The sequence below is a fragment of the Adiantum capillus-veneris genome, chromosome 9, assembly GCF_014529385.1.
Source record: "Adiantum capillus-veneris isolate H3 chromosome 9, ASM1452938v2, whole genome shotgun sequence".
Taxonomy (NCBI): Eukaryota; Viridiplantae; Streptophyta; class Polypodiopsida; order Polypodiales; family Pteridaceae; genus Adiantum; species Adiantum capillus-veneris.
Window position 1 is genome coordinate 69,511,370 of NC_140939.1, and position 72,089 is coordinate 69,583,458.

General features: G+C 42.0%; 1 protein-coding gene across 2 annotated transcripts; it reads left to right on the forward strand.

Annotated features, from left to right (window-relative positions):
• The first annotated feature begins 12,344 nt into the window (after positions 1 to 12,344).
• Positions 12,345 to 49,837, forward strand: LOC147450640 (proteasome assembly chaperone-like protein). 2 transcript variants are annotated; one of them, XM_086520763.1, is made up of 8 exons: positions 12,345 to 12,600; positions 12,689 to 12,745; positions 12,844 to 12,907; positions 12,995 to 13,041; positions 13,622 to 13,688; positions 13,777 to 13,820; positions 49,126 to 49,183; positions 49,264 to 49,837. In XM_086520763.1, exons 1-8 carry the CDS (start codon positions 12,587 to 12,589, stop codon positions 49,312 to 49,314), a joined length of 402 nt encoding a protein of 133 aa, XP_086376889.1. In that variant the 5' UTR covers positions 12,345 to 12,586; the 3' UTR covers positions 49,315 to 49,837. The 2 variants fall into 2 exon arrangements, with proteins under 2 accessions (XP_086376889.1, XP_086376890.1); XM_086520764.1 differs by having other exon boundaries at positions 12,351 to 12,600; positions 12,860 to 12,907.
• Positions 49,838 to 72,089: the final 22,252 nt, after the last annotated feature.

Below are 72,089 nucleotides of genomic sequence, written 5' to 3' on the forward strand. Positions count from 1 at the left end.
TTTGGCCATCCACTGTACCCACTGCCCGCTTTGCAATATCCGATTGGTAACTAATTATATTGCTAGTGAATATTTTATTTTTAGAGAGCCTTTAGCCGATGCTTTCAAATTCCAATTTAACCTACTGCCAAGCCAAGGGTCTTAATCACTAAGGATTTCACCGACCTTGTGTTCAAGCGTGTTGAAATTGATTGCCACTACCATTTGACCAAGGGAGTTTGGATGCCATATAAAAATTCCATTTCTGACAAGTCAATTGCTCAATTGATTGCCAAACCTCAATCGTGCTTGGGTACTGCACTTTCGGATTGGACCCCATCATCAACCATCCAATTAAGTACAAATCTCTTCATTTATCTTCCTTATTTTCTCATTATTTTGCATACCAATTGTCTACATTTGTATGTCTAGCCTTTCAATATATATATATATATATATATATATATATATATAACGAGAAAAAAAGAAAATAAATCACGCCATCATGGCCCATCTTCCACATGCACCCACTATTGTTGAACAGCTCGCAAACTTGCATCAATTACTTGCATATGAATGCATGCAAAGGCAAGAATTAGAAGATAAGTTGTTGCACACTGCCCACATCGAATCTGCACGTGCTCCAAAGGAAAATTAAATTAGCAAAAAAGATTTCACATTTAAAGATTTTGATGGCACTAACGATGTCAGCACGGTACTAGCATGGGTTAGTCAACTAAACGACTATTTTCATGATGAAGACTTCCTTGAGCATGGTATGGTTAAGTGTGCATCAAATCACCTTACCGATAGAATTGTTTTTACCCCATTTCTTACCCACACAATACAAAGCTAAAGCACATTACCAATGGGATTTAATTCGACGAGGTAGAAATGAAGATGTACATGCTTACACTGACCATTTTTGGAATTGTCTCATTCTGTAATGAAATTTATATTTTATTATCTAGTGCAGGTGACATGTGGAAAAGGCTAAGGGTTATGAAAAAGGATATCATCTTTATGGACATTTCATTATTTAAATGCTCTTTATGAGCTAAGGCCATTTAAGTCTGTCCGACCTATGTGTATTCATTTTTGAGCATTGAAGAATCTATAAATAAATACGTGCAAGAGGAAATGCTCACTCTTGTACGGGGGGAGATTGCACCCAGTGTTTGTGTCTTTGTTCTCTCCTCTCTTCTCTCTCGTCGTGCCAATGTAGCACTCCGCTCTAGGAGGTGCGGTTGCACATGCTCTCTCACTCTAACTCGCTCTCCGTCTCTCTCTATTCGCATTAAGCTCAATGATGGATTTGTGCGAGTCATCAGGTATGCAGATTTGTTCATTTATGGCTTGCAGTGTGCTACTTTGGGTATTTTGCAGGGCCACCGCGCCTCCGTTTGTAGCAGTGCTATCAGAGCTTTGTCTGCGTTCCTACAGATGAAAATAAATCTATGGAAATCTCTAAGAGTTAGAGCTAAGTACTTTTCCTATTCTTTCCTTGGATTTTATTATTTCTTATCTAGCATGGTAGAGCATACCAATTGAAAGTGATTAAAAAGATCGTAATTAGTGTTGATTTCAAGCGGCATTCTTATAACTATTGTAATAAATTTAAAGATAGCCATAGATCAAGGCCAAAGATTGTCCTTCTTTTTTTACTGTAGTTTAGAGATGAATTAAGACCCAGTTAAGGCTTTAAGAAGAGATAAAGATGGCTAAAAACATAGCAAGTATAGTGTTAATTGATATTTTTGGAGCGGCATTAGGGAAGTTTTGACATCCGGAGATATGAGACCTATCTTGAAGAGCGCTTTTGTGTACAGATTAAGATGGACTTGATAGCCATTCATAGCTTTCAAAGAGAGATAACGATTGAGAGAAATAATAATAATAATAATGCTAGAGATTAATTCGAGAGCAGGTCTATGATTATGATGAGAGAGTGTTTAGCGCTAAACTCATCTTATTAGGCTGAGATTAAAGAAGATAGAATCAGTGTTGATGATATTCCATGGTGGCAAGTATCGACCATAGCAACATAGTGCCACGAAGTTCGAACTCATCATGCATAGGACACCCCTTTAATATTAAATACTTTGGCATTGACAGATTTATCCCTGCAATTGGATTAAATCCAAGTGCCTTGCCTCACGGTCGCGAGCAACAACCCCAAGAGGTTTCAAAATAAATAAATAAATAAATAAATAAATAAATAAAATTCACAATTTTTGAGGCATCTGTGAAGAGAGCGAATACAAGCAAGCCGTAGATGAGCAAGGAGCAACTAAAGGCGCAGCAGCAGGACCACCTGAGGACAATGAGAAGCGGCGGGAAGAGAATGATGCTAAGGGATGGCAAGTGCTGACCGTCATCTGCAACGCCAAGCACTGGCATCATGTAGTGACACCAACTAACTACGACTAAAGACGGTAGCCATGCATGGAGAGAATTCGGTGAACACGCCTCAAAGGACTTCCTACTACTGATAGTCTACACCTAGTTGGAGCCGCCATGCATCCAACTAGGCATACACCAGGTTTTGCACTAGTTGTCGCGCTCTTTGTGGCATACACCACAGCCACCTAGCCGTCCTCTCACTTGTTCACATATAATCAGGCATGCAAACCACATACCACTCAAAAATTTCTCTTCCTCTCATGCGTTCTCATGCAGCCATCCATCTCTCTCCTCCTCCTCGGTAACTGCACCCGCACATCCACAACTGCCACCTTTTCCACTCCTTGAATGACCATGTAACAAAAAAGTGATGGATCCGTTTCTTTTCTCTCTCTATGCATGCTAGAGGAGAGCCACCAATTAATTGCAGCCATTGCCTGCCATCGTGCAACTTTGCACCCACCCACACTAGCCTTAACAAAACTAAAGTCGTTTCCAGTGGGCAGCACATGACGCGTGCTTATGCCACGGATCCCAGCCATTTTGGCCCCATATTCTCACCCAACACTGTGTCTCGTTATCTCTGAACCGGCGTCGTCTGCAAGTATTGACACCTGCACAACTAGACTGTGCTTCAACTCTCAACTACTCTCTAGGTTTGCATGGCACGCTCTCAACCCCTCTCTAACGTAGCTCTCAAGGGATTAACATTGTGCATGCACCAGCTTATATCCGCTACCAACCACCCCCTGTGCATCACACACATACAACACCGTTATTTTTGGCTGCCCACTTCCTTTTTTGATTGGAGTTCTCGCCTTGACAGCGTGCAAGAGGTCATACAAGCTGCGGCAAAGCGTGGAGCTGAGGTAGAAGCCCTATAGAGCTTAAGGACGTGTGATGTGTGCCACACGGAACAGTTGAGCGAACCACATACATGACAAAACGTAGCCTGCAAATAGCCTATAGATGTGTGTGTGTTTTCCTTGACAAGTGGATCTCTCTCTCATTCTCTCTCGCCATAGTCGTGTGCCCATTGACACCATCGTCCTCATAGACGACGCACACAGGGACAGAGAAAGGACTACTCTACTCTGATGCAGTACGCGTCTTCAACCACCCCCGCCACCTCTCACCTGGTGGCCATACCCACACCTCATCTCTCAACCTCTCCCAATTACACTCTGTCTCTCTCCCTCTCTGCCCATAGTCCAAGTATCTCTCTCCCCCTCTCAAACACACACACACACACATACACCCCCTCTCTCCCACGACTACCTACAGAAGCAGCCATTGATGAAGCTCTTCAGCGACAACTGCAATCCTTTCTCAGAAGACGTCCGCTGCAGCGCATCCTCCGGCATCGACGATATTGCTGGCTTTAGTTTTAGTTTTTTTTTATTATTCGTCTTTTACTTTACTTCATTTTATTTTGTACCTAGACATTGTTTTAGATCCATAAGGATTGTATGGGTTTAGTCCCATAAGCATTGGGAGACAATTAATATAACATTTCATTTCTCCTCTCTCTCTCTCTCTCTCTCTCTCTCTCTCTCTCTCTCTCTCTCTCTCTCTCTCTCTCTCTCTCTCTCTCTCTCTCTCTTTCCCCTCCCATTATGACTCCAATACAATACTTTCTTTGACAATGCACGATGTTGGGCATCCTCGAGCATTCACGACGATGAGGTTGCATTTCAACTGATGATTTCAGAATTTTAGTTTTAGTATTTCATTGTAATTCATTTTATTTTTGTACCCAGGTATTGGATTAGATCCACAAGGATTGTATCAATTTGCCCTTTTTGAAGACGTTTAATATAACATTTCATTTCATTTATCTCTCTCTTTTTCCCCCCATGCATGCTTCCCATTGGTTCATGCTCCACCTGGCACCCCTGGCTACAAGCAACCACATAAACATTTCTCGTTAACTCAGGCAATGCAACATTACATTTCTTTCATCCTACTGCATGTACACATTTTTTTTGCCAAGCACCTAGAAGAGAAAGCCAAATTCACGGATAATCAAACGAAAGAATCCTCTCGTTCGTTCTCATAACTTTGCAAGTGTACTTTGGTTGCCTGAAGAAGTTCACCATATACGTATATTTATCGATCGATACGATGACCAGCTATCATGATAAACCCAATCAATAGCAAAGACACAAAAGACAAAGGGATCATGATCGCAATATTGATGATTATGGAAGAAATCAATGCCAGAAGGTTCGCGATCGAAGATGCAGAACACATGATAATTGCCATAATAAACACCATGGATAACTATTGTATTTAGAGTAGCCCTTATCATCACGAGTATAGTGATTTTTATTTTAAGTTTTAATTTCTCTGTATTCGAGATCAAATCACCCGTCTGATACACACCACAACAGTTTATAATTGCAACTAACATAAGTATCACTAATACCAACTCATAGATAGCTCTCACACTCACTCTCAGATACTAATTAATAATCAATCTTCCTAATGATGAGCACCCTCTCATTCAAGCAAAGATCATCACAAAAGGCACAATCAAGGATAGCTTTTTGAAAATTTTCTTCCTACGCGACTTGGAAAATTGTTGTTTTCGTAAGTAGGGATTTTTTTTTTTGTGCTTAGACATAATTTAGTTATCAAGATTGCACGGTAAATGATAACATCTTGTGATTGATTGTTTCTACTGAGTAGTTGAGTGCAAAGTTGTTGTAGTACTGTGGTGTATGATGAATATATATATATATATATATATATATATATATATATATAAAAGTGGGATAATACTATCTATATCGAACTTCTCTTCCAATACTTTAATTTTTGTACCACTTTCTCTTGGAATTGAAAACAGTTGATCATAAAGCATTTGAAGTTCACTCTTCTCATGCACTTTGTGTGCTTAACAAGATTCATACATCGGCATTACTGCTTTTCATTTTAGTAATTTTATTAATCATTTCCACATTCAAATGCTATATTTGCCACTATTTATAACTTTTTGATTTTCTAATTCTGGTATATACAATCATCACAATCCTACACGTGCAATCTAATGCAATATTTAGTCTTTTATACTTCGATATCTCTATAGAGACCAAGTGGCACTGCTATTCTTGTAACATAAATTGAATTATCTTGTTTTGTTTCATAGTCATTTATTAGCACAAAATTGACACATGTTGGATCTGTTAACTATATTTTGGTGAAAGTTTGCTAGTTGCAACACTTGTACCTTTCCCCATACGCCAACAATGGTATATATACTTTCAAATACAATATACCCTCATGGTATGTACATTAAATACGTTATTCCTCTTTTCATATTTTATTTCTCTGCATTGTGTTCTAAGCTGAATACTCAAACACTAATGGCTTCTTATTGTATTGAAAGGAAATTTTTATTAGATGATTTGTCAATAAGCTACGCAGCTACTCATGCGAGCTAAGGTGCTCTGGGATAGTGAACAACAATTTGTAAGTACTTTGATATACTCCAAAGTGGTATCAAACACATAGTACATATTTTTCTCCTTTGTGTTTTGTCTAGTCCATTGGTCACAAGCACACATATTCATCGGTTTAGGCAGTGTGTAAATGCTCATCCTGGTGAAGATTCACCAATTTAAGTAGCACCAATTGTACGTGCATTTAGGTAGCACACTAATAATTAAGACATTTATCGTTTTCAACAATATTAAGTGCAGATCTGCCGGTTTAGATAGCACAAGTACCGATTTGCCGATTTAGGCAGCATGTCGGGTGTCGATTCTTCGATTTCGGCAACATCGATCACAAAATCATACTGTAATGGCTGGCCACCACTGTAAGTGGTATGATTTTGTTACCCGAGTACATAATGAAAGTGATTTGGATTTGGACTTATATTGTGGAATTGGAATTGGATTGGGACTTGGTATATGATAATTTTTTGTCACGCAACAGTGTTTATGTGATTGGACTTGACATTTATGAGATCGATGATGAGTGTGACCAATGATATCCGGATTCATCAGGGTATGACATATACTGCTTATTCTAGTGGTATGGGAAGCTAGAATAGGTAGTATGTGGATGACGGCAGGCATAAGCAATCTTGTTTACTTTCATATTTTCTTTTACTATGTGATATTTTTGACACAGAATACTAATCACTATTTTTGACAAGTATGGGTTGCAGATTCTTGTCTTTGCAACTGAGGATAGTTGCTTTCTAACAGAGAGGTAGGTAATGGAATTGATACAGGTGACATAAGGAAAAGGCTAAGGGTTATGCAAAAGGATATCATCTTTATGGACATTTCATTATTTCAATGCTCTTTATGAGCTAAGGCCATATAAGTCCGGCCAGCCTATGTGTATTCATTTTTGAGCATTGAAGAATCTATAAATAAATACGTGCAAGAGGGAAATGCTCACTCTTGCACGGGGGGAGATTACACCTAGTGTTTGTGTCTTTGTTCTCTCCTTCCTCTCTTCTCTCTCGCCGTGCCGACGTAGCACTCTGCTCTAGGAGGTGCGCCTGCACGTGCTCTCTCACTCTAACTCGCTCTCCGTCTCTCTCTGTTCGCGTTTAGCTCGATCATGGATTTGTGCTAATCATCAGGTATGCAGATTTGTTCGTTTATGGCTTGCAGTGTGCTATTTTGGGTATTTTGCAGGGCCACCGCACCTCCGTTTGTAGTACATTCAGCTTCAATCTATCAAACATGTCAGCCGCATGAAACTAAAGCGTAAGTATACATCTAGGTTAGCACTACAAATTGGTGCTGAAGTGGACATGTTTGAGCCAGAGTCATTGTCAAAGGTCATCAATTTGGCACTCAATGCGGAGAAAAAGAAAGGCGGAAATCAATCTCACGTTTATCAATTCACTAACACTAATCGTAACAAAAAAATTCCTTCCCCTCCTAACTTTGACAGGAACAAAAACCATAGTCGTACCTTTTTCAAGAGATGCAGATTTGACAACTCCGCCACCTCTTCTCAACCTCATGGCAACAACAATAATTCCATGCAGCATAGGGCCAACCAAAATTCTTCCAACAATCAATGCCCTATCAATCTCCCGTTGATAATAAAAAGGTGAAATGTTACAAATGCTTTCAGTTTGGTCACTATGCAGATAAGTGTTTGAACAACCTTGCTAAGAGCAACAATCATTCCAAGGGCCAATCTAATGGAGTTGCACGCAACCACAACCACAACCAAAGACCATTCAACAACAATCGCCCAAACGGTGTACAAATTAACCTCATCAAAGATGCTAATCCCGACGACAATGAATTTGAGGTCAATTATGGTGAGGACTATGATCCTGAGTATGATGCCAATGACAATCCTTCTCCAGGTATAGGTATTCCTATATCTCCACACCTCTTCCCAAAGTGAAAGGCACAATTAAAGGTGAAGATATCACAATTTTTTTAGATGATGGTAGTAGCCATGACGTCATCTCTACACGCTTTTCACAACAACTATCTCTTTCACAACTCTTCACCTTACAAAGTAAAAACTATTTTTAATAATCAACGTTTCAATTGTAAAACTCGTCACTATTGAATTTTGCATTGGTTAATTTTTCATACACGTATTGCACCATTGCATGGTATTAATATGATTTTGGGAATGCCTTAGTGTCATGAATTTAATCTGCCAATCAATTACAAAACACATCCTTTAACTCTCACTCATGACAAAACCTACTCCATCCAAGAAATCCTAGAACATCAAAAATTTATGCTACTTTATCACACTCAAGCCAAATGAGCAATTTGAAAGCAAGGGGAAGCATATCTAGTGCTTGCAAACCAATTATATGCTCAAACTGAAACTTCTCAAGACTCTTCACACGATGAATTTCTCTCACAATTTAGGGTTTATTGTTTCATGCATGATCTACCTCCTGCAATACCACCATCACATCTTGAAAACCATAAAATTGATATATATTTTGGGTGGTGAACCACCTTGCAGAGCACCATACCATGTAAACCCAACCGCACACAGAAAAATACAAAATCAAATCACAGACTTACTTGACTGGGGCCTTATTAGACCTAGTAGTTCATGCATGATCTACCTCCTGAAATACCACCATCACATCCCGAAAACCATAAAATTGATATTATTTTGGGTGGTGAACCACCTTGCAGAGCACATACCATGTAAACCGAACCGCACACACAGAAATACAAAATCAAATCACAGACTTACTTGACTGGGGCCTTATTAGACCTAGTAGTTCACCATATAGAGCTTCAATACTTCTTGTTAAGAAAAAAAAAGGAACCTTTTGTATGTGTATTGACTACATGGCTCTAAACAAGATCACCATTAAGAATAGATTTTCTATTCCCAGAGGGGATGATCTACTGGACAAACTTAAAGGGACAAACATCTTTAGCAAAATAGACTCATGCCATTTGGTCAGACAAATACAATATCTATCTTCATTGTATGATGAATCAAATTTTCATTGACCATCAAGACTTTGTCATTGTAATTTTTGATGATATTCTTGTATTTAGAAAATATGGACAAGAAATATTTAACACATGTCTTTGACCTTCTATCACAAAATCACCTATATTTGAATCCCAAAAAGAGTTCATTTTTCAACGTGAAATAGAGTATTTGAGACACATTGTATCGGGCAAGGGAATACATGTAGATCTCAAGAAAATTGAAGCTATACAATCATGGCCTAAGCCCAAAACGTGCATGAGCTTTGTTCTATAATTGGTCTATGCAATTATTACAGGAAGTTTGTTCGTAATTTTGCTTACAAATCGCATTAATTGACTCTTGTGTTAAAGACAAGCACCCCATATATATGGACTCACTTACAAGAAAGCTCATTGTCTGCACTCAAGAATGCTTTGTCTAATGCACTTGTGTTACAACTGCTTAATTTTGATCGACCATTCTTTGTTGTAGTCATTGATGCTAGTGGAAAAAATATCGGTGTAATTCTTATGCAAGATAATCATCCACTTATATTTGAAAGTCATAAATTCAAATCATCTGAATCTAAATTCAGTACATTTGATAAAGAATTGGTTGTTGTAGTGCATGCTCTCAAAATGAAAGCACTATCTAATGGGTGCTGACTTGATAATTAAAACTGATCAGCAAAGTATTAAGTACTTGCTATCTCAACCCCTAATAGATGATATATATATTAAATGGGCTGATTTTATTCAAAGTTTACAGTCCAACGTTCAGTACCAACCCGGTAAAGAAAACATTGTGGGTGATGCTTTGAGTCAAAGACCTTGTTTTGATAATCTATCAATTATTACGGGTACTACTTTTGATTCTATTCCTGATGGTTATGCTCAAGATAATGATTTTAAAACCACATGGTTGTATATGCTTGAAAATTCAATGTACACAATTCTCGAATACACCATGTAAGAAAATTTTCTTTACTTCAAATAAAATTGTCTGTCACAAAACCATTTTATGTTTTGCTCATTGAAGAATTACATAAACCACCATATGTGGATATATAAGTTTTGCTGCTACTTTTCAGAACTTATGTCGTGATTTTTATTGGCCCGCGATGAAAAGTCATGTTAAACAGTATGTTTCATCGTGTTTGATTTGCCAAAAGATTAAAGTAGCAATATGTAAGAAATTAGGTTTGTTACACCCTCTTCCTATTCTTGAAAGATCTTGGGAATACATTTCTGTGGACTTTGTTACTTGTTTTTCACTCACTGCTTACAAACATGATATGATTTGGACTATTATTGATTGTTTCTCTAAGAAAGCATATTTTATTCTATGCAAGAAAACTCTCATTGCACATCAAGCTGCACTTCTTTTTTTAAAAGTTGTTTTTCCTCATCATGGTTTGTCAAAAGTAATCATATATGATAGAAATTCCAAAATTGAATGATTTTTGGACTACAGTTCTTCAAAATATTGGCACTACACTCGATTTCACTTATGTATTTTATCATGAGTCTAATAGTCAAACAGAAGCCACTATTTGCACTATTATTGATTTATTGAAAGCTTATGTGTCTTCTCAACCCAAGAAGTGGGATGATTACGTGCATATTTTATAGTTTGCTTATAACAACACCATTCACTCTGCTACAGGTAAGTCTTCATTTGAGATTGTGTAGGGTCACTCTCTTCCAACTTCTGCTTCAAGAGTTTCTAACATTGTGCTTGCTGCTGATACTTCACTACTAATTTTCATGATATTTATGAAAGTGTATACTCTACTATTAAACTTTATGAGAATTGTACACTAAGCATGTTAATAAGCACCACAAAGCACATGAAATTAAAGAAGGAGATTATGTTATGTTTTGAAATGAAAAGAGAAGAATTAAAGTGTTGATACATATGTTTTTTGTTAAGGTTGCTCTCCGTTTTTATGGTCCATTCAAAAAATTTGATGTGATAAATGATGTTTCATTTTGCTTAGAATTATCTTCACACTGACACATCACAATGCATTTCACATTAGTTTATTACGACATTTTCGAGGACCCCTACCTACGTATCATATATATGAGCAACCACCTACACTTGTAGATCAAGAAGAACAACTCATCTTTAACTAATTAGTTGATCATGAGACCACCACTATGCGCATTGACATGGTTTATAATCATTATCTTTTCTTTTAAAGGCCACCCTAGAGAAGATGTTAAATGGATGTCTGATTTTTTTTCTCGAAATTCTCATATCTTCTCCACGCGTTTCATAACTCATAGTCCAGTTGATTCTCTATTGAGCAACCAAAGACAATTGCTATTCCTGGAGGGAGAGATATTACTTGATTAGACACCCTCATGTTGTATGTGGTTAACTATAATTGGGATAGATGGAATGTAATGATTAATTGATGTGGTGCTTTTCTATTTTTACTAACGATGAGTTGATGATGTGGAAATTGGAACTTTGAAAGCTAAATAATAGGTATCAACATAAATTATGCTTTGATCAATTTTTATTTGCATAGTGTTATAGTTTATTTTTTCAATAAAACACTACGACTCGCTCGTAAATAATTAGTGAGAGCTCACCTTTAAGAGGGTCATGCAATAAGTGGTAGTCACCACACAAAAACTAAGTGGAACTAAGTGTAAAGAGAGGCCATTAACTTTTGGCACCAACAATCAATATCAAATATTAAATGTCAAACTCCACAAAATGTGCTGTGGAGTTTGAAGCTACAATCTTTAAACCATTGATTTGCAAGATTTCTTTCTCTCTCTCTCTCTCTCTCATTCTATGTTATGCTGTGTACTCTCTAATCTTGTTTACATCATTTTCTCCTTAGTTTTCACTATCAAGTCTATGTTTGTGTGTGTGTGTGTGCGCGCGCATGTGTAAAGTGTCATGGTTAGGTGTGTACTTGGGTTTTGAGAGAGATGGTGAGAAGTTGACAAGTATATGTGTGAGCAAAATGGAATTGTGGAAACAATCATTCTCCCCTTCTACTCTCAACAACCCCGCTTTTAACCTGCACACAATTTGTCACCAAGGCATTAGCAACAACGACTACCAGGTGATCCGTTAGCTGTTGCCTAATGCCATTGAACACCCTCATCACTATATCACATGGGCATGCTCAAATGGGATCAATGGTGGAGGAGGAAATCGCGGGGTGCGCCAATCGTGGACCGTTAGATTCGACAGCTGCCCCGAATTTACAAATTTTCCCCGAATTTACTAATCGACCCACATTTACAATATGACATACTCAAATCTCCCATATTTCAACGAATGCATGCAGTTGGGGAGGACGTGGGTTCAAGACATGGGGTGTCGACTGCCCCGAATTTACTTTTCTCCCAGAATTTACCAAACGTGCATATGACGATCCGAATCAACTCAACCGTAGATCCCATTTGAAGCCGCCCCTGCGAAATAGTGTGGAGGATTGAACGCGCCTTCAACCGCCTCATGTGCGCACTACATCTAGTTTAACGCTCGGCAGCTTCGGTCGTTCCAGAAAGGCCGTAACTAGCTTCCAACGAACGAGACCGAACCCTCTCGTTCACGTCCGCGTTCAGGTTCACGAGGCTTTCAGAAGGGAAGACTGAGGGTGCATCAGCTATCCTCGTCTGCGCGAGCTCTGCTGGTCGTCAATAACTGTTGTCAACAGCAGGTGATCGAAACGGCTGGCTGTCGACCGGGCAAAGAAGTCGTTCAACACCAGTTGACGCGAACAAGATGAATGAACCTTCTCATGTGCTCACTCCCCCTCTCTCTCTCTCTCTCATGGCAGAGTACAATCAACTGAAGCATTCTCGATGATTGTTTTTGTGGCCTTTTGCAGGCCCACAAGGTACCCAGCTTTCCGGTATCGAGCAAAGAGTTCTCTACAGTCGTTCAGGTTCTTTTTGTGCATCTGTGTGTTAAAGTGGAGAATGCGCATCACTGTATGTGGATTAGATTCATCCACATTACGGCAGGCTTCTGATTGTTTGCCAGATTTTATACCTTACAGGGTATCAAGACTGATTTTATTCTATCGAGTTATGATGATTACATTTTTGTGAGTTCTTTGTTCTCATGCTTAGTATCATTTTGTCTGCAAACTTGAATTGCTAGACATAGGAGAGATTTATTTTCATATTTTCAGGTTCTGGTAACACAACTTGGAAAGATGGGGACTCTATTGCAGGCAAGGTATGTTGGGTCGTCTTCTGTTACCATAAATCATTTGTATCAGACTGGTAAAGATTGATAAATGATCATTGATGAAAGTCTCACAAAGCCAAGCAATGCATGACACACTTATATAGCTGACATGGTGTCTACGTGCACAGCTTAGTAGATTGGATTTAACTCCAATTGTGTGTATTTTAATCTCAATGAAAATTCAAAATCTTTGCCTTGTGTGGGCTTTGAGACCAGCAATGCAGTTTTATTCTGCGGTTTCAAACTGGTTGCATTGTATGGTTGAAGTGATTCATAATTAATTGAGTGACAGCTCAAATGGTCTCTCCTTTTCAAGGGTTTGAACATTCTTGGGTGTCTCTCTTTTTTCCTTAAAAACAGCTGTTTTACGCGATAGGTGTGTTATTGGAGTAAAATCTTATTATTTTTTCTTCTCTGAGCTGGGAGACCAGCAATTCAGTTCTGTTTGGTGGCATTGGGTGTGTAGGAATTTGTCAGTTGACTAATGACAGCTCAACGTGTTATTTTTGCTTTCTCCTTCTAAACCATCGGTGCCTTGATCAGAGAATCTTGTTGATAATTTTCGCAGGAAAGAGGAGGGTTATGGCGCAGAGATCACTTTTACTGTGAGTGTTCTTTTGGGCAAGCATGATGAGGTATAAAGATACGAGTTGCCTTTTTTATGATCTTTGTTGATTGGTATATTAGCTCGTCATGATATTGTTGGTGCGTTGCTTATCTCAGCCTATGCTACGAGCGTGTGCAAGGCAATTGATTGAACGCACAAGGTATGCATATAACGTGCTCTAAAAGAGACATTTCTTTATCACAAATATTTGTCTGTGAAAGCACTGATCTTTGAATAGGAATGATGATTATTAATAAAGCAAGGCCTATATGTTAACCTCTTAAAAAACATTTTAGCTTTATAAGCATACAGAGCTAAAATTATCGTCTTAAAAAACATTTGAGTTCAAACTTTGGATCCGAATCAATGGAATTAGCATATGCTCTTAATTATGGAATCTCCATCCTCTGGAGGAGCATTGCGAGCGTTTCGTTCAACCTCTACAGTAGCGTTTTTTGATGACCTGCCTTATAGCGGGTATTTGGGCGGCTTCTTTGCTAGGATGACCTCCTTCCCTCCGAGTCCCTTTTGTGCAGCGCCTTCCCTACCTAGCGATTTTCCAGGCTATGCCAGCGTTTTTCTTTCATTGCACTCTAGCAGTACTAACTACAATGTTTTAATTTTATTCCAAGGCTCAATGTTTTCTTGAAACGTTGTGGTCAGTGTTTTGCATTTTGCAGATTTCAGCCTTGTGTTTTCGATTGCTTGCACAAGTGTTTCCCCTTTGAGATGTCCTTGCCTTGCCTATTATCCACACCTTGGCTTCGGTGACTGCCTTCTATTAGAGATTGTCACCACTTGGCCAATCCTAGCGGAGTTGCTAGTGCCCTAGTATCTTTGATCATGGGGAGTAAGGGCTGTTCTGTGGCTATGCCTGGCCTATGTGAGGTAATTTTATCATTTCATTTTCGGCCTATCCCACTATTGTTTGCCTGCCTTGTGTTGCTGGCAATGGCAATGTCGTAGAGTGTTCCTGTTGGTGGTCCTGGGTCTCGGGTATTTTTTATTCCATTGGTTTCCACCGACAGGTAGGTTTTTAGGTTTTTTCTAGTTTTGAGCAGTTCCACCTATTTTGGATCCTGGGGGTTTTCAGGGGTGGTAGGGCAATCTGCCATGCTCCCTATATAGGGAGGGGGAGTGCCCACCCCACAATTATCAGTTGTGTACCAGTTGTATCATCAGTATAGCTTGCCAACGTCTCTCTCTCTCTCTCTCTCTCTCTCTCTCTCTCTCGTGTTTCTCTTCTTTGCAAGGTTTCTCTCTCTAACAGTTTTCTCTCTCTAGCTTTTTTTGTCACAAAGTGATGACGTGGCTATGGACAGCAGAAACCCTAATTTTTGCCAGGAACCCTAAAAATCCTGCAAACCCTAATTTCTGCCAGAAACCCTAATTTTGCAGAAACCCTAATTTCTGGAAACCTTAACCCTAGCTGCTGGCTGAAACCCTAAATGTGGTGGAAACCCTCATTTCTGGTGCCAGTGCCACGTGGCTGCAGCAGTGCGGATTTCTGGGATTTGCAGCGCAATTTGCGGAGAAAAAAAGCAGCCAGCCAAGCGACGCTAGTTGATACTTTTTCTGGCTATGCTTTGGGAGAAAGAGAGAGAAAAAGAGCTTTTTACTGGCTCTCATTGAGAGAGAGAGAGAGAGAGAGAATCTGCTTTTGCTTTCAAGCTTTTGGGGCTCTGCTTTTGGGCATCCCTTGTAACCTTTAAATTAGTGGTGAGGGCCTCACTTCTCAGAGCATCTGGACGCAGAGTCTGAGAGTGAAACCCGACCCACTCTCTTGTACTTTGAACTGATTAATACAAAAAGAAATACCGAAAGGGGCGCCAGTCTTTGGGGCCAATATCTCTAGGCACGGAACTCCGCCGGGCTAGTGCAAATCTGTTGTGATCTATGAATTGTTTTGAAGTGGTTATTTGGTGCTTTCGCAGTTGATTCTTGACTTGGAGTGTCCAAGTCTGTTATAGTGGTATCAGAGCACGGCCGATTTCTCTTCTACGGGAAATCCGATCCCCAATTTTTTTTCCGCGGCACCTATGGCTTGACGCAAGGATCAGTCGACTCCCTCTGCATCTGGAGATGCGGGCAGGGATCACAACGAAGATTCTGACAGAGAGTATGGCCCGCCTCGGCCTACTCAGGCGGAGCAAAGAGAGATGAAGCGTCGTCAATTGATTGGCGATGCAACAAAGATGATGCTCAGTTTTGGAAGGATCTGAAATTGGCAAGATATATGAGCGAGACTTCATTTCAGGAAGTGCATGCACAATGGCAGAAAACCACTACACCACCACTGAAACCCGCTCTCAAGAAACCTTCTGATCACAAATAGTATTCAGAGAAGGAATTACAAGAGGTGGTTGATGCACGGATTGCCCATCTTTTTGACGCGCTAAAGAAAGCCAAAAAGCACGGCAAAAAGCAGAAGAAAAGCATTGACTTCCCGAGATATTTGGGTCATCAGTCAACTTTTGACAAGGCAAAGAAACAGAAGAAGCGTGTTCGTTTTGAAGGAGTACCCAGTTCTTCTTCTTCTTCTTCTTCTTCTGACAGTTCTTCTAGCTCTTCAGATTCGAGCGAAGAAGACCAGAAAGGTAAAAAGCAAAGAAAGAAACAAAGCTTCGGAAAGGGCAAGAAAAAGGCAAAGAAGGCTAAATCTCGCCCAGAGCCTGACAGTTCTACTGAGGACTCGTCTACAGATAGCTCAGATTCTGATGATGGAAACTTCTATGCGAACAAGAAGAACTTTTACAAAGCCAACCAGTATGACTTTCTCGAAGATAAAAGCATGAAAGTCCGAGAGTTTAATGAAGGTGGCCACTGAGCACTCGATCAAGTTTGATACTTTTTCAGGATACTCAGATGCTTCGAAGGCTTTATCTTTTATACAGCAGTTTGACATTGCTTTTGCGGGAGGACGCTATTCAAAGCACTCCAAGATTCGGAGAGCTACCTCTTACTTAAAGGGGAATGCTCATACTTGGTGGTCCACGCTTCCTTTAAACAAGACTGCGCCAGTTAAATGGCTGAAATTCAAAAAGCTTTTTATTTCTTCTTGGTTGACGCAAGAATATGAACGAGATATACGAGCTGCTTGGAACTATCTTCGGATGACCAAGAAAGATACAATCAATGCTTATTGTGAAAGATTCTGGAGCTCTTTTCTACCCGCCTCTTCATTCAAGAAGATCACGTTCAGAGAACAGATTGAGCGGCTCACCTTGGGTCTACCTACAGAGATCCGAGATCACTGCTTGGAGCATAAGTCAGCTTTTATTCAAGAGCTGATGAGTCATGCAAAGCGGGGCTTTGCCATTCACTCTGGCAGTCTGACTTACCCCACAGATGAGAACATGACACAGCGAGCCGAACAGACTTCTGGGAATGAAAGTAGAAAGAGAAAGAGCAACCGAAAGAAAAAGGATGCACGACCCAAGCTTACTTCTCAGGAGCGAGCTCGATGCGGGGAACATGGACACATCTCCGCGAAGTGCCCTAAAAAGGCACAGAAAGAACAGAATGATAAGGACGACGACAGGCCTGAGAGTTCGAGAGCAGCTGAGGAACATGGACGAAAAGGCAAGATGAAAATAGGACTGGTTCCAGTTTGTGTGGGTACCGATCCCGACACCATGGATGAGAGTACAGAACTTTGCCGAGCTTGGGGCAAAGTGAAAGATCAAGAGGCCCTGATTTTCGTTGATGGAGGAGCCAAGGCCAACTTCATTTCACTGGAATTGGCGGCGCGGCTTGAGATTACTTCCGATCAGATGGGACCACTTGTAGAGGCACTTCTAGCGGCACCCGGCAGGGACGTGGCCATTACTCCTGTCATTGGCAAACTTCGATTGCATTGTCAGGGGTATTTGGGGCATGAGGACTTCTTCATAATGCCTTTGGAGGGTTGTGATGTTCTCTTAGGGATTCCCTGGTACCACAAGAACAACGCTGTGGTCGATTATCGGGCGAAAAAGCGACTTTGACTACAGAAAAGGGCAGAACAATTGTACTTGATATAAAACTGAAGGGCGAGTCTGTCCCTATTGTATCGGCTTCGGTCATTTCAAAGTTAATGAAATCCAGTCTGTTTGTTTACTTGATCTTTATGAAAGAATTGAGCGATAAGGATAGGACAAATATGTCTAAACTTGTTAAAGAACGCCATTCTCCACTCTCACGCCGATTGCTTCTCAGAGGGACTACCAGAAGAGTTATCCCCTGCTCGTCTTGAAGATCATACCATTGATCTGATACCTGGAAGCACACCACCGAACCGGCCACCTTACCGTGTGAGCCGAGCATAGAATGAAGAGATTATGAACCCAAGTGAAAGACCTCTTGGAAAAGGGTCTTATCCAGCCTAATACTTCACCGTATTGCTCTCCAGTGTTGTTGGTTTTGAAGAAAGACGGATCTTGGAGGATGTGCATCGATTATAGAGCTCTCAATAAAATCACCATCAAGAACAGATTTCTGATTCCTAGGATCGATGATATACTCGACAGTTATAGGGATCCTCGAGCTAAATTGACTTGAAGAGTGGATATCATTAGATCCGAATCGCACCGGGAGACGTCTACAAGACAGCCTTTCGGACTACTTTTGGGTTATTTGAGTTTTTGGTGATGCCTTTTGGCTTAACCAATGTTCCTGCGATATCCGTGATTGGCCCGATTTGAAGAATGTCCATGAAGTTAGAAGCTTCTTGGGACTGTGTTCGTACTATAGGCGGTTCATACAAAAGTTTGCAGAGGTTGCTGTCCCTTTGCATATCTTGACACAGAAAGGAGTCCCTTTCTCGTGGGGATCCACAGAGGTGACTTCCTTTCGGACCTTGAAAGAGAAATTGACTACGGGACCAGTTTTGACTTTGCCGGACTTGTAGAAGTCATTTGAAGTATATTGTGATGCTTGTGGTGGTAGTTTGGGTGCGGTCTTAATGCAAGAAGGCCATGTCATTGCTTATGAGAGCCGATTGTTCTCTAGGCTGGAGATGACAGCACAGATATATGAGAAAGAGCTTTTGGCGGTTATCCATGCTCTTACTCAGAGGCGGCATTACCTACTCGGAGCGGATTTTACTGTCTTTATAGATCATCAGAGTTTGCGCTACTTCTTGTCACAGAAGCAGCTTTCGGAAAAGCAGATGCGGTGGACGAACATTTTGTCACAGTTTCACTTCCAGATTGTCCATGTGTAGGGACAGAAGAATGTGGTGGCAGATGCTTTGTCTCGGAAGCCGTTGGTTCTAGCGATTTCCGCGATACATGATAGGAGCTTCGAGGATATGGTCGATCAGTATGCCACAGATACAGATTTTGCAAATATTTTCACACGGATACGGGATGGGGAGAATATAGCTGGATACTCCCTTCGGGAAGGCTACTTGATGAAAAAGACTATGTTGTGCGTTACACAGCAGTTGAGGGAAAAGGTTATGACTGAATGCCACTGTCCACCTTTTACGGGTCACCGCGGCATTGCTACCACCATGAAGGGGGTAGAGAGATACTTCTTTTGGCCGAGACTCAAAAAGGATGTGGAAGAGTTTGTGCGCAGTTGCTTAGTATGCTAGAAGGTCAAGTTTGACAGGCATAAGGCACAGGGATTGTTACAGCCTTTACCCATACCCAACCGCCCCTGGGAAAGTATTGTGATGGATTTCATTTTTGATCTCCGGAGAACACAGAGTGGTCATGACGGTATCTGGACTGTTATTGACAGGTTTAGCAAAAAGGCTCATTTCATTCCAGTGATGTAAGGTGCAGCGGAATGAATGTTGTATTTTTTCAAGATTAGTGATCTTTATTGCTCAAGGTTCCTTTTAGTTCTTAGGGAAAGAGAGAGCTTTCCGTCTTATAGAAAGAAAGAAAGAAAGAAAGCTTTATTAACGTCTTCGAAAGGCCGAACTCGACCTATGAGACAATATCATATACATGTGTTGATGCTCTAGGCATCGGAAAAAAAAAAAAAGGTACAAACTGAAATGAGCCTATACTATGCAAAAGGGTGTGGTAGGGTGGTGCATGTGGTGTACAATGTATAGTGTGGGTCCTCGTGTCGAGGTGTGCTCACGCATCATCAGGCTCAAATAGGGGCTGCAAGGTGATACCACCAATAGATGATAGGGAGGGTATCTAAAAACAAGCAACATATGTAGGGTAGAGAATGTGGTACATCGGTGGTGGCCTGCTCAGGTATCTCTGGAATGCTGGATTCCCTGGTTCTGGTACATGACTCTGCTCTAGATACTGATGGTGTAGAGCTAGTATCCTCGAGATCTCCCTCTGGTGATACCCATGTGTCCTGTATCCTGGGAGCCTCGGTCTCCGACGTGCCCTCTGAGACTCTGCCTGCTGAAGGGTAAGCCCTCTGCTCTGTGTAGGTAGTGTGGGGGGGTCTAGCCCTGCTCGTCGGAAAAACTGTGTGATGGTAGTCTGTGTCTTGCTATCCTGACTCTGGCGTGGCTGTAACAACTGCTCTCGAATCTCTAAAGCCGCAACCAGGAACTGGCCAAACCTCCTCTGCTCTCGGCCTATCATATTTTGCTGTAATGAGTCTCCAATGCCATATCTCTCTCTCAGCTCTGTATATGCTGGGCATCTCATGACAAAATGCTCCTCACTCTCCACCTCTGTCTGGCAGATCCGACATGTACGCTCCTCTCGTGGTATGCCTTTGGCTCTGCCACTCTCAATCTCTGGCTGATGTGATGACACTCGTAGCTGGCCAATGCTGACCCGAAGTCGGTGTGGCATGTACTCCTGCATGTATAATGGAATCTCAATGAATCCCTGCTCTGAGAACCTTAGAAAATGCTCATAGTAATATAGCATTTTAGGAGGTAGGGTGTCTGTGGGCCTGTGCCATGTCCTCTGAATATATGTATGCCATATCTCCTGTTTGATGACCCTATTCCTCTCGGAGCGTGAGAGGGAATAGGTCGGGGCCTGGGTGTCATACTGGAGTGGTGGTAGTCTATCGATATGAAAACCGTGGTGAGCTAGCCAATCTCGTGTTTGGGCATACCATGAGCTAGTGTCCCCTGCCTGTGCCATCTCTCTAGATGCAATGAATGCTCTATGAGAGATCCTATCTGGATCCATATCTTTGAATCTGTGAAGAAGGCAAACAGTCTGAAAGAGTGCCTCTATCAACATCGGTGGTGCAGCCAGCTCAGCTCTAATAATGTCGTGTGGAACTGATGGCTTGCTGTGAATCATCCTGGAGATCATAATAATCTGTGGCCTCTCTATCTGTGTCCATACTGAGTCTGCCAGTCCCTGTCCCCAAATGGCCGAGGCATACATGAGTGCAGGTGTGACCAGTGTGTCAAAGAGCCACCCCTTCGTCCGGGGCTCCTGGAAGTGGGCCTGGTGGCACTGTCTCTCCATCATAGCTAGTGATGCGTATCCTCTGGTAAGTCTATCTCTAGCTGTCTGTGTCATGGAGAAGGTCCCTGATGCTGCGGTGAATGTAACCCCCAGATATACATATGAGCCTGTCACCTCTATATCCCCTCCAGCTACTGTAAATCTACTCCGTCGGCGAATCTGAGTCGATGTATGAAATATGAGAACCTTGGTCTTGCCAAGGTTCACCGTGAGTCCTCTCTGTGAGGAGAAATCATCCAGGGCTTGCAAATGTAGCTGTAGTCCCTCTGCCGTCTCTGACATTAGGACAATATCATCTGTATATAAGAGTATGTGTATAGTAGTCCCTGCAATATCCACACCCTCTCCACCCCTTGTATAGACCAAAGAGTGTAGGTGATAGAGGGCAACCTTGTTTCACACCAATGGTGCTCACAAGGGTGTCAGATAATCCACCCGGGCATCTCACTCTGCCAGATACATGCTCATACAATGCATAGATCCCCCATGCCATCTCCTCTCCAATCCCAAGCGCAGCCAAGCGTCTGAAAAGTCTCTCTCTAGGTACTGTGTCAAATGCTTTGCGGAAGTCCACGAAGCAGCAATATAATCTCCTCTTCCTCACCCGTGTCTGGTCGATCAGACAACGAAGGGTGAAGATATGATCAATAGTAGAGAAAGCTCGGCGGAAGCCTGCCTGTCCTGGTGTCCTCATGCCCTCTCCCTCTGCTAGAGAACTGAGCTCCTCTAAAACCGCGCCATATAGTTTGGCCAGTATAGGACCAATCATGATAGTGCGATATGTGCTAGGATCCATGGCATCCCCAGATTTGTGGATAGGCACGATGGTGTGCTCTGTCCACGACTCTGGGAATCCCTCTGAAAGCGCGCGGTTGAAGAGGTGGGCAATGAGTGGTGCCAATGCATCACAGCCATATATAAAATGCTCTGCCTGTAGGCCTGCCCGATCTCTAGCCCTCCCATGCTGTAGGTGGGATATAGCTTTCTTCACCATGTGGGTGGTGAAGAAAGTAGATGATGTGGGTCGGGTAGCCGATGGCGTAGGTATGGGTGGTTGTCCTGGGATCTCGTATAAGCTCTCAGCATATCTGTGCCATGTCGCTGGGTCTTGAATAGGAGTGATGGCCTGGGAGGTCTGATCCGGCGCCATGCCTCAGCACTATCCTGGCTCATGAGTAAATGATAGATGTCCCAATATTGGTGCTCCTCCCACTCCCGTCTTTTACGACGGGTAAGTGTCTGCATCCTGCGCTGAGCCTGGCGATGTGTAATCTCCCCTCTGATCTCCAATATACATAGGTGTGTGTAGATCTCGACATTCGTCATCGTACCACCTGTTTTGTGGCATAGTGCCAGTGCGTGGAGGGTGTGTGTGTATGCGATGTGGGAAACTTTGAGTGGCTGACTCGTGTAAGATGGATGTAATGTGTGTGGTGAGTGTGTCGAGAGGTGCTGTGGGGTCTAAGTGTATAAGGTGCTCATGCAGGTGATGTATATAAACAGGAGTGAGCTCATGAGTGAAAGAAATGGTAGTGTAAGTGTGAGGGGGGGAGGCGGGGGGGTCAGCAAGCTGTGTAGCAAGAAGGGAGAATGTAAGATAAGTATGATCCGCCCCTATTGGTGTGCGTGCAACGCTGAAGGAGTGTATAAGCTCTGCTGTCTGGGTAGAGCCCAACAAATAATCGACTGTGCTCTCTCCCCCACTGTGTGGGAAGCAAGTGAATCCCCCAGAATCTGGCCACCTCGCCATCCCGTTATAAATAATGAGATGGTGCCTGTTGCCAAGCTCAAGAAGGTGTTTGCCATATCCAGTGTTGTCCTGTCCCCCATCTGCAGACACTCTACTCATCCCCATGTCCTTTGCATCAAGTGCCCTCATGATCTCCGGCTGCTCCATATCATAGATCTCACACTGTCGGCTCTGTGTCCTCCCGTTGAAGTCCCCCATGAGGAGGACTTCCCCGAGTGATGTGTAGTGAGAAATGTCCTTCGACAGTCGAGAGTAGGGGTCCTGGATAGCATATCGTGATCCATGTGGTGAAAAGTAGCATATGGCAATGTATAGCCCTCTCTCGTGGGTGAGCTCTAGCCGTACCCACATATAGCATGCCTCCTCGTCTCTACTCATCACCTGTATCCGGTTGTGTAAGCTCTGTCTGAATAGTATGGCCACCCCTCCTGACCCCCGAGCTGTACTCTGTCTAGTGATGGTCGTGTAAGTTGACTCCCACTGAAATCCTGTGACTACAGGTAGTCCTCTCTCTGGGCTCTCATGTGTCTCTGTAAAACATACAAAGTCATGCTCACTCATGATCTCCTCTAGGCGCTCCGGATGTGTCCATATAGAACCATTGCAGTTCCAGACTGCCCCTCTGAGTGGTGTCTTTTGTGCTAGTGTATGTGTCTCATAGGTCCCGAATCCCTATGAGATTGGGCAGCCGTTGATGAAGATTCTACCATCTCGAAAGAAGGCCTTTTTACCTTCTTTCCGTGCCTGAAGGACCTTGGGCATGCATGATTTCCTGTGCTCGATCTGCATCCTAGTGAGGTCCTCGTCCATAAAGATATGGCCGCCCTGGAGGCCTCGTAAGAGCACCCTTTTGCGAAAAAAGGTGGTGCGGTCCTCATCTCCTTGTAACTGCGTGATCAACGGGCGAGCTCGAGTGGTGTCACGGCCAGCTCGCCATGCCTTTGTAAAAGGCATAGTCTCTTTGTAGCCTAGGTGGCTACAAAGCTCTCGTGCATCCTCCTCTGTTGAAGGTCCCTCTTTAAGGCCAGTGATCCTAACATTGTGTTTCCTCATATGGCGCAATCGCTCCTCCTCGAGAGTAAGCTGAACCCTCAAGTGCTCTCCCATGTGAACCTCCTCGCATACCTCCTCCTTGATATTCTTTTTAACTACTTCCACCCATCCTGATTGTTTGGTCTCCATTTCTGTGTGGATCTCTTCTTTGATGTCTGCTTTCCATTTATTTTTGATCTCTACTTCTATATCTTCGAAGCTCGAGATTTCCCCCTCTTCCTTGGAGATCCGGAGGTGGTTGATGCTTTCTTGTATACGGTGTATCTCCGTGTTGGATGTGTCACGGAGTTCTTAGAATGCTTTCTTCCAGGCCTCCTTTTCTTCTGTGAGGCCTCTGATGTTATCCTCCATTTGCTTCATCTTTTCCGTCATCCTCCTTACTTCGGCGTTCAGTGCCTTGTCCGCATCTTTCTTTGCCTGTGTGATAGCTCTGGCTATCATGTCCTCCACTTCTTTCCTGTCAAGAGGTGCCATGGTCGAGCTCGGGGAGGCGAGGCTGAGCACACGGGAAGCCTAGTGTTTACAGCCCATCCCCTTGAATGTTGAGCTGCTAATGGATATGGGGGTGGCCTGGGCTGCCCGTCTCTGGGCTGCTGTGATGGTGGAGCTGCAGCACAATGCAACACAAGGCGAGAGGTGGGCTGAAGGCGAGGGGTGCGTTGCTGAGGAGGCGAGTCGTACGAATGCTGCGCGAGCAGGCAGGGTGGCGGGCAGAGACAGGGCGGCGAGAGAGAGAGAGAGAGAGAGAGAGAGAGAGAGAGAGAGAGAGAGAGAGAGAGAGAGAGCTTGGAGGACTATCTGAATTGTCAGCTTAGAGAGTGCGGTGATCACGAACAAAGAGAGTGGATCTAGTGCGTGCAAGTGAATGAGACTGAGAGAAGGAGAGAGAAAGTTACGACACCGAGAGGTTGTAAAACCCTCCTCCGAAGGCCCCACTCTCGTCGGCGAGAGTGGTCTACTTTGATTGCACGAAAGAGTACAATGCGGATGCAAAGGACTGATGCTGTTGGATTATGCCGACGACGACGACGGTGACGGTGATGACGACGATGGTGATTACGACGTCATCGTGGCTGAAACTGGGACTGTTTATGGCTGATCTGGACTGTTTTCTATTGCTGAATTGGACTGTCCTTGAAGGGGCTGAACTGATGAAGAAAATCGCTGGTATAGCTGCTGAAAGAAAGCACTGGTTTCTAGGGTTTGCTGCGTTTTTGAAGGGGACTGATGGTGGCTGAAATACCGAGTCTCTGCTGCGTTTCAGGGGCTGTATCGCAGGGGATACAAGGCTGATTTTCCTGCAGGCTGAAGGCTGGTCCTGGCTGCGTTTTGGTGATTGGAAACACTGCTGAATTTCACAAGCAAGGCTAGCGATGGGAGGACTTATCTGCTGCTGCCCGCTGATGGTGAGAAACCTCCAATGCTGATGGTGACTGTCTAGCGTTAGTGTCTCTGAAAAACGCTGTTGAGAGCAGGAATAAACGCCAGGTCTATGGTCTGGCGATGATGGCTGGATGGGGAAAACGCCAGATGAGGGAGGAAACAAGCTGTGGACAAAACGCTGGCTGATGAGGTGTGGCCTCGCCAAGGGTAGGAGAGGTTCTTGATGAGAGAGGGAGGGAACACCTGCTGCTTGGGGAAGCCTGTTGTGCTCTCTGTTCATCTGCCAATTAGTGCTAACTTGGGTTTGCTTATAAATTAACTTACCCAATTTGCCCTATTGAGTACCCAACAAAAGTCACTTAATAAATAAGTGAAAAATGTCAAAAATAGGGAAAAATGGGATCAAGTCATCTGAAAAATCCCCAAATTGACTCTGATGGAATTTGATGGAAATGCTTATGCTTATGCAAGGTGCAACCAGAGGATATGCATCTACACTGAGTGACTGGGCATGCACGGTCTACGAATAGACTCACAAAAGTCCCAGATCACTTCTTTGCAAAACACGGTTAGAAAAAGACATGACTTGCATACCATGTTGCTTGAGATTAAGCCAATCCTCTTTCAAGCGTGCAAGATACTGAGGTGGCATAAACCGTGCCTTGAGTTTGTCTTGGAAATCAGCGCAACTAAAAGAGGGGCGTGAAATCGTTGGCTGCCTCTAGGTGCGTGGCTAGCTGTGCCTCTTGCCATGCATGGTACCAATTGGTGGCATCACCGGCAAGGTACATAGCTGCCGTCAAAACTTTGCTATTTCCTGTTTTCTTAGTTGTTGCAAAATAAGCATTAAATTGATGCAACCAAGAATGAATAACTGTAGCATCCATCTTACCGTCATACTTACTGAAAGTCAACTTTTTTGTGACTGGATGAGTGGAATCCGCGCCGTGGCTTGCGCCACTTGACGAACTTCCCCGATCTTTGGGTGGATCGGTCTTCGAGGCTAGGACTTGGGCAATAAATTCTTGATTGCGAAGCTCCCTTTGAGCTTCACGCTCGGCCTCCATAGCCAATCTATGCGCAGCACGATCGGCCTCCAATGCTGCGTTTCTTGCTGTGGCTTCTTCCTTCCTTAGTTCTTTTCTTTCTTTTTTTGCGTCGCTCGCGCGTTCCAAAGCAAGGCGCTTGTCTTCCTGTCGATCCATCATGGCCATCATTTGCTTCATCATTGCCTCCATAGGGTCTGGCGTAGATGGCGAAGGGGGAGGGTTGGAAAAACCTCCTGGTTGGGAGAATCCTTCGTCGCCTCTCTCATGCTCATCACCTGAAGGAAAAGTATCCATGCCGCTTCGGGTGACGACCATGCACTATGATCTTGGGGTCTTAAGCTCGCGAGGAACTTGGTTCTTGAGGGTCTTGAGGTTCTTGAGGTTCTTGATTCGTGAGAATCTTGGGTTCTTGAGGTTCTTGAGGGTTTCTTTCGCTTGCAAATCGTGTTGGAGAAGGATCTTCTCTTCACCCGAGTTCTACTTCTTTCTGCGGGCGCACCCCTTGGCGGCCTTGCGCTCACACCAAGGTTGCTTTTTCCCACCTCACGTCGATTGGCCAGCCGCTAAGTGCACGGTCCGCTCTCAATGAGTGAAAAGAGACACAAGGGGAGGCTGGACAAGCCCTTCTTTCTTGGGATTCCTGTCACTCTTCAACAAAACACGATTAGGAATCTCCACGCCCAAGTAAACTTGGTTCGTGCGATCGCAACAAGCAAAAAAAATTCTTGTGGTTCTTCCCTTGAGTAATGCAGAACACTTCCAAAGCTCTGATACCAATGTAAGGTGGAGCGGAATGAATGTTGTATTTTCTCAAGATTAGTGATCTTTATTGCTCAAGGTTCCTTTTAGTTCTTAGGGAAAGAGAGAGCTTTCCGTCTTATAGAGAGTGCGGTGATCACGAACAAAGAGAGTGGATCTAGTGCGTGCAAGTGAATGAGACTGAGAGAAGGAGAGAAAGTTACGACACCGAGAGGTTGTAAAACCCTCCTCCGAAGGCCCCACTCTCGTCGGCGAGAGTGGTCTACTTTGATTGCACGAAAGAGTACAATGCGGATGCAAAGGACTGATGCTGTTGGACTATGCCGATGACGACGACGGTGACGACGATGATGGTGACGACGACGATGGTGATTACGACGTCATCGTGGCTGAAACTGGGACTGTTTATGGCTGATTTGGACTGTTTTCTATTGCTGAATTGGACTGTCCTTGAAGGGGCTGAACTGATGAAGAAAATCACTGGTATAGCTGCTGAAAGAAAACGCTGGTTTCTAGGGTTTGCTGCGTTTTTGAAGGGGACTGATGGTGGCTGAAATACTGAGTCTCTGCTGCGTTTCAGGGGCTGAATCGCTGGGGACACAAGGCTGATTTTCCTGCAGGCTGAAGGACGGTCCTGGCTGCGTTTTGGTGATTGGAAACGCTGCTGAATTTCACAAGCAAGGCTAGCGATGGGAGGACTTATCTGCTGCTGCCCGCTGATGGTGAGAAACCTCCAATGCTGATGGTGACTGTCTAGCGTTAGTGTCTCTGAAAAATGCTGTTGAGAGCAGGAATAAACGCCAGGTCTATGGTCTTGCTGGCGATGATGGCTGGATGGGGAAAACGCCAGATGGGGGAGGAAACAAGCTGTGGACAAAACGCTGGCTGATGGGGTGTGGCCTCGCCAAGGGTAGGAGAGGTTCTTGCTGAGAGAGGGAGGGAACACCTGTTGCTTGGGGAAGCCTGTTGTGCTCTCTGTTCATCTGCCAATTAGTGCTAACTTGGGTTTGCTTATAAATTAACTTACCCAATTTGCCCTACTGAGTACCCAACAAAAGTCACTTAATAAATAAGTGAAAAATGTCAAAAATAGGGAAAAATGGGATCAAGTCATCTGAAAAATCCCCAAATTGACTCTGATGGAATTTGATGGAAATGCTTATGCTTATGCAAGGTGCAACCAGAGGATATGCATCTATATTGAGTGACTGGGCATGCACGGTCTACGAATAGACTCACAAAAGTCCCAGATCACTTCTAATGTAATTTGACTGGACTTGACGGAAACCCTGCTATGGTGTAGCTTGTCCATGGACACATAGGGTTGGGATGTGTCACGTGACAAGTGAAGAAAACAGTCAAGACCGATCACTTAGCGAGACTGTATGTGGCCCAACTCTTCAGATTACATGGCATGCTTGAGACGATTGTCTCCGACAGAGATCCCAGATTTACGAGTTTGTTTTGGAAGGCAATTTGGGAGAACATTGGCATGCGGTTGTAGTTCTCGTCATCGTTCCACCCGCAGATTGATGGGCAATCTGAGATTGCAAATTCAGCGGTTCTAGATTTATTGAAGTCTTATATCTCTGATCAGAAGACTCAATGGGAAAAGTACTTACCTTTGGTGGAATTTGCCTACAATAACACGATACACTCTTCGAGGGGAAGGCGCCATTTGAGATTGTTGAAGGTGCTGCGAAGGTTCCACCCTTCCTAAGCACGATAGATAAGATCTTGAAGCGGATGAATATACGTGAGATTTGGATTTGGCTTTTGCCAAGGTTCGCGAGACTTTGCAGAAGTCTCAAGAACGACAGAAAAAGGCAGCAGATCGCCATCGTCGCGACATGAAATTGAAGGAGGATGATTGGGTGCTCTTTCGTTTTGAGAAGGCACGCCTACGAAAGAAAAAGGGAAAGGAGAGGCTTTTTTTTCCAAAGCTTAGTATGCGATACTACGGACCTTTCTAGATCATTGAAAAGATAAATGATGTGTCCTTTTGATTGAAACTGCCAGATACTTGGAGGATTCACAATGCATTCCATGTGAGTCTCTTGAAACCTTTTAAAGGTGATGTGCCTGATGATGGGGAGCCCGATGAGCAACCCAAAGTGGAAGAAAACGAGGAGATCCTTGTTCCTGAACAGATTTTGGCACATAAGGATACGAAGAATAAGGGTAAAGTCCGAAGGTGGTTCTTGGTTAAGTTCAAGAACTATCCTGCATTGGATGCGAAGTAGATGGAGGAGGAGGACCTAGCAGATACTCCTTAGATTGTGAAACTTTACCTCGATGCTTTTGGTTTAGCATAGTCTATTCCAGACGGAACCCAGAATTCAGCTTGGCCGCAGATCTGATGCAGTGGGATGCACAAAGGAGAGTCGCTCCGCTCCTTTGTCAACAGATGCCTTGATTTAGATACTAGAGTCACTTATGTCTCTTTGAGCTTCAGGGATACTGAAAGCTGACAGTATTCTGCTGTATGACTTTATGAAATGGAATTCTTGATTATGATACTGATTTGTTCTTGACTTCTCTTAAGTGCAGGAACTGATAGTCGAAATGACTGCAGCATTTTGGTCTGATTGATCTTGAATAGACATGGTTGCAATAGGGGTTAGTCAATCGGACATCGATGAGGTCCCGATTGGACCTAGATGTGATTGCTAGCTACATTGCTGATAAATCATGCTCTAAGATCCGAATGAATGTTGAATGTCATGTGATGTCTAGTGATGTCGTGTGATGTGACTGTCGATTTGGTGCATGTGCTAGATGTGTGTTCCTAGTACGTACGTACTAACAGTCAGTGTCTACTAAGACGGTTATGGCTTCTGTCAGTTTTGCAGGCGTAATCGCGGTCGATTACAATGCTTTCAAGAGGGGGGTATGTCACAAAGTGATGACGTGGCTACGGACAGCAGAAACCATAATTTTTGCCAGAAACCCTAAAATTCCTGCAAACCCTAATTTTGCCAAAAACCCTAATTTTGCAGAAACCCTAACCCTAGCTGCTGGCTGAAACCCTAAATGTGGTGGAAACCCTAATGTTTGGCGCCAGTGCCACGTGGCAGGAGCAATACGGATTTTCGGGATTTGTGGCGTAATTTGCGGAGAAAAAACGCAGCCAGCCAAGCGACGCTAGTTGATGCTTTTTCTGGCTATGCTTTGGGAGAAAGAGAGAGAAAAAGAGAACTTGCTTTCTACTGGCTCTCATTGAGAGAGAGAGAATCTGCTTTTGCTTTCAAGCTTTTGGGGCTCTGCTTTTGGGCATCCCTTGTAACCTTTAAATTAGTGGTGAGGGCCTCACTTCTCAGAGCATCTGGACGCAGAGTCTGAGAGTGAAACCCGACCCACTCTCTTGTACTTTGAACTGATTAATACAAAAAGAAATACTGAAAGGGGCTCGAGTCTTTGGGGCCAATATCTCTAGGCACGGAACTCTGCCGGGCCAGTGCAAATCTATTGTGATCTATGAATTGTTTTGAAGCGGTTATTAGGTGTTGGCGCGGTTGATTATTGACTTGGAGTGTCCAAGTCTGTTACATTTTCCCCCTTTCTAGCGTTCTTGTTAGATCGCCCTCCATCTCTCTTCTGCTTTTGAGTTTTTTTGCAAGTCCTCTCACCTATTGTGCCCTCTCCTACCCTAGGTGACTCTCCAACTACGTATACTGTGCAGATCTAGGAGATCACCATGCTGGGGTTGTTCCACATCCGGAGGTTACTGTTGTCTCTCATTGGAGATCAGAGGTTGTGCACTTGTTGCTGCTATTTTCAGCCATATCCGTCCATCTTCCGCTGCCACTTCGCACATGGTATTAGAGCTCCGGTGTTAGATCCGATCTTGGTATCAGATCTGGTATTGTTGGCATCGGGTGTGAGTTTTCGAGAATTTGGTAGGAGTTTTGCAAGTACAGCGAGGTGGTTTGTTTGCTGCAATAAATTTTAGAGTCGGAACGGTCATTTTGATCCGAGCATTAACCTGAATATGGAGGTGAAGAAGTGGTCTGGAGAAGAGACAATTTGTTGGCTGTCCATTTGTGTCTTAGATTTGGTGCTGATTTGGAGTTGTACAGGCTGATTTGAAGTTGTTTCTTCCAAATAACAAGCTTATCCTCTTCTTACAAGGTTACTCTTCCTGCCAACGTGACGGATAGCAACTCAAATGGTGATGGTGCTGGACCATCGTCAGGTGCTAAGTGGGATGTGCATAAGGAGATAGGTGACAAACCAGTGAAGATGCCTCCCCTTCCGACTTTTCCTGCTGATCGTCAATTAGATGGTACCACCTATAGTACCTGGAGGATGACGGTACTTGACTCGTATGATCTCGGGTTCTATGTGACCAAGACAGTAGAGAAGCCATCCACAGTGAAGGAGGGTCTCTATCTTGGCCGGGTCCATTTGCACTCCTGTTGCTGAGACGATGTGTCTATCTTCGGTAGGAAAAATTCACTCTTCTTTGCATTAATCACCAACTTGTGATCCCGCAATGCCTGAAAGACCTGTAGCAGGTCTGCTCTATGATGTGCCTCATCCTTGGAGAAGACAATAATGTCATCAAAGAAAGTGCCCACAAAAGATCTGTAGTCTTTGAAAATGACATCTCCTGGCGCGATTTGGATCTGATGATATCCGCTCTTCAAATCGATCCTGCTGAAACAAGAGGATCCTTGTAGTCGGTCAAGATTATCATCGATCCTAGGAATCGGAAAATCTGTTCATGATGGTGATTTTGTTGAGAGCTCTATAGTCAATGCACATTCTCCAAGATTCGTCTTTCTTCAAAACCAACAACACCGGAGAGTAGTAAGGTGAAGAACTCGGTAGATAAGACCCTTTTCCAAGAGGTCTTTCACTTGTTTTATAATCTCTTCATTCTAGGCTCGGCTCACTCGGTAAGGTGGCCGGTTCGGTGGTGTGCTTCTAGGTATCAGATCAATGGTATGATCCTTGGGACGAGCTGGTGTCAACTCGCCTGGCAGGCCCTCAGAAAAGCGATCGGCATGAGTGTGGAGAAAATCTTGGTGTTCTCTTTCTAGATCATACATATTTGTCCTATGATCATCATTCAACTCTTTCAAAAAGATCGAGTAAACAAACAGATTGGATTTCATTAATTTCGAAACGGCCGAAGCCGATATAATAGGGACAGACTCGCCCTTAAGTTTCACATCAAGTACAATGGTTCGGCCCTTTTTTGTAATTAAAGTCGCTTTTCTCGCCCGATAATCGACCATGGCGTTGTTCTTATGGTACCAGGGAATTCCCAAGAGGACATCACAACCTTCCAAGGGCATTATGTAGAAGTCCTCGTGCCCCAAATACCCCTGACAATGCAACCGAAGTTTGCCAATGATAGGTGTAATGGCTGCGTCCCTGTCGGGTGCCGCTAGAACTGCCTTTGCTTGTGCTCCCATCCGATCGGGTGTAATCTTGAGCCGCGCCGCCAATTCAGGTGAAATGAAGTTGGCCTTGGCTCCTCCATCAAAGAAAATCAGGGCTTCTTGATCTTTCTCTTTGCCCCAAACTCGGCAAAGTTCTGTACTCTCATCAATCGTGCTTGGGTCAGTACCCATGCAATGTGGAACCAATCCTGCTTTCATCTTGCCTTTTCGTCCATGTTCCTCAGTTGCTTTCGAACTCTCTGGCCTTTCTTCATCTTGTTCTTTCTGTGCCTTTTTAGGGCACTTCGCGGAGATGTACCCAGTTTCCCCGCATCCAAAACAAGGAACATCAGGAACAAAAAGATCATTTACAAAGCGTCTTACATTGCATAACTTGTACAAGAATATTGAGCAAGTGCTATTAAGGACAAGAGGCTCCATAAAATTAAACTTGTAAGTACAAAGATAGAAATTAGCAAGAAAAACAGCACAATTGGTGCCCATAGGAATACCAATTGTTTGCTTGAAAGAGTCACCGACGGTTATATATAAATTGTTCAAAAGAAAATCTAACCAAGATATGATGTCAATGTCATCTACAATCCTGGTGAATCTCTTTCTTCCTTTGTCTACATCTACATTCTTACTTTTCAACCATAAGAAGTCAAAGTTCAAGGCTTACTTTTCTACTAGCAATGCCTTGTACCTATCCTTCTCAAACAGATTTTATGTACTTGAATTCGAGTTCTGTAGGTTGAGGAATTTATCCTAAAGAGTTTTGTGAACTTAATTGTACCACATGTAGTGATTGTTGTGCCTTTTTAGGCCTTAAGATTTTTCAAACTCCCTTGGAATTAGAAGTAGATATCTATGATAAGCACCTTGAACCAGAGTACGTCAATCTAAATATCATTCGTATGTCTCACATTTCTTTGAATATTTCTCTTTTAGCTAAGTATGGTGTCATTTGCTCTCAACTATTTAGTAAATCTGCTTTTGTTGTTCAATCGTGCCATCTTATTTTTTTACTTATTGAGAAAGGATACTCATTCAAAAGAATCATGAAAAACGTTCGTTCATTTTTGCATCGTAGTAAGTTTATTTTTAATGTTTCTTCCTTTGGAATGTTCAAGATAATCAATAGTAAATTCAATAAAAGTGGGGAGCTTAAAAGTCTACTTATTGTTTGACTTAGTAATACAATATTTTGTTGTTTTGAACTTTAGCGCTTCTAGTATTTTTATTCTAGCTTGACAAATGCTAGCCTTTATCATGGCCGAGTATGCCCATCACCTCCTGAGTGTGATAGAAACTTAGCTCGTTTATTTTATAGAGTATGTTCGAAGCATGAATGACCTCTTTACAAAGTTGTATCTACTCTTGGGCACTGATGACGTGAGTAGGAATGTCATAGCTGTTGTCCAAGCTATGCATGATAAAGGTGATAATCTTATTCTTCTTGTTTGGACAAGTAGCGAAGTTGAGGTCACATATTGTCAAGTTTGGATCTTTGCTCTTTGTAGGCTTGTAGTAGGATTCATTTTTCGTTTTCATATTTAGCTTACATTAGGACTTAAGAATTTGTTCCTTTAGAAGTTGTTGTGTGAAGTTTGATTTCTAGAATTAAGTTTTTAAAATGTCTTTTCCTTCTTTGTTTAAAGTTGAGTACTTGTTTAAAGTTTCAGCCAAGTAAGTTGCGTCAACTTATTTTGCGCATGCCTTTTCCAAAAACATTTTTCAGTTAATAATGTTTTGTTTCGTAGCAAATAAAGTGATTTAGTTTTTTTTTCTTTTTCTTTTTCTTTTCTTGTGTCCCTTGCCTTTATAGTTTTATGAATGCTTTATTCTAATTTCTCTCTTATAATTCGTGAGTTCAGACTATTTTGAACTTATGAAGGTATATATAATGGAGAGGATTTTTAGATAGTACCGGTCATTTGTGGACACTTTTTTCGACGACATCATCGTGTTCTCTAAGAGTGAGGCAAAGCACAAACACCATCGACTACAGGTTTTCCAAGCTTTACGGCAACATAGATTGGTGGTTAATGGAAAAAGAGCGAGTTTCTCTTGCCAGAGAGACTTTTTGGGGCACATTGTCTCTTTTGAGGGTGTAAAGATGGACGCGGCCAAGGTCGACACTACTAGAGACTTGCCAGATTTGAAGGATGTACATGAAGTTCGCAGTTTTTTGGGCTTATACTCGTACTATAGGCGGTTCATTCAAAAGTTCGCTTACGAGAGTAGAATGTTCTCACGACCAGAGAGGGTTTCACAGATCTATGAGAAGGAGCTCTTGCAATTCATACATGCTCTTACTTAGTGGGGCCATTTTCTACTTGGAGCAGATTTTACAGTGTTCACTGATCACAAGAGCTTGAGATTCTTCTTGTCTAAGAAGCAACTCTCGGACTAGCAGATGGGATGTGCAACCATTTTGTCGCAGTTTCATTTTCAGATCTGAGAGAAAGAAGAACTTGGTGGCAGACGCATTGTCTCAGAAGCCACAGATTTAAACTATTTCGACGATCCACCATTAAAGCTTTGAGGATATGATTGATTAGTATGCAATAGATCTAGATTTTGTAGACATCTTTGATCGGGTGCAAAGTGGGGAGACAGTTGCAGGCTACGTTCTAAAGGAAGAATATTTAATCTGTAAGACAATGTTGTGTATTACTCAAGGGTTTAGGAATAAGGTTTTTGACAAAGTGCCACAGTCTACCTTTTGTTGGGCATCATGGCATTGACACCACCTTGAAAGGTGTGGATAAATATTTCTATTGGCCAAGGCTCAAAAAGGATGTGGATGAATTTGTTTGCAGTTGTTTGGTGTGTCAAAAGGTCAAGTTCGATCGACACAAGGTGTAAGGTAGAGTGGAAGTGAATGTTGAACTTTGCTCAAGATGAGTGCTCCGAACTGTGCTCAAGGTTCCTTTTACTTACGGAAGGGAGAGCCTTCCGTTCCTTTAGTGAGAGAGTGCAATGAACACAAACAAAGTGGATGAACACTGTGAATGAAGGTGCATGAGAGAGAGAGAGAGAGAGAGAGAGAGAGAGAGAGAGAGAGAGAGAGAGAGAGAGAATACGACACCAGAATGTTGTCAAACCCTCCTTCGAGGCCCCCCCCTCTATGGCGAGAGCGGTCTACTATTGATTGCACAAATCTCTACAATGCTTTGGACTTGCCGACGATGTCGACGACGAGACTGTTGATATCTGAAATTGTTAATGGCTGAAATCTGCAAATCTTTATCTGCTGAATTGTGACTCTATGTCGGTGACGATGTTGATGACGACGACGCGTTGAAAACGCAGATGCTGAAATCTGTGTTTTCCGGGCTGAAACTGCAATTTGCGCTGGATCTAACCGTGCCGCGAGGATCTGCTCTGCGGGAAGGTGAGATCTGCGAGGTTTGGGACTTCTTCCGCGATGTTTGATTGCTGAAAACTGAAAACGCTGATGCTTCTTGGTTCTGTCGCAAAGATCTGCAAAAACGCTGGTTGGTCTTGCTGATCCAAAAATGCTAGGCTGAATTCTGTGCTTGCGATGGAAATCTGCTAACGCTAGGGCTGATTTGCTGTCATGCTGTGGAATCTGCTAACACTAGGGCTGATCTGCTGTGTCTTGTTGTCGCCGAGGCTGATCTGCCATGCAAAAACGCTAAGGCTGGTCTGTGGATGAAAAACGCTAGGTCCTTGCTGTGATGCAAAAACGCTAGGCCTGCTGGGGGTCTTGTTGAGAAGGTGCCTGTTGAACCGGAGTTCCTGCTGCCTCTTCTACCAGAAAGTGCTAGCTCTAGGTTTCTATATTTACTTGCTTAGTGATTTGCCCTACCAGTTTCCAACAAAAGTCACTTAAAAATAATAAGTGAAAAATGTCAAAAATAGGTCTATGCCCTGTAAAAATGCTCCTGATGGGTTTTGATGGGAATCTGATATTCATGCTGTGTGCAACCAAAGGATATGCATCTACTCAGTGCTTGGACATGCACGATCTACGAACAGACTCACAAAAGTGCCAGAACACTTCCTATTCTAACTGAACCGAACCCATGTCATGAAGTAGCTAGTACGTACACATAGGGTTAGATGTGCACGTGACATCCCCTCCTTTTCAAAGTGAGGTGCTTGTACCGAACTGTATGGCGTCGAGGGAGATCGCCAACAGGGTCTGGAATCCTGGGAAGGACTCTTCGCCGGCCCACTCTGATGTGTGGGTCGTGCGATACTTGAACTTCATAAAGGTCTGCAACGCTTTCTTCTTTGGGCCGCGCCGAAAGCGACACAAAGTCATCTGTGGCTCCTTCAATGCTTCAACTTCGTCTAGAGTCATGCGTCTACCTTCTTCAAGAATCTCCGAGAATGAAAAATCCTGAAACCATGAACATACTACTAATCCTTCGAAAAAACTGTGCATGCAATGTAGATGAACATATAAACGGAGTGCCAAACCGTTCATCAAGCACACGCAAACAATGGGGTCGAATCTTGACTTTGTGATCTAAATCAATCAACTGTGGCAAATCATAATGGAAATGCTGATGCTTGATGCTCAATCTTTCTTGTGCTCTTTCTGAAACTGTGTCATGCCAAGGAAGAGACATGGAATGTGAATTCCTTGGGTGTAAACATTTCATCTTTTCATGAGTAATCCGCATACATCCGTGCCCATTCATGAGTGAATCGTGCTCATCGTACAATATGTCATGCATATGAAAAGGGATCACATAAGTACTGTGACTAAAATACAGGAAAGCATCACGAATGAAACACTTGAACAATGCATGCTGACTAATCATTCGAACATATAATACTTCCTGTGAGGGTTCTTGGAACCTAGGCTCGAGAGCCAAGATCGGTTCTTCGTGATTGATCGAATCTGCAATGAGGTTAGCTTCACTAGAAAAAGTATCTACTAAACCATCATCCTTGTGAACAATCACATCATTATCCTACAAATCATCATGCTCGTGAATAATCACATCTTGATAATTCAAATAATCATGCTTATCATTTTCATGCAAATCATGTGTGTCTTGCTTTGTAAAAGAAGAAACTGAGAGAGTCTCCTTTTCCTAATTCTTTTCCAATCTGTGCCTGCATACTAAAAAAGAGTCGTAACAAATCTTACATGCAGTGGGCTCTCTGTTTGGCTGCCATGCGCATTGCGCGCTTGCTCATGCTCATCCTCACGCTCCAAGGCTACCCTGCTGTCTTCGGCCGCCAAGCGCGCTTGCTCGCGCTCACGCTCAAAGGCTAACTGTCTTCTTCGCACTCGCGAGCCAATTCTGCTTTTCTTTCTTGGTGCTTGCGATTCATTTCTGCTCGTATTTCTGCGGCCGCCAAGCGTGCTTGCCCGCGCTCACGCGCTAGGGCTGCCATTCTTTCTTCGTGTTCTGCCTTTCTTTTTTCTTTTCTTGCTTCGCATTCTAAATTCCTGTCCATCATCATCTTGTCGAAAGCCTCCATAGGAGTTAGTGCAATCCTTGGCGTAGATGGGGAAGGGTCAGAAAAACCGCATGGTGGGGAAAATTCTTCTTCGCCACCCTCATGCTCATCACCTCCATGCGAAGTATCCATTCCGTTTCGGGTGATGACCATCCAGTGAAGTTGTGGGTTCGTAAGTTCACGAGGAACTTGGGTTCTTGGCTTCTTGAGGTCTTGAGGTTCCTGAGTTCTTGAGTTCTTGAGTTCTTGAGGTTCTTGGGGTCTTGAGGTTCTTCTTTAGCTTGCAATCTGTGTCAGAGAAGGATCTTCTCTTCACCTGAGCTCTTCTCTTTCAAGCGGGCACACCCCTTGGTGGCCTTGAGCTCACACCAAGGTTGCTTTTTCCCACCTCACATCGATTGGCCGGCCGCTAAGTGTACGGGTTGCTCTCAATGAGTGAAAAGAGGCACAAGGGGAGGTTGGACAAGTCCTTCTTTCTTGGGTTTCCTGTCACTCTTCACAAACACGATTAGGAATCGACACGCCAAAGAGAACTTGGGTTACGTGTGACCTCAACAAGCAAAAAAAATTCTGTGGTTCTTTGTAGGAATTTCTAGGGTGGATACACATGTGAAGCATTCATACTTGTGTGTGTGTGTGTAGATGAGAGAGAAACACTCTAGACAAAAGGAAAGCAACCTTATATTACTAGAGCAAAAAGACTTGTTACAACCATGAGAAGAGAACCTCTTATGTAGGCTTCAAAGACGAGTTTCTAGAGAATTCTAGGGATCACTCCTGCATGGCTAGGTAGGTAGAGAGCTAGTGTTTAACTCCCACAAATGCCCTCTTAAACACATGCGTCTACCAACTGAGGTTCACAAAGAAAACAGGATGTGGTACATAATGGTTCTCATATGGATTCAACGTTATGTCCAACATTACAAACATATGGGATTCATGACTTTATAAACATTGATGGTTCTCATAAGGATTCAACATCATGTCATAAGCGGTTCACACATAGAAGTACTACAAGTTAACAAGGATTCAACAAAGAGGTAAGGTAGCATATCCCCATCACAGATGTCATCACCACTATTATAGTAGTACACATTTTTGCCTTTAGTTGGGCTGCCCTTAACATGATTTTTATTAGAAAAGGAAGTGCTAGAAGCGGAAGAGGAAGCACGAGGAGAAGTGGTGAAATGTATCCCTTCATTGGTGTTGTTGTCGTCGTCGTTGTCGTCATCATTGACATTGTGATTTTCATCACTATCATCATCATCACTACGTGTGTAGTGAACGTGTCGTCCTTTGGAGAGAGAGCCGCCATTGTTGCCGCCATTTGAGCTGCCGTTGTCGCCGTTGCTGCCTTTAGGGCAAAATTGGGGTGGATGCACAACTTTACCACACTTAACACACTTTTTGACTTTGAAACAATTTTGGGAAGAGTGGTTGGTTTTCCCACAATGTTTACATGCTTTCTTTGAATTAGAAACATATAATGCTTGAGATATGGGTGTCTCTTTAGTGTGTTTGTGCTTGTTTTTCTCCTCTTGGAGAGAGTGGATGACACTCTCAAGAGAGGGAACTGGTTCTTTTTCCTTAAGCACGGTGACTATGTGCTCATATGTAATAGGTAAGGATTTAAGAAGAATAGCTATTTTATCATCCTCATCTATGTTGCATTGAATGTAAGCTAATTGGGTGCAAATACTCTTAAGCCTATTGACAACACTTGATAGTGTTTCATTGTCATGCAAAATGAGTGAATAGAGTTGCATTTTAGGGGAGATCTTAGAATGCTTACCCTTTGCCCCAAAAGTTCTTTCTAGTGTATCCCATGCAATTTTAGCGGAAGTGGCTTGATCTAAGTGATGCACTATCTCATCCGCTACACTAGTGAGTAGAATACCTAAGGCTTTCTCATCTTTTTGTGTAAATTCCCTTTGTTGTTGTGCCGTTAGGTTTCCCCCCCCTTCGGTAGTAATCATACTCCATAGCCCTTTCTTCATCAAGTAGCCCTTGAGCTTGACTTGCCATGTATGGAAGCCAACTCCATTGAAGATTGAGACGTCATTGTTACCCATAATGTTAGATAATGTAAGCAAGGGGGTCCTATTTCGAGACTGTCGAAATGGTGTCTACCCTTTTACAAAAGCAATGTATGCGGTAATGAAGAATGAAGGCTCAAAACATGCACAAATAAGCTCCAAATGTTACCAAAATGTGCCTTGAAGTATAGCAATGTGTCGAGATGATTTGTAGAAGCTCTCCCTTGATGAACAAAGCTGGAAAATGAGTGAAAATCAGAGAATTAATTCTCTGTTTTGAAGGTGAGTGCTTGTTGGAGCAAAAACGGCCTTCGAAATGAGCTCTCTTCCTCCCGAAATCGATGTAGATGATGCCCAAATTGAATGCCCTTGTAGTTCAAGCTTTGGAGTAGCTTAAGGAAGCCTCAAACATTGATTTAGAGGATTGAAAATGAGGTTTTAATTCTCTGTTTTGAAACAGAAAATTAAAAACATGTAGAAATAGATTGGTTTTGCTTGCATAAGCTAGCTAGTCTTGCCCTTTTGTTGTGTAGAGCTTGTAGAAGGCTAATGATGAGATTAAGAGTGGATTAATGGCAATCTAATGAGGATTAATGGGCTGTCAAAACAGAAAATGAAGTGCCTTCTCCTCTTATTAGCGGTGAGAGAATAGAGAGAGAATAAGTAACTAGTCTAGCTAGAGTTGAAGGTGATTAAGAGAGGTGATTAGGGAGCCATCCAAGGTCACCATGGAAGCTTGGATTTGGGGAAGAGGATGATGGAGAAAGAGCAAGAGCAGCCCACGAGTTTGCTCACTTCTTTTGGCTTGGCTTGAAGGAGTAAAACACCTTTTGCATGGTTAGGTGGCCAAAAAGTCAAAGAGACTAGTGAGAGAACAAGTTGGTAGCTCAAGACTCCTAAAAGCTAGGGAGAAAACTCATGGGTTCTAGAGAGAGATAGGAGAGTTCCTACCATACTTTGCTAAGAGTGCACACACACTACCTAAAAGTGAGCTAGTGGCCCACGAGGGTCTTTAATGCTCTGATAACAGTTGTAGGAATTTCTAGGGTGGATACACATGTGAAGCATTCATACTTGTGTGTGTGTGTGTGTGTGTGTGTGTAGATGAGAGAGAAACACTCTAGACAAAAGGAAAGCAACCTTATATTACTAGAGCAAAAAGACTTGTTACAACCATGAGAAGAGAGCCTCTTATGTAGGCTTCAAAGGTGAGTTTCTAGAGAATTCTAGGGATCACTCCCGCATGGCTAGGTAGGTAGAGAGCTAGTGTTTAACTCCCACATTCTTGTGGTTCTTTTATACAGAACATTGCCAAAGCTCTGATACCAATGTAAGGTGGAGCAGAAGTGAATGTTGAACTTTGCTCAAGATGAGTGCTCCGAACTGTGCTCAAGGTTTCTTTTACTTACGGAAGGGAGAGCCTTCGGTTCCTTTAGTGAGAGAGTGCAATGAACACAAACAAAGTGGATGAACATTGTGAATGAAGGTGCATGAGACTGAGAGAGAGAGAGAGAAGAATACGACACCAGAATGTTGTCAAATCCTCCTCCAAAGGCCCCACTCTCTATGGCGAGAGCGGTCTATTATTGATTGCACAATCTCTACAATGCTTTGGACTTGCCGACAATGTCAACGACGATGAGGATGACGACGAGACGGCTGAAATCTGAAAATGCTAATAGCTGAAATTTGCAAATCTTTATCTGCTGAATTTTGACTCTATGTCGGTGACGATGTCGATGACGACGCGCTGAAAACGCAGATGCCGAAATCTGCGTTTTCCGGGTTGAAACTGCAAACTGCATTGGATCTTACCGTGCGGCAAGGATCTACTGTGGGAAGGTGAGATCTGCGAGGTTTGGGTTTTCTTCTGCGATGTTTGACTGCTGAAAACTGAAAACGCTGATTCTTCTTGGTTCTGTCGCAAAGATCTGCAAAAACGCTGGTTGGTCTTGCTGATCCAAAAATGCTAGGCTGAATTCAGTGCTTGCAGTGGAAATCTGCTAATGCTAGGGCTGATCTACTGTGTCTTGTTGTCATCGAGGCTGATTTGCCATGCAAAAACGCCAAGGCTGGTATGTGGATGAAAAACGCTAGGTCCTTGCTGTGATGCAAAAACGCTAGGCCTGCTGAGGGTCCTGTTGAGAAGGTGCCTGTTGAACCGGAGTTCCTGCTGCCTCTTTTGCCAGAAAGTGCTAGCGCTAGGTTTCTATATATACTTGCTTAGTGAATTTGCGCTACCCAGTTTCCAACAAAAGTCATTAAAAAATAATAAGTGAAAAATGTCAAAAATAGGAAAAATAGGTCTATGCTCTGTAAAAATGCTCCTAATGGGTTTTAATGGGAATCTAATGATCAAGCTGTGTGCAACCAGAGGATATGCATCTACTCTAAGTGCCTGGACATGCACGGTCTGCGAACAAACTCTCAAAAGTGCCAGAACACTTCTATTTTAATTGAACTGAACCCATGTCATGAAGTAGCTTGTCCACGTACACATAGGGTTAGATGTGCACGTGACACAAGGCACTTGGTCTCCTACAACCTTCACCCATTCCTAGCTGACCTTGGGAGAGTATAGCAATGGACTTCATTTTTTACCTTTCCAAGACTCACAGTGGACATTATGGCATTTGGATGGTCATCGACTGATTCAATAAACAAGCCAAGATTATTTCAGTAAAGAAAATATTTTAAGCCGACCATTGGCTAAGCTGTTTGTCTTGCAAATTTTCAAATTACATGGTATGCCTGAATTTATAGTTTCAATTAGAGATCCCTGTTTCACGAGTTTGTTTTGGAGCGCAATCTGGGAGAATATAAGCACACGGCTTAAATTCTCGTACTCTTTCTATCCACAGACAAATGGGCAATCGAAGATAGCCAATTCAGTGGTTTTAGATTTGTTAAAATCTTATATCTCTGATCAGAAGACTCAGTGGGAGAAGTTTTTGCTGAAGGCACCATTTGAGATTATTGAGGGTGTCAGGAAGGTTCCACCCAATCTAGCACCAAAGATAAGATTTTTGAAGCAGATCCTTAGGCTTTCCTTTGTTATGCTTCATCTCTTGTGCGAGAACAATTGCTACCGCCTTGTTGAGATCCACGGGGTCGAGGACTTCGACATTAAACTTGATATACTCGTCCAACCCGAAAAGGAATGCCTCTTTGCGCTCATCATCCGATTTGCGTAATTGGGTGCCGAGTTGCAAAACACGGTTAGAGAAAGACATAACTGGCATACCAATTTGCTTGAGACTGCACAATGTCTTTCAACCGCACTAAGTATTGAGGTGGCATAAACCGCGCCTTCAGCTTGTCTTGGAAGTCGGCCCAATTGAAAGAAAGGGGCACGCCTTCTTCGGCTTCATCTAGGTGCACGGCTAACTGTGCCTCTTCCCACGCTTGATACCAATTAATGGCATCACCAGCAAGATACATGGCTACCGTCAAAACCTTGCTATTCCGTGTTTTCTTAGTTGTCGCAAAGCAAGCATTAAATTGATGCAACCAAGGATGAATAACATTACCATCCATCTTACCGTCATACTTACTGAACGTCAACTTCTCAGTGACTGGATTGTTGGAGTCCGCATCTCTACTTGTGTTTCCAGATGAACTGCCCACATCTTTGACTGGCTCGGATTTCGAAGTGAGTACGTGTAGGACCAACTCTTGCATGCGTTGGTCTCTCTACGCCTCACGCTCTAACTCCATAGCCACTCGCCTTTCTTTGGCCGCTATGCGTTGAGCTTCGCGTGCTTGCTCCATGGCGGCGCGTTGCGCCTCTTGCTGTAGCATCATGTCCATCATTGACTTGACCAAAGCCTCCATAGGATTTGGTGCAACCGGTGGCGTAGATGGGGATGGGGGAGGGTCGGCAAACAATTCTTCTGGTGTAGAAACTTCTTTTTCACCAACTCCACTTTTGTCACCTTCATGCAAAGTATCTATTCTGCTTCGGGTGACGACCATACACTGAGATCTTGGGTACTTAAGTTCTTGAGGAACTTGGGTTCTTGAGGTTCGTGGGTTCTTGAGGTTCTTGAGTTCTTTAGCTTGCAATCGGTGTTTGAGAAGGCTTTTCTCTTACCTGAGCTCGACTCTTCCTTGCGGGTAGCACCCTTTGGCGGCCTTGCGCTCACACCAAAGTTTCTTTTTCCCACCTCACGTCAATTGGTCGGCCACGAAGTGCACGGTCCGCTCTCAATGAGTGAAAAGAGGAACAAGGGGAGGTTGGACAAGCCCTTCTTTCTTGGAATACCTGTCACTATTCAAAAACACAATTAGGAATCGACACGCCCAAGTGGACTTGGGTTATGTGCGACCGCAACAAGCAAAAAATTTCTTGTGGTTTTTTCCTTGAGTGATACAGAACATTGCCAAAAAGCTTTGATACGAATGTAAGGTGCAGCGGAAGCGAATGTTGATATTGCTCAAGATGAGTGTTCCGATCTGTGCTCAAGGGTTCCTTTTACTTACGGAAGGGAGAGCCTTCCGCTTCCTTTAGAGAGAGAGAGTGCAATGATCACAAACAAAGTGAATGCTACTGTGAATGAATGTGTTGAGACTGAAAGAAAGAGAGAGAGAAGAATACGACACAAGGCGGTTCTCAAAGCCTCCTCCAAGGGCCCCCTCACTATGGCGAGAGAGGTCTATGCTATAGATTGCACAAATTTGGTACAATAGTCTAGATGCAATGGACTTGCCGACGATGTCGACGACAATGACGACGAGGACGAGGACGGCTGAAACTGAAAACGCGAGGGCTGAAATGCTGGAATCTGCAAAACGTTGACTTCCTGCTGAATACTGACAGTGTGTCGGTGAGGATGGCGATGACGACGACTCGAAGACGATGCACTGAAAGTGCAGATGCTGAAATCTGAAAACAATGGGCTGAAACTGTAAACACTGGTTGACTCGACGGTACGGTGAGGATCTGCTGCGGGTAGGTGGGATCTGCGAAGCTAGTGGCTAGATTTGCAAAGGCTAAACGCTAAAAACTGAAAACGCTACCTGACTTGGCTGATGTGGCGTTAGGAAACTGCAAAACGCTAGGCCTGATCTGCTATAGAAAAACATGAGCTTGATCTGCGGCTGGGGAGGATCTGCTGTAGGAAACGCTAAGGGATGGAATCCAAAAACGCTGGCTGCTTCTCTTGGCTGAAAACACTAAGGCCTTCTACCAGTCTTGTTGAGAAGGTGCACTGCAAGTCGCCTGAGCTTCTTTTGCTGCCTCTTCTGCTAGTAATGAGCGTCCCCTATGTGCTTATATACCTGCTAGAAACTGGGTTGAGCTGTCACAAGACGGGCACCACGTGCCAATAGAAAAGAACAGACTGAACAGACTTTTAGCACTTCAATAACAACTGAACTGAAAGAGAGAGAGAGATGACACGCGAGACGGAGTGGCAGGATTCCACCCCAGAGAGTATTGGCCCTAAACCTTGGCGCCCCTTTCGGTATTTCTTTATTTTGCATCAACAGAGTACAAGTCGGTACTCCAGACTCTACACCTTCTCCAGGAAGCATGCCAGAGAATGAGCCCTAACCTCATATTTAAAGGCCCTTGGCTTAAAAAGCAATTACAATGAAAAGCCTTCAAACTCAAAAGCATTTGGTCCAAAAGCAAAGCCAAAAAGTTGCCAGCGTAAATCACGGAAATCCGTACAGCCGTCGGCGCAAACGCGGAAATCCGTACAGCTTGCCACGTCATCATGTCAGCGCAATTTTCAAAATTTGCCACGTCATCAGTTTGTGTGTGTGTGGGTCTTGCTTTATTTTAATTCTATATGTCACTTGGTGTCCCATCGGACAGGGTCCTCATAAGTTGGTAGGACTTCTTCTTCTGTTACTTGTTCTTCTTAGGGTTTAGGCCCCTCGGCCGGCATCTGCAAGTTGGCTCCATTCTTTAGGGCTTTGACACGTCAATACCAAATGCTTGTAAAATGTTCTGTTCCCAAACTGGCAGGGATTTGGACCTTCTGCTTGGACAATGCATATGTTGGGTGGTACCGGGTGTGCAATCAGAGGATATGCAACTACTCTAAGTGCCTGGACATGCACGGCCTGCGCACAGGCTCACAAAGGTGCCAGAAGACTTCCTAGGCTAACCTGAACCCTAGACTTGAGATAGCTTGTCCACATGCACATAGGGTTAGATGTGCATGTGACAGTTTATGCAGCAAGACATGCCACAAGTATGTATCTCTCTTTGTAACTGTTTGTACATATCATTTTGGTAATGTCAAGTGTCACTGCTCTTGCAATGCTTAAGGATATGAGGCTTCCGATGTGGACTTTCATCTCTGTAATCCATATCTATTGTTTCGTCATTGCTTTGGAAAAGCTTTAAGGATATAAAGTCTTCTGATGTAGACTTTTACCAGTGTATATTATCTACATGGTTTGTTTGATTAGTAATTTGGTACTTCTGCCACTGAATTTCGTAATAATGTGCCTCATTATAAAGGTAATCCTCTTGTTATCAAGAATGATGTCTTGATGAGAGCTTTAAGACACTAAAGCACTTGGTGACTATTGCACCAATATTGCTTATTGTGGATTTTAGCAAGCCATTCAAAACGGATGCTAATGATTATGCGCTTGGTGCAGCATTGTATAAGGATGGATGTCCTGTTGCATTTAAAAGCAAGAAACTTTCTGATGCTAAAATACATTATCCAATGTATGAAAGAGATCATTACGTTGTGGTCACGCTTTGAGGAAGTGGCGGCATTATTTGTATGGCTCTACGTTTGTTGCTTGGACTCATATCTATGATCGGCTGATCTCAGAGGCGGAAAGGCTAGATGGGTTGAGCTTATGCAAGAGTTTAACCTTGAGATTTGCTACAAAAAAAGATCTAGCAATCAAATTGCTTACGCACTCAACGGGATTCTTGAGGTTAACGCTTTGTCTATGATTGAAATCTCGACGAATCTCTCTCTCTCTCTCTCTCTCTCTCTCTCTCTCTCTCTCTCTCTCTCTCCCCCCAAAAGGCACAGTCGTTTTGATAGCCATTTTGGCAAGATATGGAACGAGGTCAAAGTAGGGTGTGACTCTCATACAGGCTTGGATAATCCGGAGACCCAAGTGAGTCGTGCTTGAGAGATGAGACAGAGACAATATTCCATTAAAGCTGGACTATCGTTTAGAAATTGAAAAATTCGCATGCGGGAAATATATGAGGTTCGACAAAGGATTTTGTTCGAATGCCATGAGGTTCCTAGCGTTGGATGATGTTTCTATTGGCCAAGGACGCACTCTTACATAGAGAGCTATGTGAAGAGACGCACTCAGTGCCAGGTCAACAAGGCAGAGTGCCTTAAGAAAGCTTACTTGCTACATCCATTGGAAATCCTTGATGCCAAGTGGCAGTGTATTTCTATGGATTTTATTGTTGGTTTGCCAAATAATAGTCGTGGCAACGATACCATTTGGGTTATAGTTGATAGACTCACAAAAATGGAAAAGTTTATACTAACAAAATTGACAATAAAAAGCCATGAGGTGGCAATTTATTTGTTGATCAGCTTTATAAGCTATATGGTTGCCAGAGTCAGTGTCCAAGATACCAAGTTCACTAGGCGATTTTTGCGAGATGTGTTTGCTCACCTTTGCATGAAGTTGAGTATGTCGTCCTCTGATCATCCTAAGTCTGATGGACAAACTAAAAGGATGAACCAAACGTTGGAAGATATGTTGAGGGCTTATATCTCTCACAAACAATTTGATTGGAAAAGGTACCTTCCACAATTAGAGCTTGCCTACAATAGCAAGTATTCTGCTAGTGGATTTAGCCCATTCATGCTGATGTATGCATTTGAGCCCTAATCCCCTATAGCTATTGGCGTATAGAAAGTCAAAGATTGCCAAGTTCGGGATTTCTAAATGCTTGAATTGGCTAAGGATAGTGTAAGGACAGCTTGTGATTGGGTTACTACCTATGCTAATCAAAGGTGGTCTCCAAGGACTCTTGATGTGGGACAATGGGTCTATTTGTAGGCGGTCCTCGTAGCTGAGATATTTTCCTGTGGGTTTGTTTCACTTTGACTTGGACCTTGGTAGCTTTCTTTCGCTTTGGTCAAAGTTTTCCTCTTCAGGGGGGTCCCCATATTATACTCCTCGACTTGGCTCATGTTGCTACACTACGTTTCTCTCTCTTAGTGGTGATCATCACCAAAGAGTTTGACACTAGTTTTTGGTCTCTTTCTATGTAACTCTTCAGCGACTTGTTCCGTAGTTGGCTACTCTATCAGCTTCCTTTCGACTTGATGGGTGCCATCTCAGCCTTGGTTATCATTACAGTGGTGTTGGACAGGTTGCCGTTTTGTGAGTTTGGCATTCATTCCTTTGAGATTTCTTCTCCTCAAGGTTTGTCAGGATTGTGCCATTTTCCTCGGTAGCTTCACAGCACCAGTTGTTGAGGGGGGGTGTGGAGTTATGTTCACCTTCCAAATGCTTTTCCTCGTGCTTATAGGCTTCTCACCTCATTCAAGTAACCTTCTCTCATTCCTTTAGCTCATGTCAATATTTTTGTCTTTATAAAGGTATCTTTACTTGAGCTGTCCTTATGACTTAAATAAATCAAATTCTAAATGACTCTTGTGACATGAGTTTCTGTGTGCTACTCACTGCATTGTGTGTTCAAAGTGTTTCAGCCTTGCTCATGAATGAAGATATGTCTTGGACTAACCTACTTTTTGAAGTTATTAAACAGTCTTTTGAATAAGTTTCCTTCTTATCTTTGTCTTTGTAACCTCATAGTTGGCTTTTTCTGTCTTTTAATCTGGAAAACCCTCTTTTTCATGAAGAAATTGATCAGAGCTTTCCAAGAGTGGATTAAAACATCAAGCACACTCAAAAAGAAGGGGGAAATCTTAAGGGGTGCATTCAAAGTAGAAAGGCGTACAAATTTGTGAATCCAATTAGCTAGTTAGTAAATAGGTCCTTTCATTGAAGAGCCTTATGACTTACTTTTCAATTTTCTGTTTTAAGAAGTCTTATTCTAGTTTGTAAATGGTCTCTTCATTTAGGGCTTAGAACTTCTCAACTTTTTGTTTTAAAATGCCAATGTGAGTCTTTCACCTTGTTTATATAATTCTTTTGTGAATAAAATGGATTTGAACTTGCAACTTTTGCCAAAGGCCGACTTTAACCTAATGGTTCTTTTTGTGGTTACTCTTGAACAGTGACATGGGCTCTTCAAGGCCCCTGCTTTTATCTCTTGGATTGAAAGATCATTCAAGGGTAAAATTTATGTGTCTTTAAGCCTTGACAAGTCATGTGATTTTGTCTGAGATTAAATGCCCCCCTATTTTATCTTGCAGGGAACCTTGAAGGAGATTGTAGAGAGAGTTTGTGAAAACAAAGTGTGGTAGAGAGCTCTAGTCATGCATAGTGAGCCAGCATTTTCTGGACACTATCAGCCTGGTGCATAGTAACACGGATCAGAAACTCCGTTTCCAAAATCACGCATTTCTCGTTTCCTTTATGCCGTTTCTTAATGAGTTTCTGAAGGTTACATACAAACTTTAACTATAAGAAGCCAATCCTAATCTGTTCCATTGCAAGCGGTTTCTGTCTTAGATGGCCTTGCCAATCTCGTTCCCATTTCCATGTAACTATGTGCCTCATTTTTTGACCACCTAGGTTCATAGTTAATTTGGGATTCAGATACTCCCGAAGGAAGAAGAGAATAAAAGAGAGCGTTTGGACATTTTAAGAACGATCCGAAGTGACAACGTTGATCTGTCCAATGTGCCTTGAACTCTAGAAGACGGTAGCCCTATCTAGTATGGTATTTCCTTTTGTGCTCATTTGTGATGCCCCTCTTAGGGGCTTGAGTTAACTTGGCGAGTAGCTTGTACATTCTTCAATATCAAATGTCTATATCTGCAACAACTTGACCCTTGTCCAATTATGGCAGCTTTCATCTAGGATGATCTACCTAAAGTTCAAGTCAGATTGGGGGAGGGTTTGAGGGCTACCTGTGGTGGGCGTTTAACCCACATGCATGAAGAAAGAGCCTTTTTTTTTGGGGGGGGGGGGGGGGGGTGGGGGAGGGGGGGGAACTGCTCATACCTGTAAGGTGTTTGTGTGAATGTTATTTCCCAAGTCTCTCACCATAGGTGAAGAGAGTAAAAGGTTGATTTGTTGCTGTGTCAGTCAGTGTGAGCTCTGTTGTATGTGTGTGCACGTGTGTAGAATAGTCCTATCACCCACATGTGTGTTGGATTAATCATTTAGTTTCCTTGGGATGTTTCTGTGTCTTGAGTTCAACTCCTCGTCGGCTAGATATTTAAGGTCTCTTGGGATAGTTTCCTAGGACATTAAAACTCTCTTCTTCTTTTTCTTCTCTCTCAAATTTTTTTTTCTCACATATGAAAGCATGATGCACCTTTTGAAAGAAAAATGTAGAGGTAGAATCCCTATTTTCGCTGGATTCTCCTAGTAGAAAATCCTCAATGATGCTGAAAGAAAATGTCTCTAATGTACCTCCATAATATCTATTGTGGGCATGTTTCAAATAGAATCTACAATTGGAAGCATGTGGACTGTTTGATGCACATTTGTTAACTTGGGAAACTTTTAAAATTTGGGGCTAAAAGTATATGCATGTTATTATCCCCCTATCGTCTAGGAACCCCCAACTTCCGCCAAGCAAGCCATGTGCGCTAACCTCTGCACCTACATGTGATTATTTAAATGTAGGGGATGTGGTGTCTCGCAAATGTGGGTGGATTTGAAAATTCGGGTCACTTGATTGTCATGATCTACATACCCAAATTTTTACCTCCACCCTTGATCCCATTTGAACATGTCCATATGATATTGTGTTGAGGGATAGGGTCCTACAACGCTATATTTTAATTGGGTTGAAGGTTAGGAGCTTACCTTGAAATTATAAATTGCAATTTGTTATGTTTGATCTTACCCTAAGGTTGTAAATTGCACCTAGAGAACTTGAAAATCTATGGGGATTAACCTAAGTTCAAGAAAATAAAGTTTCTCGGGTAACTAAGAGAAGCAAAGGAAGGTGCTCTCAATGGCCTTGAAAGATCGCCACCCTTCATATTGTCTAACAAGGTTAACAATTGAGAAGGACAACAAGGTGGAAATATCGAGTGTGGAGGAACTTTGGAGCCATGCCATGAGAAAATATGACTTGGTTAATTTTGTTATCAGATTTTCCCAACTCTATTTTGTGTGCTCATATCTCCTTTTATCATTGAAATATCATTCAAACACAACCACTCGCAACATATCCATCTCATCCTCAGTGCAAATTGCCTTTTAATGATAGTCGTTGAAGTAGGTAATAGCCAGTAGTCCACAAATTTGAACTTCAATGTTTGCATTTGCCTATCTTGTTATGTGCTTTTGCCTTCTTTAATTCTTTTGAATTAGCCACCTAGTTCTCCAAGTTTGAAATCCTCAACTTCCTCTCAACAAACTGAAAGACTTTGATCTATAATAAAGTGTTGCAATGATTGCATACATCCGATGGCATCTTCAATGTTAGCAACCATCCACATTGCCTCCATGGATTCGTTCACACGGTCGTAAACGAGGTCACACATCATAAGACACTCTACTGTCTCCTTCTTCCACAAATTCTGTGTCATTGAATTTTTGATTATCTATAACCTTTTTTCCACCTTCATTTTGCATTAGAGCTCTTCCTCCTCTATAATCTTGGTGCCTCTAGGCATAGCTTGTTCGGTTGATACACCTCCTTTTCCTTCAACTTTTACTACCTTGGCATGCACAATCTACTTACCTTGCATAATCGAGTTACTACATATTATCTATCACCACCTTTTTAATACCTAATACCGCAAATTTAAGCTCTTATCATGTTTTTCAATCATGTTTTCTATTTAAGATTGTATTTCATCTACTATCAGCCTACTTATCATGTTGTTTGTTTAATGTTTGCTATTGTATTTTCTATATTGGCCTACTATCGTGTTTTTCATCTATTATTGCATTTCTATCTTATAAATTGAGCTAATTTCACATATATCTAGCTAACTACCTACTATGACTATCTCCTATGAACTATATCTATATCTACTATCCACTATAACTATCTAATATATGTAGCTACTATCTATATGCATAGTGATTGCTATATTTTTGTCTTATGTACTATTGTTACCTACTCTATGCATATGCAATGTATTTACATATCTACTAACTATCTGTGTTGTTTATCTATATGTCTTCTATCTAGCTTACCTATGTAATTATCTCTCTCTGCTATCTACCACAAACATGCTGAATATGTCTATCCTATGTATTTTTATCGGTCTGTACTATTATTTTCGTTATCCACTAAGACATACACATGTCTTTGCACATTGATGCATATATGTATGTATGTGTGTGGTGCACCATAACTACAAAAGAAAATCCCCATTCCCAACTATTGTCATTTCCATTTTTGTTTCTATTTTGTTGATTCCTATAGCTACCCAAACCTCCTTGAAACTTCAATATTTTTCTATTTCTATTCCTATTCTCCATCTCTTGTTTCCCATAATTATAATTTGCACAAATAGTCATGCTTATGTGCGGCATTACATGTGTTATTTTGTGTGCATGCATATGCGGGAGTGTATGTGTGCATTTATATGCGTGTGTCAAATTTTATATACCAATTTGTGTGCATTCATATATGTGTTGATATTTTTGTGTGCACTAATTTGTGTGCATTTATATGCGTTTGTCAAATTTTATATACCAATTTGTGTGCATTCATATATGTGTTGATATTTTCATGTGCACTAATCTCAATGTAATTTAAAGATTGTTGCATTATATAACAATTCAAGCGTAAAATTTTTAAAATTAGTGCATGTTTTGCATTTTTGGATGTGCATGTGTATGATTTTATGCGGATTCATTTTATGCATGTGCAAACTTGTGCATGTTATGTGTGTGTATATGGTTGTGTGTTTGCACATAAAGATAGACACACCATTCACATAGATGTTTTTAGAGTTCTTGCAATGATCAAATCCATACCAAAACACCAAAGATCATCTCTCACATCAGCAGGTCGTGGCACAGCAACAGGTTGCGGCTGAGGAACAACAACAGGTCGCGGCTGCTCGTCCCAACCGGGGGGGGGGGGGGGGGGGGGGGGCTCGTGCGATACAGCAAGGGCAGCCTTGACTTTCTGATCTTCTCTCCCTTGCGCGACACAGGGCAGCCGCAAACCGTTTAGCGCCTTGAGGTAAGGGAGTGGCCCCCCAAGGGGGTTGAGGGGGGGATCCCCCCTTTGGCGGGTAGCTCTCTAACACCCCCCTCTACATACACACCCGCACCATGACAGGGAAGCAGAAGAAGACTTTTGCTGACATCCTGACACAACCAGATCGCATCCCTCCACCAATCATAAAACCAACAGGATGGGAATCTTACCTGCTACAAGAAATGAAGAAACTTCAGAATGAACTCAGTCTTGTCAAACAAGAGCTACAGAAGAAAGAGGAACACATAACAGACCTTCAAACAAAAGTACAAGAATTGACAACAAAGCAAAACAACAATGGAAGAATTCCCACAAAAGGTTGAAGAAGACCAAACTACAGCTAAGGTAACTCCACAAAGCTTTTCTGATGAAGTTTTGTCTGTTATTAAAGAAAAAGAGAGAGTACAGAACATAGAAAGACATATTCGAATTGGAGGTCTTCCCGATGGGTGGGACACGCAAAGGAATGAAGATGAACAAGCTGAATCTGAATATACTGTAGAGACAGATACACTGACTAAACGAGTGTCTCGGGTGGTCCCCTTCATCGATTTGGGAGAGCCAATGCATGTGGAAGTCAAAGGGAAGCAGGCAAAGGTTTTCTACTATGATATGAAAGAAAAGATAGCAGTCATGAAGCAGACAAGGTCATTAAAAGGTACATCCGTTTGAATATCAGATGAGATGACACCTACCCAACTAAAGAACAGATCAGCAGAACTAGAAAAAGTAAGAGAAGCAAGGAAAAAGGGGAAGTGGGCAGTCTATAGAGGAGGAAGAGCCATCATTAGAGACTTTGTCAACAAATCATCACCTCAAGAACAGGAGACTAAAGAAACCTGATTGCACATCTTTCTTTTCTTTATAGGTAGAAAGCATGGGTAATACATGTTGTAATGGTAAGCTCATGACCATGGAGCTCTGAGCTACTGAGGTAGTTTTATTTTATTTTCATTTGCTATGATGGAAGACAATGTAACCAAAGATGTATTGTGATCTGTCCTATAGGTCAGCTTTGGCCTCAACAGGACGTTAATATATCTTTCTTTCTTTCTCTCTCTCTCTCTCTCTCTCTCTCTCTCTCTCTCTCACACACACACACACACACACACACACACACACACACACACACACACACACACACACACACACACACACACACACACACACACACACACACACACACACACACAGAGGTACTGCTACAAGCTTTGATTAATTAAAACACGGGGTTTCCCCATAAAAAAACTTTCCCTTTTCAACTTGTGGAGCATTCTTATACTCACTCACCCTCTTTCGACTTATAAACAGTCAGGAACAATGCACCATTTTTCTATTCCCTTATCCAAATTTTTCTTTTAAAGAAGGGGTTTTTTACACCTTAACCCCCCCCCCCCCCCCCCCCCGCCCCCCCCGCGCGTGAGGTGGCTATTTTGTAGTGTGTGCTATTCTTTTCCCCGTGGGAGTATACCCTTGTAAAGGGTGCATGGTTAAAATAACATGGTAATCGTTAGGCAACGTGGCGGTTTAAACCCCCTTTATTCTTCTCATCCTACCGAGGACCTCTTCACGCCTGTCCTCTCCACCTCTGCCGCATCACCTGTAATCAAATGCCTTTGCACACATGCACAAAAACCTAAAACTTGCATACTCCTAGCCTCCAATGAGGCGGCCGCATTTGCTTCCCATTTGGAATTGTGCACTGGCGGATCGTGCAGATTGTGGTGGGTGTTACTGCTTGGAGCTCGTCATGATGCCTCAACCTCGCCAAAACTTCTATATAAAGAGGTGGGTGCTTTTTGCCCCTCACTTAGCCTTGATTGTGTTCAAGTGTGTATATGTGAAAGAGAGGAGTGTGTTTGCTGCCACTTACTGACTGGTGGACATGGAGCTTGTGGAGAAACCCTTGTAGGTCTGTGATTACCCTGTTTGATTTGTCAATTATATGTACTTTGGCACATTGATGACGTACTATACTCTATCAGAATTTCTATCTGCAAATACGAGTTATTGCACTATATTTTGTTTATGCACTGAATTTAGGTGCTGACTTTGTGCTCTGCATAATTAAAAAATTGGTTTTTTCGTTGGGGACACACAATCCAATGGTTTATGTCATCATTGTTGGGAGTAATTCATCACTATTGCCATGATTGGCGCATACTTTGTAAAAACTGTTCTTTTCTAAACCCGATATTGTAGCTATCTTATAATGTATAAAGACTCCTGGCACTTAGTCGTATACCATGCACTTCACATTTGAGCTTAATAAAGCTTTTGAGGCCAAAATTAGGCTCGCGTTTCTGCATACTAAATCGCCATTTAAGGCCATAAACATTGGCTTGCGTTTTTGGTGACACTTGGAGTAAGATGCACCTAACGGGGGGGATTCCTTCACTTACTCGTACTAGCTAGATTGATGTACTAGTTAAATATAGGGGGGCTGGTTTGTATGATATACCCCTTGTGTCTTCGGGCTATACAATGGAATTTTTGCAAATTTTTTGAGTCAGGGGGTATTGGAAACATTATATGTGAAGATACCCGGCCGACTGGCTCTAGTTACATTCGATATCTGTTTATTGTTGGGTTGTTGGCATACTGGTGGTGTCTCTTTTGACCCTATGACACATTTTTACTGTTGATTGGGTGTTCTACTGCATACTATGGTTTGGGTTTTTTATAAAGAAAAGGGGGGTATTGAAAGCACTTGGGGTTTGTTGTTGAAACACCTGTAGGCTGGTTTTGTGGATGAATGGACTGAAAATAGTAGGATTTTCACATATAAGGCATAGCATCATAACATTTGTCGGTTTTCAGATGTGGTTTTTGTAATTTTTCTCGATTTTTTTTTTCAAAAAAGAGAAGGATTGGTACCTCGTTCACAATTTAGTCATATTGATTTCTTTTGTCTTGATATACTTAGCGTGTTGATGCCTAAGCCAAACAACAAGATAATTTTTTGTTGTATAACACAGTGTTTTGTGGGGTCTTATCTGATACAGAGGATAGGGCTATTGAGTTATTCTTATTTACCAAAAAAAAAAACAGAGAGAAGGATGGAGGCGGTAAGAGTGGTACCGTGTGCACTTGCTTGGTTTGGATGAGTTCCTAGACTAATTTTGCTGCATTATGAAAGTACATGACAACATTTCTTTGTAATATATAGTGTTGTAGGGCTGATGAAAAGGTGAAAAATAATTTGGGGCTGAAATTGGGAGTAAAACACTTGGATCGGAAGGGGTGGCGGCCTTCCGATCAGAATGATATGTATGTAAATGTCTATTTAAGGTTAAAAAAAACGGGTTATAATTACCATACCTATAATTACTACCAAAATTCGCTTGTATCTTAAAGGAGTGATGACCTTTTTTACAAGCATTAAAATGAACTTAAAAAGAACAAAAACACACCTTTTACTTGACAATACTGGAATTCATGATTACTTTGGACGGTAGTTTTAAGTTAAAAAGGTTGTAAGTTGGACATGGATAACAATTGATATAGTCCATTGACACCTGTAAAACACATTCAAGGCTAACTTAGTTGAAATGGATGCAGGTGAGGACTCTGTCCTTTCTTGGAATTTTGTTGGTTTAACTATTGTCCGTCCTTAAATGTACCAGATTCTTACCACTTTATGAACAAAACAACACAGATCAACCTTTGTACCGAAACACTAGAATGAGACCTCATTCTTATAGCTATGTACAAAAAATATAGGACTGAGTTGTTTTTGTCCTAACCTTGGTCACTTGTCTAAAGCCAATTGTCTTTTGAACTTTTATGCTCATTTGTGTTTATTTATTAAAATAAAACAGCCACACACACACACACACACACACACACACACACACACACACACACACAGTGTCACAACAATTGACCATAGCTACACACACATACACACTTGGTCACGACTTCTGACCTGGATAGTATCTATGGGGCTCGGTTAATGTTCTAAATTGCCATTTCTGGCCACAATATATGACCTCCAACCTATTACACTCAAATCTTTTTTTGAGTTGTGGATTTAAGGGATTTTTACCATATGTTTTACATGCTAAATTATTGCCTTGGGGCTGTGGTTGCTCTAGCACCTCATCTGGAGGGGGTTGTAGGCTACACTCCGAATCACTGTCTGAGCTCAAAAGATAAAATTGAGTTGTTGCCTGATAAGGGAGTACCCTGTGCTGTACAAATGCTTGACTTGGATCACATTGGTTGATAGAGCTAGTTACCATAAGGCTAAAACCTTCCCAGTATCTTATTTTGGCTACCCTATGGGTACTTTCCCCTAATCTACCTCCTACCAGTTTTAGTTTGTAGCTAAAAACCTACTCTTTGGCTCCTCAAAAACCTGGGCGGCTTTCAAAATCACTATTTTTACTTAGGGCTTCTTCATGCTGTCGCGACAATCATATTGCGTCACTACCCCGCGCAGATACTCTCGCATAATGGAAATATTGCCTGCCTTGGCTTCCCTACCTCCCACTCATGGATGGAATCCTACCTGGATTACCTCTTACATTCTTCGATGCTAGGCGGCCGCGGCACCACCACTAATGAGTGTCTGTCGGAGTGCATCCTGCCTCCTCCGCTATAAAAGGTGAGGGTGTTTTCCCCTCACTTATGCTTGGTCTTCCTTAGCTGTTTGGAAAATTACTTGGCATGGCGACTGCTCACAGGTTTCGCTAATCTCATGCTCTGATATCTGAATATAAAACAGGGTTTTTAACTTTTTTTGAAGAAATGGTCTACTTCAACTTCAAGGTTTTCTATTCACTTTCTGTAGGGCATACTTTGCAATTCCATGACAGGAGTTTCTTTCTGTTGACATATAAAAGATGGATGGTTTTTTATTCTGATAATTACGGTTGATGAAGTTACATTTAAGAAGAAAAAGGACTGATAATTCTGGGTTTTGATACTGATGATGGGTTGTAAAGTAAAAGCCTGATGGCTTGACTGGTTTTTTTAAAAAAAAGTTGTTTCACCTTTAGAACATTGGCAAAATCATACATTTGGGATTTTTCGTAGTAATAGCATTTGGTTTGGTAAAACCTCGGCTCTGATAAGTACACATCAGTTGTGGTTTTTTTCTGTCTAGTTTGGATTACATACACTCACTCCGGTCTTTTTTGGTTGCTTGACATGAAAATGGCATCAAGTCTATGGTTACTGAAACATGGTCATATAGGGAAACTGACCTAACTATGCTAAATCACTGGATGATACTCTGATGTATCTTGTGATGGTTCATATACTGGTAGGTTATGAGGAGATTCATGTAAACTTGGAGAACTGATGCTTTTTTTGCATTAAAAATTGATACTTATGGAGAGTTCTGTGGTATTACTGGTTATACTGCCAAAATTTTGATAGTTGCAGATGTTTAGAATATTCAATTTACAGATATTTGGAGAAAATGGAGTTAGTACTTGATGATATGGTCGGGTCTAACTTTACACTTCTGCTTGATCTTGGGTATGGCTGGAATTAACAGGATCTGGTTTTCCATTTTACTAATCTGTTTGATATAACTAATTGTAGCCAGACCTTATTCCTTCTGCTTGCTCTTGGGTATGGTTGGAATTACCCGGATCTGGCTCTGGTGCTAACTTACACAAAATCTAAATCGTGCTTGGTTATCTGGTTTATGACTACCTAGTGATGATACTAGCATATAATTTATTCTGGTGTTTTACTATTTTCCCTAACTTTATTATATAAAAAAAAGCTTCTCCTTTTTGCCTGGTTGCAATGACTTAGTTATGGTCCTTATACACCATCTAGTTCTTGGTAATGATACTACCTTGAAAACCTCACTTAAGTCTTTTTGGAATAAACTATGATTCGGACCTATATGATATAATGTTACTGCGACCCTGGCTGTTACTTCTCTGGCTTTGATTTCTATGAACCGATGGTTCAACTCTTACTATAGTTTCAAAGGAAACTGATTATTAGTTAAGTTAGTGCATATTATTAGTTAAGTTAGTGCCATCAGGTTTATATTCGGGTGTTTGATAACCTTAGTTAATTTGATGTTGAAAGCTTGGTAGCACTACTGGTTTTGCTACCGAAATGGGAAATATGACAGTGCTGGAAATACTTGGACAATTAAATTGCTACTGATGATTATTTTGTTTGGATACTTTAATAGGTAAACATACCTATTACAGATTCTGCTAAGATCTGGCGGGCGTGATCTATAATACACTCTTCTGGTTTTTACCTAGTCTCTAGATAAGGCTAGCTTGGTCAAATGATAATCCTAGTTGTTTCTGGCTTTGAAGGGCTCGACATCGGAACACATTTTCAAAAAAAACTACTTAACTAAGCTTTCTACATACAATGATATGGATTATTTGACATTTTGTACATTATTAGTGCTAAATATATGAGTAACTCTAGGAAAAAAATGATGATGTAAAATCCTCGAGATTTTAAATATGCAGGACAATAGCTAGTCTAATTTTTTTAAGTTTGACATGGATAACAACTGATAGATTCTTTGAAGCCTGCCATACGTAGCCAAGTCTAACATATATGTTGTCTTGACTATATGGATGCAGGTGAGAATTCTATCTTGGCTTAAAGAGGTTTAGCTTGCTGCAGTCCGCGACTTTGGAAGCACTTGATGATGCAATTGGGATAGTTTTTGATACCTTTGTACAAATTCCTTTGGAATGAGACTTCATTCTTACTATATTGTACATTTTTGATTCAAAGACTGAATTGTTTCTGTACATATCTTTGCCTTGACATCTTTAGCCAGTCGTCTTTTTGAACATCTTGTTCAATTGGTGTGTTATTTATTTAGTTTAACAGCTACACGCACACACAAAGGTAATGCTATCAGCTATAATTAACTAAATCCATGATCTCACACTCTCTCCCTAAAAAAACAATATCTTTAATAGCTTATAATTTCCCTCTACCTGGTTCATGTTATAGATAGTAAGGTGAACACACTCACATTCACAACAGGTTTGATTTGAATCGGGCTTCTATACACATCTATAACTTTAATAGTGGGTACCTTGAGCATATGTTTTCGAAATAAAACATATATTTTAAACCCTCCTGACCAAAAGGAATGATTGATAAACCCACCCCCCTGGGGTGATGTGTATTTGACTCTGGCATAGGACTCCACACCGGGTGGCTTATTTACTGCTATGGCCTACCTCCCTTAAGGCTTGGAGCATAACCATTTGGTTAGGGGAACCTCGCGGGATGAGCCCTTCATAGGGTGCTTGGCTAGTAGTCCACTTATGGAGACCCTCGTAGGACTTTACCCTCATAGGGCGCCTAGCTAAATAATCACTCCCTCTCGATTCTGTAAGCCGCGTGTAAGAGCATCATGACCCTTTAGCTATACGCACGCATACTGTAAACCCCTCACGTCTGGTTTGCTCTCCTCTCTTCCCCACTACTACTCTTTGTCCTGCTTGTGATTCCGTGCTTGAATTTTTTCAACCTCTCTCCTACCTTAGCCTCTACAGGGTTAACCATGGTGGCTACCTCTTCCAGTCATGTGCCTTGAGAATTGCACTTGGTGTTGAATGTGCAGATTCTGGGGGTGATTCTCCATACTGGGTCATACTGGACGCCTCTACCTATTGTGCTTTGCTATAAAATGAGATGAGGGTTTCTTTGGCCCCTCACTTAGCCTTGTTTTCGTATTGTGTGTGTATGTGAAAGGGAGGAGTGAGGACTTTACCACTTGCTTACTGTGGAGTTATGGAGCTAGTTGAACATGAAAACGTTTCTTAGGTTCGTGCCTTGCCCGACTGGCTTTGTTTTTCAAATTTACATGGCTATTCTCTATTTTCTGTACTCTGCACTTGCCTGAAAATGGTTTTTTAATTTGTCATCCTACTAAAGAACTCTGTGGTGAGCTGTACCAAGATGGGCAATGTCTAGCAAGTTATTTTCTGAACACAAGATAATTTTTTGCATCGTACTTGGTATTCTAGTAAGGGAGCTTTTGCCTGGCGGGTTGGGTTTTACTGACACTGTTCTATGCGCATGCATTGAGGGTTTTTTTCTAAATCAGTGCCTTCAGTACCAGGCCTGGTAATTTCTTGCAATAATCTCTGCATAATACGGCATACTCTGGTCGGGGTCTTGCTTCCCATGTGCCATTTGGGCAATGTTGCACCTGGCAGGGTGTTTTTTAACAACTCTCGCTGGAAATATTACGGCGCATTCAACACAAACCGCGATTTGGTTCTTTTGGCTTGATAACACTGTTTGGATTGTAAGAAAATGTGTATTTTTTTAGTATTACGCTATACAGATGCCGACTAAGCTTTAAAGTGATTTTTTTCACACAGAGGTTGCATACCATGTTGGTTCTTTTTGGGTTTTCTCTTATATGGAAGGTTTTGCTGCTACATTGGGTTTGTTTGGTTTTAAAAAGAAAAAGAGAAAAAGGGAGGTGGGGATGATACCGCGTACACTTGTTTGGTCTCAATTTGTTGGAATGATTTAACAGAATATTGGCTCCGTCTCTAGACTGGCTTTTTCCATGCGTAATTTAATATGGTAATGCATGGTTGGTGTTTAAAGTTGATAGAACTAGCATTGTTTTTTATCCCTCTACTCTAGCCATTTGGGATTATCTACACTAAGCCATGGTGTCTTTCAAATACTTCGACAAGTTTATTTTAGTTGTTTGTGTGGCATAGAAAGTGCTTTGTCTAAGGATTGACTTTACAAAAACATTTTTTGTAGTTCATGGCACCATTAGACTCATTCAAGAGTCAAGACATTAAACTAGTCTTACTTGGTGAGCCTTGCTATATAACATCTATACAATACAATAGCACATATGAAAATTGACATTTAACATCTGAAGGAAAAAGAAGCATGACTATTTTGGCAATGCTGGCACTGTGTGAAAAGCATATATACATTTGAGGAATGCTACCTTTTTCTTGTGATGAGAAAACCAATGTATTTGTTGTGAATTCTGCAAATGTGTTATGGGAACAATAATTGAGGAAAGAGAGAGTAATTGGTGTTTGGTTTTTCTTTGAAAAGAGGATCCAAAATTGTGCCAGATGTGAAACAATAGAGATTGCTATGAGTTTTTTAAATAATGAATGAACTAGATTACTTGATAGGAATTTTGTGAATGGTTTTTTGTGCACAATAATTGAGGAAAAAGAGAGAAAAAGGATGTTGTGTTAGCAGACAGAACATCAGATTTCAATGAGACGTGTACGACAGTGACAAGGATAATTTAGATCTTTCTTTTTTGTTTCAAGAACATGTATTTCTTGCAGTGAGGAGGATGAGCTCGAAGAACATTATATCCAAATGAACTTGTACTACTATGTCTACTGATGAATGTTTTTTCTAGTATACGTGCTACATGTAAATTCTTGGAGACGAAAAGTATGTCAAAAATAAAGTTTTCTTCGAATGGCTGGTAGCGAAGAACGTCGGATCGCATTTTTGAAGGTGGTTGTCGAGTGTGCTCTGCGTTTCATATCGTGAAATTGTTTGTGACACCTATGTACGTTTGTCCGTTTTGGCGGCATGTGATGGAGTAGATGGTGTATTCAATGTCTTGAGTCTTGTTGTCCTGTTCTGAACAACAAAAGCAGGAAAAAAAGAAACAGGATTAGTGCAAGAATGCACGCTAGAACTTGAGAATGTTAGAATATGTATTCGAGTGGGATATTTGTTGAATTTTTTCCAAGGTGGTGTGACCTATGGGTGGGTTGTCGATGTTGATAAAAGCGTACGGATCAACACTTACAAATCGTGCTTTGTAAACATCCTTGTTGTGTTGCCATGTCAGCTTTTGCTCTGTAATTGATGGTGGCTCATCATTGCACTGTCTCTTGAAGCTTGCCAAGATCTCACTTGCGTCATTGTTCGTTGTATCTAACAGGTCCTCGAGCGCGACATTGTAGCCATAGTGCAACATCTCAAGAATGTAGGGCTTTATTGGTGTCTTCGATTGAAGCAAACGATTACCGTCCTCGACTGTCATGAGATCCTCGGGCACATCTATCTCTATAGATAGTTTGTAAATGATCTCTTTCATTAGACCTAGAAAAAAAGAGTATTAGAAGGGATAAACAATTTTTTTTTCTTGTAAAAAAGCATGTTTTTATTGTTCACTGTATATAGCAAAGCTATGAGAAGAAGAAAAAAAGATAAAATTGCAGTCATGTTGATGTGTGTATAGAACTAATCTATTGCTCTTTTGATACCCATGCTCTTGTTTTGTTTGAGCTGTTTTATGGATCTATCTATTGACAATCGCAACTCTGCATAGTTTGCAAAACCCTGGATGTAAGTGTCCGGGCGGCAACCTGCCAGGTTAAGCAGGTGCATTTGCCTCTCTGTTGGATACTGACGTGGTTCGATTTGGGGGTTTTTCTTCGAGGCAATGTTTAGCTTGAAAAGGGTAACAAGTCTTTGCAAGGTTATACAAATGTGATCAGTATTTTGTGTACATTGAAGGAACATAATGTGATATGTCTTATAGAGAAGTATACCTTTGAATTGCTCATTTTTTTCTCTTGGTTATCTATGTTGCTTGCAATGGTGACATGATTAGAGTTCATAATGAAAAAACCAATAGTAGAATAGTGCAGAACTGCTGAGAAAGTGGTCATAAGAATCGAGACAAAATTAGAGCACAAGACAATGCTACAAAGAGTGGTGTGTAAGTTAATGACAATTTCGAAAGATCAACATGGAAGAACTCTTGAGACATCAGCTATATATTTATAGATTATTTGTTGCACAGGTGTTAAAACAAAGTCATATGGAAATCTTGTGAACTATCAAAATACATGATCAACTGGCCACCAAAACTTTCCTAATGAGTTCCGTGTATAATATGAAGTGGAACAGGGCGAAATATATCAAGACTTGGTAGATTGAGAATTCGGAGATTTCGACGATCTGTGATTCGCGATAACGTGACATATGCAAGCCTCGATGCAAATGGATTTCTGAAGATAAGAAGAACTTTGGTAGAAATTGTTGCACCATGTGCCTTGTCTCCAGTCATGTCGTATGCAAGTGTGAAACCATGTGCCATTGACTGAAGTTCGTTTATGCTTTGTTTGACGAAGTGCCATCTTTTTCCTGATACAATGAATCAGAACAATGATACATATAAGTTGACCTTCGGTGTTATGTGTTATGGCGTCAACAGTACATGTTGCACCATTTGCTGCACCGATTGTTAAGTCGATGTTTTCAGTGATCATGCAACGAGCCCCAATTGTGATCGAATCTAGCTCGTTGAACTTAGGGTCTAGGAGCCATTGCTGAAGTACATTTATGTTACTCACGTTCGTCTTCAGGTCAACTTTTGTAATGTCAGTTTGATTGTACAACTTATTCAAGGCAAGGTTGTTGTAGTATTGGACGTCTGATCTATGAGTGCAAATTATTGTAGTGGAGTCGTTGATGTAGTCATGCACATGCGTTTCATCTATAATGCATGCACCCAAGGTACAATTGATCTCATCTATGGCTGGTATTCTTTCACGAACAATGGTCAAGAATTGGAGGAGTTCAGGGTCCGTTGCATGTCATATGGAGCATGACATCTTGTAGAAAGTTGCATACAGCCAGTGCACCGAGCTTGTGATATGGCATGCTTCACAAAGGTCCCGTGCATGATTACAAACCAGGGGCAATTGTGCAAGGTCACCAAGCAAGAGAATACATTTGTTGTTGAAGGGATCTGTCAATGTATTGCTTGTTACGTTGACAATTTGTCTTAAGATAAGGTCAAAAGTGGTCCATGTTAACATAGACAGCTCGTCTATGATTATAATATCTACCTCTTTTATACCAATATCGCTCATTGGTCTCGTGAATAGAGAGGGGATACTGTTGATTCCTTGTTGGTACCTTGAACTGATAATGCACTGTAGATGCAATGCTGCTAAGTCTTGTTGCTGGTCGATGTAGCAAGTATGACATTCATGTTTCGTCTCACGTACTCATATATCAAATATCTGATAAAATGTGTTTTTTCGCTCCCTACTGTGCTTGTGACAACATGCAAGCCATTCTTGGCATTCAACAATTTGTTGTATATATTCAACTGTTCCGTTGTAAGTTCTGAGTCATTGACAACAACGAGCTCCTTCAATATGGCTAGTGACTTTACTTGATGATGGTCCATGTCTGGGTCATTATCTGTTGAAGATGTGATTGTTTCATTTGCTCTTCACAATGCAGTTTTCTGAAGTATCATATGGACAAGCTGATCGATTTGTTCATTGACTAGCATGTTTCTTTGTGTGTACTCTGTAATGTACATCTCCAAGTCCTTGTTGCTTTGGATCAGATCCCTTGCCTGACACTCTACGAAGTAAGAGCCCGTGGTATTATCAGCGGATAGAAGCTTTGTCTCTCTTCGAAAACATACATGACGTAGCAAGATGTTATAGAGGAAGGCCTCTGTATGGTGTCTTGGATGGTATTCAGTGAACCTGACCAATCTTTTATGATGTTTGATGGAATTGCCATACTTGTCCACCAAAGGTGTAGATTGCGCACTTTGCCGACGTTTTTCGACAATGTGGTTTTTGTGGTACTCAAAGAATGTCAAGGTTTCAAGGTGGTTGGTCTAGCGCAATACAAATCAACACGATGCATCACAACATTGTGTGATTTGGACATTATATGTTGTCTGAGTTCTGGAGCCATTGTACATGAAGGAAGCAACACAACTGAGAAGCATATCTCCATTGCGGAGCTGTATGGAACCAAACTCATGCGTGTCATATGTGGTATATGCGTGTTGTCTTGATGGCTCAGCCAATGTTTCCAAAATCGAACTGTTTTCATTTTGGGCTTGCTCCATCAAGTCAAAGGGTTGTACCTCTGAATGACGACGGATCATTTCTCCTAGAACCTCTTTAGATAGTATGCACAATCCTATTCTTTTGTGTGGTCATTCGTCCATGCACTTATATCTCTGCAATATGGGATTGTTCTTGATATTGAAAGCTAGGACATCTGAAATGGTTGAGGTGGATAGCTCATGACTTGTAGAGTGTAGACTAGCAACACTTGACCAAGATTAGTGGGTTATATAGCAATGATCTCCACTCTAGTGATCCTCGTGCTATTGTATGTGTAGTTTTTGTCACATTGATTGATACATCTATAATGCTAAGGAGTTGTGTGTGAATTTTTCGAGCAGAGAGAATACACTCTATGTAGTTAGGTACATGAATGGCAATATATCTTTGATGGGAATTAGTTGTTTTATGAGTATAACTTCTACATGTTCCAAAGCGCTCAACAATAATACTGAAGTGAGTGCAACAGGACTGTCTATTTCATTTGTCTCACGGCCTCGTTTGTCGTTGTACGTGAGGTTTGCCGCCACGCAAGAGGGACAAAGTTCTAGATTGTGAGCAAGGATGTCACATTGCATGATCCAATCTTTATAAAATGTAACAATTTCAAACCATGACCTAGCATATGGACGGTGAGCTGCTTTCAACTTGGTTGCAGTTCGTTTCCTGGCTTCGTGATGCTTGGACTGTAATCTTGCAGGCCTTGAGAACTTCATATTGACACCTACTTTGGGAGAAATGAGGACAAATATAATCTTGCATCAATTGTTTAGGTGTAAAGTAAAGATGCACAAAGTGCATTTACAATTGCAATATACTACATGTGTTTACTACTCAAAGAGTTGTATGTATAATTAACATATATAGATGTTGGTCGAAATCGATTGTATAGTTATGAAAGCAGCATGCAAGTAAAGCAAACTGAAGGAAGCAAAGTACAATATTCTAAAACAAGCAAATCGATAAAGCATCAATGAATTGCAATTTGAAATGAAGTGCTTCACTGACTTGAAATGTTGTACATATGTTTTCCGATTGTCCAAGCTACACGCCGATCTTTGATTCAAGCTACAAAAAAGGAATGTGAATAGTTAAACATTTCATCCTACACTGAAGCGCCATAAATTGAAGATGCTAAGTATACAATGCATACAAAAATATGGTGGAGAGTTGGCGCTGTTGGTCTCTCCAAAAATTATAAGAAACGGAAGCTGTGCCCTGCCCCGTAGCGTTTATGTGTTGCACCAAGCAAACGCATAGTCATGGGGAGTTGGATGGAGATAACGAACCTTACACTGTAGTCCAGCTAGAGTTACGCATGTGCAATCCAAATTTCCAGTGTTGTGAGTATATATTCTCTCTGCAGGACACAAAATACACATTAGCATAAATACAGGGCATATAGCATATTGATTAAACTTATTGTATTTGATTTACAAGAAAAATGTTCCATTTTTCACAAGCCATAGATAACCCAAAACCCTTGAAAATCAGTCAAAAGAAAAAACAAGACAGTGTCATCGTTTGCCCCATTGGCGTGTTGGAATCGAGATTTTTTTTCCATGGGCCATATTCTTCTACGTCGACTTTAACTTTTCAAACTGCGTGTGTTGCTAGACTTGTTCTCACTTCACTCTCCGCCCCTTTGTCTAACACCCCCCCCTCCTCTCCCCCCCCCAAACAAATACGGGCACGAATCTCTCTCTCTCTCTCTCTCTCTCTCTCTCTCTCTCTCTCTCATGGCACAGGTCTGTTCTAGTGCTACTGAAACAAAAGATATCAGATTTCAATCGATGATCAATTGGCATAATCTGGAATCGAGTCAACAATAGATAGATCCGGCCATGAATCTCTCTCTCTCTCTCTCTCTCTCTCTCTCATGGCACAGGTCTATTCTAGTGCTACTGAAACAGAAGATATCAGATTTCAATCGATGATCAATTGGCATAATTTGGAACTGAGTCAACAATAAATAGATACGGCCATGGATCTCTCTCTCTCTCTCTCTCTCTCTCTCTCTCTCTCTCTCTGTGTGTGTGTCTCTCATGGCACAGGTCTGTTCTACTGCTACTAAAACAGAAGATATCAGATTTCAATCGATGATCAATTGGCATAATCTAGAAATGAGTCAACAATAAATAGATACGGCCATGAATCTCTCTCTCTCTCTCTCTCTCTCTCTCTCTCTCTCTCTCTCTCTCTCTCTCTCTCTCTCTTTCTCTCTCTCTCTCTCTCTCTCATGGCACAAGTCTATTCTAGTGCTACTGAAACAAAAGACATCATATTTCAAACGATGATCAGTTGGCATAATCTGGAGGCCAATCAATAATAAATAGATACGGCCATGAATCTCTCTCTCTCTCTCTCTCTCTCATGGCAGAGGTCTATGAATTGGCCATGAATCTATCTTTCTCTCTCTCTCTCTCTCTCTCTCTCTCTCTCTCTCTCTCTCTCAACAAACCTGTGAGAACTGCGAAATGCTGTACTGCTGGGAACTTCGTACCTACGAAGCTGTGGACTGCTGAACTGCTACAAACTGCTCCTAGTTGTTGAATGTGCGAACTGCTGTATTGCTGGGAACTTCGTACCTGCAAACCTGCGTAATTGCTGAACTGCTCCTAGCTGCGAACCTGCAATCTGGGCAAAGGTGATGGATATGACAGTGCGCAAATTGCTCTACGTGCAACGTTTTTATTTATTATTTAGTTAAAGCTTTTTGATAGCATGAAAAGCGTCCAGTGAAGTAATGACACGTGGTGTCTTGTGCGTTCAGATAGCTGGAAAAGTACCTTTGGCTCACCAAGTAAAAATGCAATATACCTAATGGAAGGATTGGTGTAAAGATACAAAATGGTTTGGGACAAAATTGGGTATAAAACACTTGGATCAGAAGGGGTAGTGGCCTTCTGATCGGAATTTTATGTATATAAATAGCTATTTAAAGTCTTTAAAAATTGGAGTATAATAACCTTATTTATAACCTACAAAAATTCACTTGTATCTTAAAGGAGCGATGACCTTTTTATTTACAAGTTTAAAATGAACTTTAAAAAGAACAAAAGACACACATTATACTTTGTAAAAACAGGAATTCAAGATTACTTTGAACAATGGTTTTAAGTTAGAAAGGTTGTAAGATGGACATGGATAACAACTGATAAATGTAAAGAATGAGGATGCAAGAGAGCTACACAAGACAAGCACAAAGCACACAGAGATGGAAAGCTTCTTCTTCTTCTTCACAGAAAAGAGAGTACAAAATGACTAAGTGCTAAAGCTGAAAAGTAGCACATATGTACATGCGGTCACTAAGTGTGAACTCGCTAGAAGCGTACTAGGCTGGCACTATAAGTGTAGTCCAGCTGTAGAATCACTGGCAGAGATCCTCTGTGTCGATCACCTAACGCGCCAGTGAGTAAATGCCGTAAGCGGCCAAGACCCGTAGTGGATGCCAGCTCAAGGTGTAGAGCTCGACATCTCAACACTCCCCCTCGAGCTCTGCATGTCGCAGAGTCCAAGCATAGTCCGGAAACTTCGAAGCTTCTCAGCTCCGAGGGCCTTGGGAAAGATATCCGCTATCTGCTCCTCTGTGCTGATGTAGACCAAGTCGATGTCGCCCGCCAACACTCTCTCTCGAACGTAGTGGTAATGGACCTCTATGTGTTTGGTCCTGGCATGGAACACTGGGTTCCTAGCCAACTGCATGCTGCTGAGGTTGTCACAATGGATGAAAATCTGCTGGTCCACCTGCACTCCCAAGTCCTCAAGTAATGTGCGTAGCCAAGCTACCTCGCACGCCGCAACTGCTGCACCTCTGTACTCGGCCTCTGTGCTCGATAAAGCAACCGTAGGCTGCTTTTTGCTGCTCCAAGTAACAACAGCACTCCCAAAAGAGAACATGAAGCCACTCGTAGATCTCCTATCAACAATGCTACCTGCCCAATCTGCATCTGTATACCCATACAATGCTAATGGTGCATCTGCTGCATAGAACAATGCGTAGTCAAGAGTACCTTGCACATACCTAAGTGTGCGTCGTACTCCATCCAAATGTGGCTTCCTCGGAAGTTGCATGAACTGACTCTCCAAGCCTACTGTGTAGCTCAAGTCTGGCCTCGTGATAGTCAAGTAGATTAGACTACCCACAATCTTCCTGTACATGTTGACATCCTCAACAACATCACCCTTCTCTGCACTCAGCTTTGCATTCACATCCAAGGGAATAGAAATTGGCTTACAATCAGCCATACCATACTTTGACAACATGTCCAAAGCATACTTTCTCTGTGATAGCCATACACCCTCTGGAGTCCTGATCACTTCAATGCCAAGAAAGTAGCGCAACTCGCCTAAATCTTTCATTTCAAACTCCTGTTTGAGAAGACCCTTCACATGGTTAATCTCCATAGCATTGTCACCAACAATAATAAGGTCATCTACATATATGGTAATGACCACAATCCCCACATCACTCTCACGTACATAGAGTGAATGATCAGCATGAGCTCTCCTAAAACCAATACTGACAAGATACTCGGCAATCCTGTCATACCATGCTCTAGAGCCCTGCTTCAAACCATACAAAGCTTTGAGAAGTCTGCATACATAATCTGGGTAACCTGGATCGACATAACCAGGTGGCTGATCCATATACACTTCCTCTTGCAACTCACCATTCAAGAAGGCATTCTTTACATCCATTTGATGCATAATCCATCCTCTAGATGCAGCCACTGCTATGACAGCTCTCACTGTCGTCATCTTTTCCACTGGAGCAAAGGTCTCCTCATAGTCTATGCCATACGTCTGTGCATAACCCTTTGCGACCAGCCTTGCCTTGTGACGTTCAATGTTACCATCAGCCTTATGCTTGGTTTTATACACCCATTTACAGCCAATAGCTTTCTTGCCACTTGGCAATGGCACCAACTCCCATGTGTCATTTGCTTCCAATGCAGCCATCTCTTCATTCATTGCATCTTCCCAATGCACATTTCCAACTGCATCCTCAAAACATGTGGGCTCCACATCCTGTATCACCTTAGCCATGTAGGCTTGGTGATGCGCTAGATACCCATCATAAGTCAATTTTTGAACTGGATTTCTGACTCTATTAGATCTGCGCGGTCCTGGGTCACTCCTTTGCCCTCTAGCATCTTCTTGTACTTTCCTTACACCAGGTGTCCTGACAGCCGGAATTCCAAATTCCTCATCAAGACTTTGTTCAGAACCATCTGAATCCATGTCTACATGTGAAAAACCTGATGATGCATCAACCATAAAGGGAGGTTCATCAACCTTTTCCTTTCCTTTTCGTGATACATTCCCTGTACATGTTGGTGGAGTAACCTGCGTACGTAGTCTACCATTCCATGGTTTCTCAACAGAGCCACGAGAAGAGGACTCTTGTGATCCACTCAAAACCTGTGACTGTGGCCTCACATTTTGTACAACCACATCATCTTTTACATCAGCCCCAATAGTGCCATGTGCATTACTGTACCAGCTGCTCATCTCATCAAAGACTACATCTCTGCTCACTCGTAATTCTCGTGTAGTAGGATTGTAGCACCTGTACCCCTTTTGTTCAAGGGAATATCCCACAAGAATACATTTCTCTGCTTTAGGATCCAATTTCCTACGCAACTCATCTGGTACATGCACGTAAGCTATGCAGCCAAACACTTTCAAGTGTGCCAAATCAGGCTTTGTACCTGTAAACTTTTCCTCAGGTGTTACATCATGCACCGCAGCTGTAGGTGTCCTGTTCATAATGTACACAGCTGTATTTACAGCTTCAGCCCAGAAATGATGAGGCATGTTCTTCTCATTCATCAATGCATGTGCAACCTCTGCAATGTGCCTGTTTTTCCTTTCTGCGACCCCATTCTGCTGTGGAGTATATCTGCATGTAAACTGCCTGTGTATACCATGCATTCGCAGAAAATCTGAAAAATCATTGGAGAAGTACTCTCCCCCTCCATCTGACCTCAATGTCTTGATTTGCATATCTGTCTCCTTCTCAATCATG

What these genes read in the sequence shown, in the direction of transcription:
- LOC147450640 (XM_086520763.1), top strand. An exon ending in GTTATGATGATTACATTTTT is followed by an intron (nt 12,908 to 12,994) that starts GTGAGTTCTTTG and finishes TCATATTTTCAG; the next exon opens with GTTCTGGTAACACAACTTGG. An exon ending in GATTGAAAGATCATTCAAGG is followed by an intron (nt 49,184 to 49,263) that starts GTAAAATTTATG and finishes TTTATCTTGCAG; the next exon opens with GGAACCTTGAAGGAGATTGT.